Raw genomic sequence first — 72,089 nt, forward strand, 5'->3', positions numbered from 1 at the left:
GGTTAAAACACCCAGAGTACAGTGCCAAACATAAGTTGATGCAACATGTTTGCTCCGTGTAATTAGTTTTTACAAAACCTACATGTTTCCAAACAGCAGAGAATGATGAGCAAGAGAAAACCAATCTCACAAACTGATTTTTTTTATAAATAAACAATATACCCTTGAATTTTCTGTTATGAAATCCTTCCTCTCCACCACCAGACCGCCATCTAAGGTGACAGCGCCCTCTTGTGGCAGTACTGCATACTAGGTCAGTTGGACTCCGGAACTCGGGGTGATCACACTTGATGGTGGTACTGCCTATAATTGTTGAAATAAACACTGAAAATACTTATGTCCAACCTATCCAGCACAGGCTGAGTCCTTTTCCAGCAAATTCCTAGACAGAGGTGGCGGTCAGATGACTTAGGTTATGGGAGGTAGCCAATGTGCCCTTTTTCCCGCCATATTCTTAGGTTAGTGGAGGTAGCCATGGTGTTTTGCATTTTTCTGATGGAATTTGAACTTCTCGCCATTTTCTGGGGACTAGTGAGGATGGGGGAGGGGAGGAGGAGAGGAGAGGGGGAGGGGTGGGGGTTTACCAGTGGGTCAGAAGTTAATTAATTAATTAATTAATTAAGTAGTCAATGAAATTGATAAGAGTGAGAGGAGCTATTCTAATAACTCAGACCTGAAATTGTACCTGTAGCTGCGAGGGTGGAGGTTTCCTGAGGGAGAGGGGAGTTGGAGGGGGTGGGGGAACAATAGGCTAAGTGCCTGTTAATCAAAAGGAAGGATCCTTGTATCAGAACAATAGGTTAAGTACCTGTCAATCAAACAAGAACGATAGATTAAGTACCTGTCAATCAAAGGAGAACAATAGGTTTGCCCCTGAGTGCATACCTGTCCGTGATGCATGCAACCTGTTCTAACAAAATGCGCTTGTGTATACTTTGTCCTACTACTGGGAACAACGGAAAAAATACTTAAATGTCTGATAAATGACTTGTCACATCTTCCTCTCTCTAGAATGCGTAATCGGTCTACCGTTAAATCCTACCTTGGTTCAACTGCTCTCAGTCGATTACTCTATCTACTGCCTACTTTCTGTCATCCTTTAATACAGATCCATGTCAGTTTAGAGACAGATGGTTCTCTTTTACATCCAAGGCACCAGTCAAATTGCGTATATTTCGAGTAACACTATAAACATACAGCAGAACGATGTCAAAAATCATGCAGCAACTGTTGTATAAGGTATTTGTTAACTGACACTGCATAGCTGTGATTGGTAGGGAGTACAGAGAAGCACATTGTAAGTACTATTTGTTAGAGTTTAAAACACTTAAGCAGTCTTGCACGGAGTCAAAGACATGATCCATTTGGTAGTTGTATATTGCAGTCCCCAACTTGTCAGCTCAATGCATTTTAATTATGGAGGACTTAATGTTTACTGCAGTCACATTTACAGACACTTTACAAAAATCTATAAAGTGCTTGCTGATAACTTTGAGGTCACACCTAGGCTTGTGGTCCGACATATATAAATTTATTGAATTACATATGGTGGTCATCCACGTCAAACAATCTACACTCCTGGAAATGGAAAAAAGAACACATTGACACCGGTGTGTCAGACCCACCATACTTGCTCCGGACACTGCGAGAGGGCTGTACAAGCAATGATCACACGCACGGCACAGCGGACACACCAGGAACCGCGGTGTTGGCCGTCGAATGGCGCTAGCTGCGCAGCATTTGTGTACCGCCGCCGTCAGTGTCAGCCAGTTTGCCGTGGCATACGGAGCTCCATCGCAGTCTTTAACACTGGTAGCATGCCGCGACAGCGTGGACGTGAACCGTATGTGCAGTTGACGGACTTTGAGCGAGGGCGTATAGTGGGCATGCGGGAGGCCGGGTGGACGTACCGCCGAATTGCTCAACACGTGGGGCGTGAGGTCTCCACAGTACATCGATGTTGTCGCCAGTGGTCGGCGGAAGGTGCACGTGCCCGTCGACCTGGGACTGGACCGCAGCGACGCACGGATGCACGCCAAGACCGTAGGATCCTACGCAGTGCCGTAGGGGACCGCACCGCCACTTCCCAGCAAATTAGGGACACTGTTGCTCCTGGGGTATCGGCGAGGACCATTCGCAACCGTCTCCATGAAGCTGGGCTACGGTCCCGCACACCGTTAGGCCGTCTTCCGCTCACGCCCCAACATCGTGCAGCCCGCCTCCAGTGGTGTCGCGACAGGCGTGAATGGAGGGACGAATGGAGACGTGTCGTCTTCAGCGATGAGAGTCGCTTCTGCCTTGGTGCCAATGATGGTCGTATGCGTGTTTGGCGCCGTGCAGGTGAGCGCCACAATCAGGACTGCATACGACCGAGGCACACAGGGCCAACACCCGGCATCATGGTGTGGGGAGCGATCTCCTACACTGGCCGCACAGCACTGGTGATCGTCGAGGGGACACTGAATAGTGCACGGTACATCCAAACCGCCATCGAACCCATCGGTCTACCATTCCTAGACCGGCAAGGGAACTTGCTGTTCCAACAGGACAATGCACGTCCGCATGTATCCCGTGCCACCCAACGTGCTCTAGAAGGTGTAAGTCAACTATCCTGGCCAGCAAGATCTCCGGATCTGTCCCCCATTGAGCATGTTTGGGACTGGATGAAGCGTCGTCTCACGCGGTCTGCACGTCCAGCATGAACGCTGGTCCAACTGAGGCGCCAGGTGGAAATGGCATGGCAAGCCGTTCCACAGGACTACATCCAGCATCTCTACGATCGTCTCCATGGGAGAATAGCAGCCTGCATTGCTGCGAAAGGTGGATATACACTGTACTAGTGCCGACATTGTGCATGCTCTGTTGCCTGTGTCTATGTGCCTGTGGTTCTGTCAGTGTGATCATGTGATGTATCTGACCCCAGGAATGTGTCAATAAAGTTTCCCCTTCCTGGGACAATGAATTCACGGTGTTCTTATTTCAATTTCCAGGAGTGTATTCCAGCTGTCTTAACACTGTCCATGATCAATTACTGTTTCCGTGGCTCCCACTGCTTCCATATTTCTCTTGCTGTCACACACACGTTCCCATGTACAAGAATTTTCCTGCACCAAACAGAAATGTAAATACTTTCTAATTCTCCCTTAAGTTTCCTGCATTTTGTTGTATTTTCCCTTAATTTGTACGCGTTTTCGGTCAATTTTCGTAATTTTACCGATTTTATGTCACTGCTATTCAGACGTTAGTTCTGGTCACATATTTTAAATTTCCTTGTAAACGTAGTACTGTTTTCAACTCCTTGTGCAACTGTGCTATTTTTCTGTATGTGTGTTTGTATCACTTTCTAATAGGGTGCCCCCATCACACAGGGTAAGTTTGGGCTAGAGCTGGGATGGAGCTCACAGGTGGATTCACCATGTGCTACATTTGGGATAGCGTTCAAAGGTGGATCCACCATGTGTTACAGTTGGGTAGGGTTCAAAGGAGAAACCATCTGTGATATATGGCTCTGAGCACTACGGGACTTAACATCTGAGGTCATCAGTCCCCTAGAACTTAGAACTACTTAAACCTAACTAACCTATGGACGTCATACACATCAATGCCTGAGGTAGGATTCGAACCTGTGACCGTAGCAGTCATGCAGTTCTGAATTGAAGCACCTAGAACTGCTCGGCCACCGCTGCCAGCACCCGTGATATACCTGGGGTGGTGTCTGCAGGTGGTAGCTCCAGAGTAGGGTCCGGGGCCCCCAATGTCAATCCGATACACACACATATACAGGAAAATAGCGCTTTTGGGCTAGGTGTTTAACAACTGTACAACATTTACAAGCAAATTTAGAATATATGGCCAGAAGTGAGTTCAAGATCAATGAGCAGAATCGACGTAATATCGGTAAAATTGAAATTGACGGGAAAATGTATAAACTGAGGGAAAATACAATAAAATGCGAGATAATTGAGGTAGAATGATAGCGTATTTACACTACCTGTCATTAAAATTGCTACACCACGAAGATGACGTGCTACAGACAGGAAGAAGATGCTGTGATATGCAAATGATTAGCTTTTCAGAGCATTCACACAAGGTTGGCGCCGATGGCGACACCTACAACGTGCTGACATGAGGAAAGTTTCCAACCTATTTCTCATACGCAAACAGCAGTTGACCGGCGTTGCCTGGTGAAACGTTGTTGTGATGCCTCGTGTAAGGAGGAGAAATGCGTACCATCACGTTTCCGACTTTGATAAAGGTCGGATTGTAGCCTATTGCGATTGCGGTTTATCGTATCGCGACATTGCTGCTCGCGTTGGTCGAGATCCAATGACTGTTAGCAGAATACGGAATCGGTGGGTTCAGGAGGGTAATACGGAACGCCGTGCTGGATCCCAACGGCCTCATATCACTAGCAGTCGAGATGCATTGACGGCACTTTGAACAGTGCACGTTACATTTAAGATGTGTTACGACCCATGGCTCTACCCTTCATTCGATCCCTGCGAAACCGTACATTTCAGCAGGAGAATGCACGACCGCATGTTGCAGGTCCTGCACGGGCCTTTCTGGACACGGAAAATGTTCGACTGCTGCCCTGACCAGCACATTCTCCAGATCTCTCACCAATTGAAAACGTCTGGTCAATGGTGGCCGAGCAACTGGCTCGTCAGAATACGTCAGTCACTACTCGTGATGAACTGTGGTATCGTGTTGAAGCTGCATGAGCAGCTGTACCCTGTACACACCATCCAAGCTCTGTTTGACTCAATGCCCAGGCGTATCAAGGCCGTTATTACGGCTAGAGGTGGTTGTTCTGGGTACTGAGTTCTCAGAATCTATGCACCCAAATTGCGTGAAAATGTAATCACATGTCAGTTCTAGTATAATGTATTTGTCCAATGAATACCTGTTTATTATCTGCATTTCTTCTTGGTGTAGTAATTTTTATGGCGAGTAGTGTACATGTCTGCTTGGTGCAGGAAATTCTTGAACATGGGAAAGAGTGTGTGACAACATGGGGAATACGAGGAAAAGTCAACAGTAGTGGCACAAACTGTGTTCTACACCACTTTGTTAGTGCGGGTTTCAGACATTCAGAGGAAAACTTGATTAATTTATGACTTCCTTCCCCATCCCTTACCTTAATCAGTTGTTCTGTGAATGGATTTATGCTCCCCTGTGGGCGGATTTATGACTTCCTCGGAATAATCTGTCCTTTTGAGCATCCTCCCACCCCTCCATTGCCCTGTTCTCCACCCCACCCCGGCCCCCTACCCCTCGCCGATATAAGCACACTCTTGATATCAAATTAATTGACTCATTACTTAAATCGATCAATTAAGTAACCCCTCCCCTCCCCCATAAGGAAACTAGTGGGGTAAGGACTCTGTCTGTGCTGGAGAGGAAGGATCTCATTGCAGGAAGTTCAAATCAATGTCAATTCGATAGCAAAGTCCATACTCTCTATCTATAAAATTCAGTTTGTAGAGCTTGGTTCTCTCTGCTGTTTTGAAAGATGCCAGGTCTTGTAAAATACATCAAAAGGAAGTAATTAAATAGATCCCTTTTTTTCCATTTGCACAAGGGATACTGTCGTGAAATAATGTCAACATAACTCACCGCACGTAATTACACAGTTGAAACTCTTATGGACACATTTTCCCACCAACTACAGGGCAGATGTGTCGGATGATTCCAGTATTCCCAATTGAATAGGTTGGGAGAGAGGCCGCACTATGTCCGCTCAGCGTTGTCTGGTGCACCACCAGCCACCTCATGTATTACTGTGTATACAGGTCAGGAGAGAGGTGCACAGACTGGAAGTCATGCTAATCCCCAAACAAAGCATCAGGTACTGGTACCCCTTTGAAATTTGATACGAGACCCACTTCCTACCTCTCCCTGACTCTCTCTGTCTCAAGTGGTCGCATCCTGTTTGTGTGAACCAACATATGTAAACATGCCAAACGAAGATGCCCACCACCCCTCCTCCCTTCCATGCCCCTCTCCTGCCCCCACCACAACTCATGCAGACCTGACGTTGGTAGTCAGTACACACCTTTTTTCTCACACTTCCACTGCTATGGAAACATGTAGTGGATGGAACAAAGACATTTAAGAAGTAGGTAGTGTCTGCACATGTGCCACACTAACCCCACCTTTGTCCTGAACAAAATAGTGGATACCTGGTAAAATCCCAGCTTTGTGTGTCTTGGAAATATTCCCTCACTCTATCAGATTGATTGACTAATTAATTAAATCGATACCCTTGGTGTGCTATCAGGTTTTCTTTGCATCCTATTGGTGGACATTATGACTGGTATATTTGGTGGGATTCGATCCTGCAACTGCCTGGCTTCAAAGCCCTACTTTTCCCCTTTATGGTTTTTTCCCCCTTGCCTCCTGTTGGTGGATGCTAGCACAGTTAGGCCATTTGGTAGGAAGTCATATTAGGTAGGAGGTAGCTGAAAAGTTCACAATTTAGCTCTACTGCATGCTATGTCTTTGGACAATTTGCGGGAGGGGCTGGATAGATGTGTACTCACAATACCACTATTGGAAACAATTAACTGATCTATTGGGAATTTGACATTGTGATTGGGTTTTTGAGGTACTATAGAATTCGTATCTTCCCATATATCGAAAATAAATACTGCCTTCATTCTGATATCGAACATATGTGGCGATCCTATCAAATATACAGGTATTGGTCCACTGGAGCAGGTGGCTAGTGATTGAAGTCTCTTGCATAGACCAGTGTTAAGTTTCGTTGCCCATTCTGTGGGAGGACCATATCCCACAGATTATCAATAACAAGAGAGGTTCCCTTATTGTTCTTTCATAAGCAGTTACATATATTGTTTTTCTGCTGTAACACATCCAGGCAATGTATGAGTACAGCTTTGTACACCGCCATAGATTTTCTTTTTTCACCACAACTTCAAAATCTGTGTCATGTGCTAAACCGACAGTAACACGATTCGATCCATTTGCTCTCACAGAAAGCTGGACATCGCACGGTGTAAACAGCGCTGATCCCACAACATATAGGATGGTCGAAAGGAAAGACAGACACAATGCATCTTATTGGTAAAAGTGCGGAGGACATCGCAACAGACAGAAAGTGGAATAGTTTGTGGCATTGTCTAGCGTTTCCAAACAGCTGTCTGAATGTGATGATCTCTATGTTTAATCGCATCTTCCACAGTGACGAGGTAGCAGATGCCTTGGTGTTCCATTTTTCGAAGAGACCAAGAGCATTGATAGCTCATATTGGTGGTATATGATCACTGTTTCACTGTCCTAGGTGGTAGTCATCCTGACCTCCAAATCTTTAGACTCTGCATAACTACATCGCTAAATCACCACCTCTATTACTTTGTGAGTGCTATATACATGTAAACATATCACATACCCTGTTACACTGCCTCCATCACATGACACAAATACTGTTTCTTAGTGTAGGAAATATCCATTAGCAGAGAGGACGTGCAAAAGCCATGTTCCTTAGCTGAAACACTTCATAAATTAGGTAAGATTTTATTTCGATTTGCCATCTCCCCTATGTGGATAGCTTCATAAAATATTCTCTGATTCGTGAGATAATATCAGAGATTTAAAGCTCTAACACACAGCCCTATATTTCGAAATGGGCTACGCTTTCATTGAACCTATAAGCTGAGGACCCTGAACTAAAATCTGTATGGCCTATCTCTATGCCTCTCGTAAGTCATCCTCTGTCTTTAACCAACCCTCCTTGCAACACTGTCTCCAATTTAATTTGAAACTGACCAGAAGTAGGAGGGTACTATATCCACTGCATTCAACATCTCGTGAAGGAGCACAATGAGCTGAGTTCAACGTAATCAATACACTTCGAAATTTTGCTATTACAGGCAGCTGAAACCTATTCCCAACTTGTACTGACTGGCACTGGTAATATAGACCCATTTTCTTATTCTAGGATTGTAACTGCCATTCTACAAAAAATAATCCATATCAGTCTTACTCATGTCACTCATCCAGTTACACATGATTCCTGTAGATGCTGCATACTGAGGAGTTTAGCACTCCTTATTGGTGTATAGAAGACACCAGCCTGATACATTTGAGAGTGTTGTGGTGATATAACAGTCGATTAAGGAGAAGAAGAAGGAACCTTGTAGTTGTGCCTGATCGAGTTCCAGATGGAGGGAGTCTGAAACATTTTACAAGGGTCGTTTAGTAAGTAATGCCCAACATTTTTTTTCTCAGAACATATTTACTGTTAAGAGTCGCAATATACTTCAGCATGTCTTGTCCATGTTCTATTTTTCTATGTAGTCACCGTCATGTTCTATGGCTGTACTCCAACATGGTGGAAGAACGTGTATTCCCTGTTGTTAAAAGTTCTTGTCCCATAGGTGTAGCCATGGTTTCACTGCATGGCTGACACTCTCATCATCTTCAAAATGTGTTCCCATAGAGAATCTTTAAGTGGCCCAAAGAGATGGAAGTGCCAAGTTGCCAGGTCTGGACTGTAGGGTGGTTGAGGCAATGATGTCCAATCGGTTTGGCGATGTGTTCCCGGGTTCTCAAACTTGTGTGTAGGAGTGCACTATCGTGTTGGAGCAAAATTTCTGCTGGATTCTTTTCCAATCGAACATGACAGAAACCGTTCTTGAGTTTCTTCTGAGTCTTCCCGTATGCCTCTGAATCGATGGTTTACCCTCTTGGCGTCACATCCACGAGAATGACGCCATCACAATTCCAGAAGACTGTCACCATGACTTTTCTAGCAGAGGGGGTTGTCTTGAATTTCTTATTTTGTGGTGAATGAGGACGATGCCACTCTATGCACCGTCTTTTTGTTTCAAGCACATAGTGATGCACCCAGCTTTTTTCCCCCATAACGATCCATGATAGAAAGGCCTCTCCATCGGTGTCAAAGTACTCTAACAATTCAGACGAAATGGCCTTCCTTTGTATCTTGTGATCCACTGTGAGCATTCGTCGAACCCATCTTAAGCACCTCTTTGAATATCAGAGAGTCTAGATTAATGCAGATGCACTTCCAATGTTGACCGACAACTGTAGAGCTAATTGTCGAGTTGAGATGCGCCGGTCGGCACGAATAATGGCATCTGCACGATTCAGCATGTCTGGAGCAGCGGTTGTGACAGGACGTCTCGAGTGTGGCTGATCGTGGAGCTCTGTTTCTGCATTTCCTGAGGCTGTAACTTTCTTTACCCATCGCCCAACAGTACTCCTATCAACTGCAGCATCGCCATATACTGCACGCAAACGTTTATGGATGTTCACCATGGTTTCTTTTTTTGCACATCTGCTTGTAAAGTGAGTCGTATATAGACACCATTTTGACGCTGTAGTATGGCTCTGCCATCTGCCAGAACGGTTCGAAACTTCACCGGCGCACAGAACAAACATCAAATGGGAAGTACCAACAATAACCTTTTGTCTGTGTATATTAATGGCTTTTTAAAAAAATGTGGGGCATTACTTATTGAACGACGCTCATACGTAAATGACTTGTGCTGTCAATTCTGTACAATTGCTGTAGTGTCTGAATTCCATACCAAAAAGGTGCAGGGAAGAAAGAAATGATCGTAGAACATTAACACAGACTCATAGCAGCAGTGTTTGATACGTGAAATTACATGCCAACCTGCACAAACTACATTAATAGAACATAGTCTCTTCCACACTCACAACATTTGTCAAGCAAATGTATACACATTGGCTACAGTATCTCACAAATCACTGTCACTAACTTAGAAACACTGCAGGTATGAAACTGAAGACTCAATTTATGTCCAGGATGTGGCAGAGAAATGGAGTACTTCACCTACATCATCATTCATATAGAGGAGGATGCTGAAATAGATTTTCCATGGATGCACATGAGTCATCCCACATGCACTGGAAGTCCTCTGCTGACTGTAGTATGGAGAGGTTTGCTATTAATGACTGTAGGCATGTAGCACTCTCAGTCTCACACAGAACACGAATTGTATACGAGTCAAATACAAGTTATAGCACACAACTGATGTGCCCCGAGAGAACAATGAGGAAAGAATGGTTAAATGCGTGATTAATGACCTGCCATAACACCTCTCTCTGTCTAGAATACATCATCATACCTCGTTACAACCCCTCTCAGCCAATCGTGCCATCTACTTTCTGTAAACCTTTAACGCAAATCTATGTCAGTTTAGAGGACCAAGCAGAAGCCATGCAAGTATTCCCTCATTCCCCTTCAATGTCCCCACATTTGGTGTATTTCCCCTAAATTTACGTGTATTTTCCGTCAATTTTCGTAATTTTGTCGATTTTTTGTCACTTCTTGCCACGTATTCTAAAATTGCTTGCAAAGATAGTACAGTTGTTAACGACTCGCGCAAAGGCACTATTTTTCTGTATGTGTGTGTTTGCGTGTCTGTGTGTGTGTGTGTGTGTGTGTGTGTGTGTGTGTGTGTGTGTGTGTGTATGCCTGCACTAGTTTCATGTGGGGGCCGCAAGAACATACTCTGAACATACCATTGGTGAATCAACATTCCGACACCGCCCCAAACACATAGAAAGTGCATTCACCTACGAAATCTATCCCGGCTGTAAGACGTGGTGGCTCCATCTCCGAACCATATCTGGCCATAACACTTGGTGAACCCACTACTGAAAACCATCCAGGTCGTAACGAATTGTACATTCACCCCCGAACCCTATTCCCAGCCGTAATGCATTGTGGATCCATCTTTGAAACCTACACTATGTGATGAAAGGTATCAGGACACCTAGTTGAAAATGACTTATAAGTTCGTGGCGCCCTCCATCAGGTAATGCTGGATTTCAATATGGTGTTGGCCCACTCTTAGCCTTGATGACAGCTTCCACTCTCGCAGGCATACGTTCAATTAGGTGCTGGAAGGTTTCTTGGGGTATGACAGCCCAGTCTTCACGGAGTGCTGCACTGAGGAGAGGTATCGATGTCGGTCGGTGAGGCCTGGCACGAAGTCGGCGTTCCAAAACATCCCAAAGGTGTGGTATAGGACTCAGGTCAGGACTCTGTGCAGGCCAGTCCATTACAGGGATGTTATTGTCGTGTAACCACTCCACCACAGGCCATGCATTATGAACAGATGCTCGACTGTGTTGAAAGATGCAGTCGCCATCAGAGAATTGCTCTTCAACAGTGGGAAGCAAGAAGGTGCTTAAAAAATCAACGTAGGTCTATGCTGTGATAGTGCCACGCGAAACAATAAGGGGTGCATGCCCCACCCATGAAAAACATGACCAAAAATCAACGTAGGTCTATGCTGTGATAGTGCCACGCGAAACAATAAGGGGTGCATGCCCCATCCATGAAAAACATGACCACACCATAACACCACCGCCTCCGAATTTCACTGTTGGCACTACACACACTGGCAGATGACGTTCACTGGGCATTCGCCATACCTACATCCTGCCATCGGATCGCCACATTGTGTTCCGTGATTCGTCCCTCCACACAACTCTTTTCCACTGTTCAATCGTCCAATGCTTTCGTTCCTTAGACCAAGCGAGGCGTCGTTTGGCATTTACCGGCATAATGTGTGTATTATGAGCAGTTGCTCGACGATGAAATCCAAGTTTTCTCACCTCCCACCTAACTGTCATAGTACTTGCAGTGGATTCAGATGCAGTTTGGAATTCCTGTGTGACGATCTGGATAGATATCTGCCTATTACACTTTACAACACTCTTAAACTGTCGGCAGTCTCTGTCAGTCAACAGACGAGTTCGATCTGTACGATTTTGCGCTGTACATATCCCTGCACGTTTCCACTTCACTATCACATCGGAAGCAGTGGATATAGGGATGTTTAGGAGTGTGGAAATCTCGCGTACAGACGTATGACGCGACATCCAGTCACCTGACCACGTTCGAAGTCTGTGAGTTCTGTGGGGCGCCACATTCTGCTCTCTCCCGATGTCTAATGACTACTGAGGTCGCTGATAAGGAGTACCTGGCAGTAGGTGGCAGCACAATGCACCTAATATGAAAAAAGTATATTTTTGGGGGTGTCTGGACGCTTTTGATCACATAGTGTATCTCTGTCCATAATGTGTGGTAGTTCCATCCTCAGCCTCTATCCCTGACGTAACCCATGGTGGATCCTCCTACAAGCTCTGTCCTGATACTATCCCAACCGTACTCTGGGCCATCGGGGCCCCACGAAAAGCACAGACACACACACATACACACACACACACACACACACACACACACACACACACACATACATACATACATACAGAAAGATAGTTCATCTGAAAACTGTACAACATTTGCAAGCTATTTTAGAATACGTGATGAAAAGTGACAAAAGAATCGATAAAATTACGAAAATTGACGGAAAATACGTATAAATTGAGAGAAAATACGCCAAAGTGCGGGGAAATTAAGGGAAATGAGTGAGTACTTGCTGGGCGTCTCCTTGGTACAAGAATATTCTTGTGGATGGGATCATGTATGTGACAGCAATAGGAATACGAGAAAAAATTTACATGGAAGCACCGGGAACCAGGGAAACACTCGCATTTACAATGTGCTTCTCTGTACTCTCTACCAGTCACAATCATGCAGTGTCAGCTAACAAATATCTTACATAACAATTGCTGCACGATTCTGAACAACAGTACGCTGTATGTCTATTGAGGTAATAGGCATACATGCAAGCTGACTGCTGTCTTTGATGCTTTCCTGGAGAAGAGAACCATCTGCCTCTAAATTGACATAGATTTGCGTTAAAAGATGATAGAAAGTAGATGGCATGATTGGGTGAGAAGGGTTGTAATGACGTATGATTTAATGGCAGACTGATAATGCATTCTAGACAGAGGGAGATGTTGGGGCAGGTCGTTAATCACGCATTTAACCATTTTTTCCTCATTGTTCTCTCGGGTTACATCAGTTGTGTAGTATAACTTGCGTTCGACTTGTATACAATTGCGTATTCTGTTTGAGACTTAGAGTGCTATCTACCTACAGTCATTAACAGCAAACCTCTCCACACTACAGTCAGCAGAGGACATTCAATTCATGTGGGATGAATCATGTCCATCCATGGAAAATCTATTTCAGCACCCTCCTCTAGATGAACGAAGATGTGTGCGAAGTACTCCATTTCTCTGCCACATCCTGGACATAAATCTAGTCTTCAATTTCATACCTGCAGTGACTCTTAAGTTAGTGACAGGAATTTGTGAGATACTATAGCCCATGTGCATACATTTGCTTGACAAATGTGTGTGTGGAAGAGACTGTTCTGTTCATGTAGTTAATGCAGGATGGCATGTAATTTCACGTATCAAACACTGCTATTATGCATCTGTGTTTATGTTCTACGATCATTTCTTTCTTCCCTGCACCTTCATCTACATCTACATGACTACTCTGCAATTCACATTTAAGTGCTTGGCAGAGGGTTCATCGAACCACAATCATACTATCTCTCTACCATTCGACTCCCGAACAGCGCGCGGGAAAAACGAACACCTAAACCTTTCTGTTCGAGCTCTGATTTCTCTTATTTTATTTTGATGATCATTCCTACCTATGTAGGTTGGGCTCAACAAAATATTTTCGCATTCGGAAGAGAAAGTTGGTGACTGAAATTTCGTAAATAGATCTCGCCGCGACGAAAAACGTCTTTGCTGTAATGACTTCCATCCCAATTCGCGTATCATATCTGCCACACTCTCTCCCCTATTACGTGATAATACAAAACGAGCTGCCCTTTTTTGCACCCTTTCGATGTCCTCGGTCAATCCCACCTGGTAAGGATCCCACACCGCGCAGCAATATTCTAACAGAGGGCGAACGAGTGTAGTGTAAGCTGTCTCTTTAGTGGACTTGTTGCATCTTCTAAGTGTCCTGCCAATGAAACGCAGCCTTTGGCTCGCCTTCCCCACAATATTATCTATGTGGTCTTTCCAACTGAAGTTGTTCGTAATTTTAACACCCAGGTACTTAGTTGAATTGACAGCCTTGAGAATTGTACTATTTATCGAGTAATCGAATTCCAACGGATTTCTTTTGGAACTCATGTGGATCACCTCACACTTTTCGTTATTTAGCGTCAACTGCCACCTGCCACACCATACAGCAATCTTTTCTAAATCGCTTTGCAACTGATACTGGTCTTCTGATGACCTTACTAGACGGTAAATTACAGCATCATCTGCGAACAACCTAAGAGAACTGCTCAGATTGTCACCCAGGTCATTTATATATGTAGATCAGGAACAGCATAGGTCCCAGCACGCTTCCCTGGGGAACACCTGATATCACTTCAATTTTACTCGATGATTTGCCATCTATTACTACGAACTGCGACCTTCCTGACAGGAAATCACGAATCCAGTCGCACAACTGAGACGATACCCCATAGGCCCGCAGCTTGATTACAAGTCACTTGTGAGGAACGGTGTCAAAAGCTTTCCGGAAATCTAGAAATACGGAATCAACTTGAGATCCCCTGTCGATAGCGGCCATTACTTCGTGCGAATAAAGAGCTAGCTGCGTTGCACAAGAAGGATGTTTTCTGAAACCATGCTGATTACGTATCAATAGATCGTTCCCTTCGAGGTGATTCATAATGTTTGAATACAGTATATGCTCCAAAACCCTACTACAAACCGACGTCAATACCTTCTTGGTATGGAATTCAGACACTACAACAATTCTAAAAATTGATAGCAGAAGTGATTTACGTACAATGTTTCAAACTCCTTCTGTCAAAACAGAAGATTCTTTCCTTAATCGTCTGTTATATCACCACAACACTCTTCAATGTATGAGTCCCATATCTACCATAAATCAATAGGAAGTGCTAAACTCTGCAGTATGCAAGCATCTAGAGAGATCGTGTATTATTCGACAGGTGACATGAGTAAGATTGGTATGGAACAGTCTTCCTACAACGGCAGTTGCAATAATGGAATGAGAAAACTGGGTCTCTGTCACTAGCGTCAGTCAGTTTGAACTGACAGGTGTTATACTCTTTGTAAAAGCAAAATATTGAAGTGTATTGATTACGTGGAACTCAGTTCATTCTGTTGCTTCACAAGAAGTTGAATGTAGGAGGTATAGTGCTACTTCTGGTCAATTTCAAATTAAATTGGAGATAGTGTTGCAGGGAGGGTTGGTTAAAGACAGAGGATGACTTACGAGAGGCATGGAAATTGGCCATATAGATTTTTGTTCAGGCTCCTCAGCCAATAGGTTCAACGAAGTGGTGGAAATGAAATTAGCGTACAGCATTGTGGGGCGGGAGTTCCCCATTCAGGGAAGTTCGGCTGCCGAGGGCAAGTACTTATTGCAAGTTCGACGCCACATTGGGCGACTTGCGCGTCAGAGATAGGGGTTGAAATGATGTTGAGGGCAACACAACACCTAGTCCCTGAGCGGAGACACTCTCCTACCCCAGCCGGGAATCGAACCTGGGCCCCTTGGCGTGGCATTCCGCCGCGCTGACCACTCAGCTAATGAGGGTGGACAACGAAGTGGTAGCTCGTTCCGAAATAGAGAGCTGAGTGCTAGAGCTTTGATTCACCGTCTTTATCCCACGAATGCGAGAATATTTTGAGACGCCGTCCACATAGTGAAAGATGGGGAATCGCAACAAAATTTTACCAAATGCATAAAGTGTTTCGGCTAAGGAACATAGCTTTTACACGTCCTCGCTGCTGATGCTTATTTCCTACCCTAACGAAGGAAAGCCCCCATCGCATCCCCCTCAGATTTAGTGTTAAGAGGGCGCAGTGGATACCCTGTCAAAAACTGAACACAGATAAAGTATGAAGAGAGGAAGAACGTGTATTGAAGTGTGAAAAAAGAGCAAAATAAAAGAATTGAACGGTCCAAGAACAAGAAGAGCGATAAAGATCAGCCTCAGAAATCAATGGCATCGTGGGTAAGTGCTCATTGTGTTGGACTGCTAGTTGGGGGAGTTGTGATCTAAACTCCCTCATGCCGATTTTTTCCCTCTACAACACAATGAACTGTATGTCCCGTCATTGAAATCTTTTTTCTCTTTCTGCAGTCTTGGCAGTTGTCATACTACCTGTTGGTTATAGACTATGAGTCATGCCGTAAGAATACATTACTGTTGCAAGTAAATGTGATGAATAGTGAGAGCATCCAAGATGCCACATAGACGCCTCACAGAAATGAAAACAACAAACTAATAGGTGTGAAATATTATACAACAAAGGAATTCTAGAGTCAATACTTCAAAAACGGAACTCGACATCAAAAACGGAAAAACATACATTTTGACAGAGCACAGAGAAACGGTGTTATTGTGAAACTGTTGCGTTTCATATGAACACCTGTATTGGGCAAGGAGGCATATCTGACTCACTTACCAGTCATACAAATTATGTGCATCGGTAAGAGAATCCTATCATATGACACACATACTGTCACTAATGCCATGTATAACACACCAGACGTGTCTTTCAGTGGAGGATTTGGTTGACTTATTGTATTGTCATACGTTTGCGGTTCCCTTCCATAGCCACTTCCTTTCGGCTGCTTATACAGTAATTCTGCAGAATCAACTGATATTATGGGTGCAAACAGACGTTACACCACGACACAGACACAAATTTGAATAAAGTGAACAGCAGAAAAAGGAAATTAGCGCGAAAGAGGAATGAACACGGTTCGCCTGCTTGGTAGTGCGACACCGTAACCACTTAACCACGACACCACTGCTTTTGCACACTGCTCTGTATTGCACATATTCTCCTTGGACCGTTCACTGTTTCTATTTTGCTTTTTTTCGCAAACCATTACACCTTCTTCTTGATTTCATGCTTGATCTGTGTTCAGTTTTTGGCAAGCTGTGCACTGGATCCTCTTACCACTAAATCTAAGGGGGATGCCATGGGGAGTTCCCTTGTAAGAAAGAGTATTTGTGTCAAGCTATGCAGTCTGTGTAACAGGATTCCCGATATGTCAACATGTATGTGACTCTCGCAAAGTAATAGAGGGGGTGGTTTAGCAATGATACAGAAATTGAGAACTATGCTGCAATGTCATTGCCTGATAGCATTACGACATCGACGCGATGAGACGTTTTGTTGACGTGACAAGTCGTCGAGAGTGGTGGTTTGGAGCTCAAGTGATTGAGTAAAATGCGTTTAAACTGTGGGAAACCTGCTAAAATTACTAAAATTGATGGAAAATATATAAAACTGATGAAAATACGACAATAATGTGGGGGAATGAAGATACTTACATGCTCACCTGGGTGTATGGAAATCATTCCATTTGTCCACTGGGATTGATAACTGATGGTGCATACTATCCGTGCTCTATGAGTTAAAGTCCTGCAGAATACCCACTTGTGTCACATTTAGTTATGCAGTGTCCAAAGATTTGGAGGTCAGGAAGACTACCACCTAGGACACTGAAACAGTGATCATATACCACCAATATGAGTTATCAATGTTCTTGGTCTCTTCAAAAAAAATGGAACACCAAGGCATCTGCTATCTCTTCACTATGGAGGATGTGATTAAACATAGAGATCATCACATTCAGACAGCTGTTTGGAAGCGATAGACAATGCCGCAAACTATTCCACTTTCTGTCTGTGTTGATGTCCTCCGCACTTTTATCAATAAGATACACTGTGTCTGTCTTTTACTGTATTTCGACCATCCTATATGTTGTGAGAGCAGCTTTGTTTACGCCATGCGATGTCCAGCTTTCTGTGAGAGCCAATAGATCGAAACATGTTATTGTCGTTTTAGCACCTGAAACAGATTTTGAAATTGTGAAAAAACAAAATGTATAGTGGTGTACAAAGCTGTAGTCATACATTGCTTGGATGTGTTACAGCAGAAAAACAATATATATAACTGCTTATGAAAGAACAATACAGGGAACCTCTCTTGTCATTGATAATCTGTGGGATATGGTCCTACAACAGAATGGGCAACGAAACTTAACACTGGTCTATGCAAGCAACTTCAATCACTGGCCACCTGCTCCAATGGACCAATACCTGTATATTTGATAGAATCGCCACATATGCTCGATGTCAGTATGCAGGCAGTATTTGTTTTCGATATATGGGAAGATAGGGATGCGGCAATATCTTATTGAGTTCTCTAACCGGCGATGTTAGCAAGGTTTTTATAGTTTGTAATTTTTTTCTGTTGGATGGTACAAAATAACGAGGAGTGAGAGAATGTTTGGGTGAAAGACATGAATGCACCCCGAGAGATCCAGATGTGCTTCAGACTGCAGTACTTGTATGTAGTTTGGAAATGCACCACAATGCAGTAGCAAAATGCTCGTCCTTCTTCCAGTTCCCATTTGATGTGAAGTCTTCCTAATTTTACCAATATGAAACACCACCGTAACTGCTCCTATGGTCTTTTCTACTACCTTGAGCTGCAGGTGAAAGCATCATTTCACACTTGGCTTACACATTGTACACAGTTGGCAGAGCTAGAGCAACATGTTCCCATTTCCACTTAGTGGTCAAAACATGGTAATGTCGCATTAACTCAGCTCACCCTTCTTCTCCACAGGATGCACAAGGTGGTAGATACAGCGCCCTTCGATTTTCGATCAGTAAATTGGAAAATCACATGGAGAAAGCTGCGGGAAGAGAGGGACAGAGACTGATCAACAGCTACAAGATGCAGGGAGACTGTCTAAAACCACTCTGGAGTTTTGCTGTATAGAGTCCTTAGCAGATAGGCTCGAAAAAGGTGATTCGTTCGTGATATGAGAATGCCATGAATGTGATTCACCCGTGGCTGTAATCATTAAAAGACATCTCCACAGGATCCAACACATGTGTGAAGTTGATTTCAAATCACAGACGGAATTCCTACCAGAAAGCGTAACACAATAGATTTGAAAAGCCAGTGTATTGGTCACAGTATTTTGTACATTCCTTATGCCTTCAGTCCAGTGTTGCATTTTTTAAGTGATACCTCACATCGCACACCATCTACTGTATGTGATAATTAACAACGGCATGAAGGTATTGTAGATATCGGCTTAATACCACGTTCTTTAGCTGAATCACTTTCTAAATACGATGAGAAGAGTGATTTTATTATGAGCTTATACTACCGGCGATGTGCTCCTGTGCTTTCGGTCTGTTAATGCGCTCGCCTGCCATCACCGTTATATTCAATGTCTCGGTATTTGTGTGGAAGACCACTTCATTCCCCATACCAAGACCGCTTTTTTATGCAGGGTTACAGTAATATAGTCGTTGCGATCGTGTTTTTAACAACTGATCAGTTACAAGACGATTTCGTCTGTTTTCCTAAGACATACTGGTACCACTCGCAAGAAAAACAAATACGGCATGTCAATCTATTGCAGATTTTCGCTCAGTATTGATTGGTGTCACCAGAATTCAGTTATTAGCGAAGTATTATACTTAGTAGGGGATGTGTGACAGATTCGCTGTGATCGTCAGGCTTATAAAGTATGTGTTGCAGAGTCAAGTTCCTCTGGTGACTGTTATGACTTTAAAAATATACTTTGATGTGCAGTGTAGACAGTAGAGATAAAACTTCGTCACAGAATTGGTGTGGTGACAGAATTGTAGCTAAGTCAGTTAAAATATGAGAAGTACACACGGCTGAAGCTGCGGCCAAACAACAGTCCTGATAGGGACCTAAGACGCTACCGTTACAGACAGCTCCTGCACAACATCACTCAGTCTTCCATATTTATGGCAGCCAGTCATTCTTCTGCACTTCTTAGCTGTTGAAAGTTCTTGCTCATATAAGAAACATCTCTCTTTAATTTATTGATGAGATACTCGAACGTCTCTCTCGTCATCCACCGACGTTCGTAGAATTTGTCTGGTGACTTTCGTTGTTACTGAGATAAATTATGAAATTCTCCATGTTCCGGGTGATCAAAAAGTCAGTATAAAATTGAAAACCGAATAAATCACGGAATAATGTAGATAGAGAGGTACAAATTGACACGTGCGGTAGCGTTCTCGCTTCCCACGCCCGGGTTCCCGGGTTCGATTCCCGGCGGGGTCAGGGATTTTCTCTGCCTCGTGATGGCTGGGTGTTGTGTGCTGTCCTTAGGTTAGTTAGGTTTAAGTAGTTCTTAGTTCTAGGGGACTGATGACCATAGATGTTAAGTCCCATAGTGCTCAGAGCCATTTGAAGCCATACAAATTGACAAACATACTTGGAAAGACATGGGGTTTTATTAGAACCAAAAAAATACAAAAGTTCAAAAAATGTCCGACAGATGCCGCTTCATCTGATCAGAATAGCAATAATTAGCATAACAAAGTAAGACAAAGCAAAGGTGATGTTCTTTACAGGAAATGCTCAATATGTCCACCATCATTCCTCAACAACAGCTGTAGTCGAGGAATAATGTTGTGAATATCACTGTAAAGCATGTCTGGAGTTATGGTGAGGCATTGGCGTCAGATGTTGTCTTTCAGCATCCCTAGAGATGTCGGTCGATCACGATACACTTGCGACTTCAGGTAACCCCAAAGCCAATAATCGCACGGACTGAGATCTGGGGACCTGGGAGGCCAAGCATGACGAAAGTGGCGGTTGAGCACACGATCATCACCAAACGACGCGCGCAAGAGATCTTTCACGCGTCTAGCAATATGGGGTGGAGCGCCATCCTGCATAAACATCGTACGTTCCAGCAGGTGTTTATCAGCCAGGCAGGGGATGATGCGATTCGGTAACATATCGGCGTACCTCTCACCCGTCACGGTAGCAGTTACAAAACCACAATCACGCATTTCCTCGAAGAAAAAAGGCCCGATAACGGTAGATGTGGTAAATCCAACCCATACCGTGACTTTCTCGTCGTGCAGTGGAGTTTCCACGAGTGTTCTAGGATTTTCGGTAGCCCAAATTCTGCAGTTATGGGCGTTGACAGACCCTCGGAGCGTGAAACGAGCTTCGTCGCTCCCTGACACATTACTCAACCAATCGTCATTTTCCGCCATCTTTTGAAACGCCCACACCACAGATGCCCTCCGCTTCACTAAATAGCCAGGTAACAGTTCATGATGCCGATGGATTTTGTACGGACAGCATCGGAGGGTACGCCTCAGTGTCAACCAAACAGTAGTGTATGGAATGCCGGTGCGACGTGCGACTGCACGAGCGCCGACTTCCCCGTGCATAGACGAACCCTCTACAGTCTCCATTTGTTCCTGAACTGTCTCAGCAGCATTACGTCTTGTTCTCGGTCGGCCACTACGGGGTCTATCGTCTAAACAACCCATGGCGTCGAACTTCGAAATCATTCTCGCCACAGTTGCATTTGTCAACGGACCTTTACCCGTTCGAATCCCCTTCCTATGGCGATAGGATCGTAACGCTGAACTAGCACATCCCCCATTCTGATAATAAAGCTTCAGTAAAAGCGCCTTTTCAGGTAACGTCAACATGCTGCGACTGCTGGCGCATCTTATTCTCTCTCTCATTACAGCTCCTTTTATACATGATTGTCATGCTCAGTCACTGACGTTTTGTTGTCCAGCGCCATCTGTCGGACAGTCTGTGAACTTTGTTTTTTTTTGTTCTAGTAAAACCTCATGTCATTGCAAGCATGTGTGTCAATTTTTACCTCTCTATCTACATTATTCCGTGGTTTATTAAGGTTTCAAATTTATACTGACTTTTTGATCACCCAGTAGATTCCTCTCTTCATAAATTTTCATGTGCAACAGGCTTTATCGCCGTATTTTCTTAAGTAAAGCTAATTTTGTTGTCTTACTCTCGAGTTACGATATTCTATGGTTTAGGGTCGCTGTTTTATAGAAACAGCTGGTCGGATCTTGTAGCCGACTTATAGCAGGAGATCGTCGCTCGCACGCAGGACACCCGAACGTATTGCCCGATTCTTGTGCTTGTTGCTGGAGTGTCGCATATCCTCACATCCCTCGCTGTCGTTCGCTTCTTACGCTTACGTAGGACGTGGCCTACCTAGACTGAACCGAAAGGTCGCTTGTCTTCAAAACGAATAAATGAGCAGGTAATGCATTACTGACTGCCTGAAGATACACTTATAAAACACGAGATTCAACCTCTTAAATGCAAAAAATACACGAAATTTAAGCAATACACATTAGTAAGAGGAACATTATGTATACTCAGGATAGACACCCCTGCACTCCATACGTAATACAGAAAAATTATGTGACACTTAATCAGGCAAAAATGCCTTGTGTTCGCATCTTTCTGTCAGTGACGTAATTTCCTTCGCAGCAGATTGTGACCTCGTAGAGCAATCGATAAACAAGTGTTAGTCTACAACACTTTCATACACGCCCATTGCCTTCTCCCACCCAAACACCAACAATGGATGTCTCATAAATTATGACTCTGGACAGAGATTTATACCTACTTTACGAGCTCCTTGTTGCCAGGTTACCTGAATGGGTATTCTACTGTTACTCTGACAACAAATACGTAAAGTTAATACGAATATTCTATGAGGTGAACATTGGTTGTTTCCATTCTTTTCTGGAGCATTTTGTCTACTGTTTCGGAATATTCTTCAGCTTAAGGTGATTCTTCCAATTAAACTTGAGTTACGTGCTTTGTGAAATAATGGTTGCTTATAACTTTTTTTATACTGAGATCAGGAAATGATTGGCAATTATATTGAAGCAATTACCATTCCTATCTAAAGCTTTAACAAACTGTTTCGTAACCCCAAGTTTAATATGTAATGGCGGAAGACTTATTTTTTCCCGACTGACCAACGATTCATGAACGATGTTATCTTTTCCTATAGTCAGGTTCATTCTGGGTGGCCAGTCTTTCCTGCTCCAATGTTCATTTTCCGCACGTCTGTTACACAGACAACAAAAAGAGAGATATTTAGTGTACCGCAATAAAAAAATCATCATGTTTAAATCTACACACAGATCACTGATGTTGAGGAAATGAAATTGTCTCTAAAACAAGTTTAACATTTTGATATTCATCGTTAAGAATAAGTGAGTGAGCTGTCAGGATCTAAGCTTATTTACTTCCATTATGCAGTAACACACTTAAAAAGTTTTTTGAGCATTCTAGGAAAAGTTAGTGCTTTGGTTGGTGTACTGGAAGACCCTAACCTTTTCGCAGGCCATGGCAGATATATGTCCCGCTAAATGTACTTCTTTAAAGGGTTTAAGGAAATGTGTTTACCACTTCTGTACGCTCCTGGCATCTAGTGGCAGTCCGCTGCACCAGATGTAGTTTCTGTTTCTTGTGAAATACAATCTTCAGGACTGTGGGAAGTATATAGGCCACAAAACAACTGTGTTTCAATGGTTCTTGGGAAGTATGGTAACAACGAAAGTAGTTTCTGGAAGGGGCTTGCGAAGTATACTTACTATAGAATTAATCTGTCATTTGTGGTCCTTGGGAAGCATACTTACCACCAACTTAGGGGTATCCCAAAGCTTTTGGAAACGCATCCTACCACCTCTTCCTATTCCTGACATCTCGTAGTGGTACATTGCACCATGTGTATGAAAACTACTACTAGAATCAGTTTCTATTTATCGTGAGATCACTACAGTTGTCAGAACATGTTGCTTCACTTCTGAAATATACATTATTGTGACCTGTATCAGTTCATATCTTTATTGTGTGATAAAGCCTCTGGATTGTTTTCACGTTGTGGTAAGTAAACTTTAATATCAATTTTTAAAATAAAGTAAAAGAAAACTAAAAAAAGAAAAGAAAACACTGTTCATTATTTTTTATGTTTAATGGCAACATCTAACAGCTCACAAAAGGGAAGAAGGAGATTCGATTACCACCACAGTTTTAATACATCACAAAGATGCCATGGTAATATATGTACATCAATAGTTTTTTGTCCCAAATAACGAAAATAAAATTGGAAAAAATAAATCACAATTCTAATAGGATACCCGTAGCAAAAAAATTATCTTTGTTGAGATGCTACAAGAAATGCGGCCACGAGAGGGTTCAATTAAAAAATCCAGAAGTATTACCATTATGTATCATTCATCTTAAACTATGGAAGAATGTCGTGCTCTCTAGTTCAACAGGATGTTATTGATATGCCGGCTGAAGGCAATGTTTTTCCTTCAGTCTTCACGCAAGAAGCTCAGCTGATTTTTTTTAGATAAATTTAAATCTCGAGTCGAGTTGTTTAGCTAGCCCTGAGAAAAGCCTTTACAGCGTGGGACTGCATTATTCGAACTCACTTTCATTATTGCTTTTACTCTGACTGTTAAACATTTCAACATCACCATAGTAATTGTCTGATAAGGAAGCAAATGTCGGTATTGGCAAATCTTCACTTTGCAGGATTGGTGGCTTAGCGGTCTGCACATTTGGGTAAACCCAAGAGTGCTTTTTCTATTGATTCATACCTTTTACACTCACAGTACAAAAGTAGCAATAATCAAGGTGGTCTCTTGGCTCTGTCCATGTCATCAGTATTCCTAACAGGAGCAGAAGGATAATTTTGTAGGTTCTGGCTCACTAGCTCAATTTTATAAAAAATAACAAATTGCTCGTTAACACTCACAATTTTGTTATTTTTCACAAAATTGACTTAATTATCCAGAGCCTTCAAAATCATCCTACTATCCCTTCACCTAATAATTAATAACTATAATATAATATAATAATATAACATATAATAATAACTATAATAAAAAATCACTTATTTTACATACATTTCCCATAGGTGAATGTAATAAATATACAATATATATAATATATAATAACTTAAATATGTAAAAAATTTTGCTTTCTGCTTTAGCAGCCATAAGATTAACATGATTTGTTGTTTGTAAATGTTTGTTGAGTGATACAATTCTACCACATTCATAAAATTTAATTGTTTTGAAAAAGTAGTTGAAACTTGGTTGTTGAAAGTAAAGTAAAGTACTTTTCTTACATGTATGAAGATAAGAAAATTAATTAAAATGGATTAGTTAACAAAGTACATTACTTTAAAATTTTCAGTTTTTATTTCATCTATCTTCCTTAAAATGTTTCAGAAATGTATATAAGCATCAAGATAACACTTTTATCCCTTTTCTAAGTTTTTCATTCATTTATATAGAAGCATATGTTATTAATTAAAAATTTTCAGTAAGTATTGTGTGTTGTGCTTCATATGTAAGATTCTTTTTACCATACATAATTACATAAGCAATTGTACCACTTACAATTTTATCATTGAAAGTTGCTTTTTGTGTAGTTACAACATTCTCTCTACATGTCATATTAATTACATAAATTGGATAATTATTTATAAAAATAAATGGACTAATATCAATATTTGATTTTAGTAAAGTAGTTCGTTTAAAATATAAAAATGCATCATATGCTTTTAGAAAATTATTTGGTGGGTTAATATTCCACATTCTTGAGGAAAAAAATCCTCTCTACCATTTTTTAAATAAATATTCTATAGTTTAACATGATCAAATAATGACAAATCCACTAATTGATTATTTTTACGATTTGTCTGAAATAAAACAAAAACAACATATCAATTTCTGTAGAGTTATAGTAATTTGTTATATCTAGTTCACAACTGTTTTTATTAGATAAACCAACACTTCTTAAGTTTGAAGAACATCAAAAGAAATAGGAACTTTAGGATTTTTAAAAGTATTTTGACATTGTTCAATATCGTAACTTCGTTCATATTTAACAACAGGTACATGAGTTTCCATAGATTCTATAATAATTTTACCTTCTTTAGGTAATGTATCTTTTATTTCAACACCAGCATCTTTATAATCTGTCTAACGTAAAATTGTGTCTCCAGAAGATTAACTTCATGTAAAAACTACAGTTAGGTCTCCTTCAAACATAATTTCTTTATAATCTTTAAAAACTCCATGAGGTAATGATAATGGATAGAGTACGTCATTTGTTTTACTATTTATTTTTCCTGTATTAAGAATATGTCCTTCTAAATTTAATTTGACAGTAACAGATGAAGTTAAATGTAATGAAACTGTTGATGAAATAAAATGGTGTTTAATTACAGATCATATATTATTTCTTTTTTTATTATTACCAAGCCAAACAATTTAGCTACATATTTATCAATTAATATTTTATTTGATTTTCCATCATAATATAGATAATCTCTAAAATAACTTCCAAGAATACTAAAATTCATATATAATGTGCATGATTTGGATTTAGCCAACCATCACCAATATTTATTTCAATTTCTGTAACTTTGTTAGGAACATTAAAATTATTGTCAGTTTTTTCATTAAGAGGAAATGGACAAAACTGATAACTTTTAATTTTATTCATTATTGTTTTAGCAATTATTTATTTATGATTGTTTAAACAGTGATATATTTATTAAGAAAAAATCATTAAGATATTTTTAAAATAACTGTTATAGTAGCACCATTAAAGTCAATTAAAGTATCATTTTCATCACTTATAGTAACTTCTAAATCTTGAATTGTATCAAAAATAGGAACATTTACAGGATAACTTCATTCATAAATTATTTGTCCACCAAATTCAGCATTATGTTTAAAAGAAGCAATAATATTATTTTCTTTATGAAAGTGATCATTATGTTTTGCATACATTCCATCAGCAAGATTAAAATTTTTATTTATTAATTCAAAAGGAATTATTTTAGGAACATCTTTAGCTACAGCTTTTTCACTAGGTAAAACAACTTGATTATTAAAACCAAGTAAATTCTCAATACTATCTTGTACATCGATATATAATTTTACATCACTTTCAATAATAATTATATTTAAAATTTCATCTGCTTTAATATGTATATTAAGTTTTTTCGAATGAATATTTTTTTTTAATTTTAAAACTATATTGACATAGTGAAACATTACTATAACTATCACGATTTGGAATAAATAATCTTTTTCTTAGTACAGATGATTTATTACTAAGCTGAAATAGGCGACAGACGAAGCTGTCTTCAGACGGTGTCAGGCAGTTCATTTACTACTGAAAAAATATAAATAAATGTAAAAATTTAAATAAATGTATAACTATATATAAATGTAAAAATATAAATAAATTAAAAATGTAAATAAATTAAAAAATTATTAAATAAATGAAGAAAACAGATTGGGAACCTAAAGTAAGAATTCCATCAAATAATTTAAAAACAAATGTGGAAAACTTTTACCAAATTCTATAAGATGTGCAATAATTGGACCAAGTGGTTGTGGAAAAGCAACATTAATGATTGACGGTTCTATTTTAGCTCCAGGATGGTTAAATAGGAATAAAATCAAACATTAATTTTTTATTGAAAAAGTTTAGAAGAACAAAATATCAAGAATTTATAAAACAATGTAAAACATTGAAGATAAAGTTAATAAACAAATTGTTAGTTTAATTGAAAATAATGAAGAAATTATTCCATTAGAAGAATGTAAAGAAAATTCAGTTGTTGTATTTGATGACTTTATTCTACAAAATTAAGATATTGTTAGAGATTATTTTACAAGAGTCAGACACAAGGGTATCGATTATTTTTACTTAACTCAAACTTATTCAAAAATACCGAAATATAAAGTTAGAGATTATTTAAATTTTTTAAATATATTTAGACAAGAGGATAAAAATTTAAATCATATTTACCATGAGGTTATTGCTGGAGGTTTAAAGTTTAATAATTTTAAAGAAATATGTAGCAAATGTTGGAATGATGAATTTGGTTTTTTTAACAATAGATATGTCTAGAAAATCAAACAAAGGTAACTTCAGATATGAAATACATTTCTTAAAAACTTAAACATATTGATAAATGTACATGTAAGTGTAAACATTAATGTAAATGTAAATGTTAAACATAAATATAAACATAAACGTAAATGGTAAACAAAAATATAACTCTCAATATAATCATAGACATAAAACATAAAACATAAACATTAAACATACTAAATGTTCTTTCTTCTTTAATAAATTTTTTGCAAAGTATGATGAAGGAGTTAGTAAAAAAGCAAAAAAAATAGAAAGCAAGCTGAAGAAGTAAAAGAAAAATTTGAACTTTAGAAAAAGCAACCAAGAACAGAATATGAAAAATATAAAAAGAAAAATCAACCTGTTATTGATGCTATTGAAAAAGTAAAATAAGGTATTGAAGGTCTAGGTGACAATGTTTTAAAAGCAATTAAGAAAATACAGAAATTGAAAAACAAATGATTCCATATCACCATAACATAGAAGATTCTCGAGATTTATCACCAATTAAACCATTAACAGATTGGTCTGACGATATTCCTGGAAAATATAATTATACATTAAGTGAAACAGAAATTAATGATATATTAAATGAATATGAAGAAGAAAATATAAATATATATGAAAATAAAATTAGAAAAATAAATGAGAATAAAAGTAAAAATATAAATGAAACTTAAAAGATAATTTTTAATGAAAGAATGTTAAAATATAATAATCATAGTGAAGATAAAGTATTTTGTTTAAAGCCCAGTGGTATGTTTCAATATTTTGCTGATTTCCCTGTAGAATTTAATGGTGATCATTTATAAATTGATGATAAAACATATGAAGGTACAGATACGTTAATGAAAGTTTTAACTGAAAAACGAATTACTATTGAAGATTTAACCAAAAAGTTTATTGCTTTAAATTTATCAAATTATGCGGATACATTATTTAATTCACGGGCATTCTAATCTGATAGTAATCCAAATAAAATAAAATCAAGTAGAGGTAAAAAATATAATTGCTTAATAAAAGAAGTTGTTGATGTTTACTTTCCAAATTTAATGAAACAAACTATAAATTCTTCAGATAATAGTTCTCCAGAACGAAAAGGTAAAGGTTTAATTAAAAAATATACATATAAATCAGTTGAATATGTTTGGTTAAATGATTTTAGACAATTAACTGATTGATTAGCAGTAATTGATTGGCTAAGAATTAGCTGAAAATAGGAATTATCATAATGAAAATGTTAGTATTGCACGAATGTTAACAAATAAATTTCGAAATTTTTTAATTGATATTCCAAAAGGAATACCATATTTACTTAGATTTTTAAATATTCTTCCACGTAGATTTTGGAAAAGTGATAAATATGGAATATGATAAGTAAATAATGTAATTAAAAAATTAATATTTGAGATGCATCTTCCAGGTTATAATTAGTGTCTCCCAGGTAAAAAGTTAATAAAAAGATTAGCTACAAGTGATAAAGGTATAAAACCATTAGATGAAGCTTGTAAAAAACATGATATTGCTTACAGAGACAATAAAGATTTAGAAGAAAGACATATAGCTGGTTAACAACTTCAGATAACTTCAAAAGAAAGAATTGTGCAAATGATGATACATTTGGTGAAAAAATAACGGCAACAGCAATTAGAAGAATAATGTATGGAAAAAGGAAATTAGGCATGGGAATTAATGTTAATATTGATAAAAATGGCTTGGGGTTATAAAAATCTTTATAAATTATTAAATTATATAATAACCATTATTCATTTTTAAACAATATAAAAAATGTATAAATTTTTAAACTAAATATAAAATCTTTATTAAATTTTTAACTACATAAATGAATAATTTTTTAATTGGTTATATGTTGCTACCTAGTGACAAAACAAAACCAAAATCAATTAAATTAGAGATAATAACGAAAAATTAAACGCAACTGAACCATTTGCACTGAACCTCTAAAACGTAATTAATTAAGATTTTAGAAAAAATGAACAATACTACAATAGAGAAAGACTACAAAATTTATGTGGAGTAATATGTGATTATTTACATTTATTTGTTTTAAAATTGCTTTCTGAAAATTATAATTTTAATGATATTTTAGATGTAATAAATGAACGTTTTTGGAAATAAGATACATTTATTTAAACAAAATGAACAAGTAGTTAATACATCTACATTCTATTTATAAAAAAAGTTAAAAAATTGAAAATATTATTAAACAACTTCAATTATCAATAGATCTATAGATAACTAATGCAATTAAACAATTTCAAAAAGAATTTAATTGTATTTTTAAAATAACTAAAGGTTAAATTGGTTTTAAAAATATAAGACTTTCTAATGTAAATGATCCAATTGATGCAAAGGATTCTGTTACTAAACAATACTTATAAAAGGAATATGTTACAAAACCTGAATTCACAAGCATTCTAACACAATTTAATAACTATGTTAATAAAGAAGATTATAACATACTTATTTTAGGTTAAAAGCAAAGAAATTTTGTTATGAATGGTATTATGCAACATTGTAATAAACAAATAAACAAAACTAGAAAATAGTCTTCTTAATGAATTAGTTAAAATAGATTCAGTAGAAAGTTACATTAAATTATTAGAAGCACATATTAATAAAAGCTTAGTTAAAAAAGTAGATGAATATCTAGAAGTATTGAATCATTAGAAATATTTTAACGTTATTAAAAAAACATATCTATATAATTATATATATAAATGGAAAATCATACTTCACACAACTATCACATTTATTGTTTAAAATGTAAAAAGTTCACACAAACACACAATCCACATACAGTGACAACTACAAATGGAAGACCAAGGATTGAAGTTGTTTGTACAATTTGTAAATCTAAAAAAAGTGAATCAGTTAAAAAAATTGTAAATGGTGAAGGTGTAAATAATAAAGGTAATAATAATAATACTTGTGAAAATATAAATAATGAATTACATAAACCAAAATGTTGTTCCTTTTAACATAGTTGATTTATGTCAAGCTGATATAGATTAAATGGATTCTGGTAATTTAAAATGAATTTCTAAAATAAACAAAGGTCATAAATTTTTATTAACAATAATCAATGTGTTTTCAAAATATTCATTTGCTGTTCGTATTAAAGATAACACAGCTAACAATATAGTTGATGATTTCAAAAAATGTTATAGTTAGTAAGCCAAATAATTTACTGATAATGATAAAGAACTTTAAAACAAAGAATTTAAAGAATACTCAAGAAATATAACATTTATCATTATTCAAATTTTTCAGAAGTAAAAGCATCTGTTGTTGAACAATTTAACAGAGCACTTAAAGAAAAAATGTGGAAGACATTTTTCTTACAAGGAAATATTAAATGTTTATATTTAGTTAAAGATCTAATTGATGAATATAATAACACAAAACATTCTACAATAAAAACGAAACCAATAAATGTTAATGAAAAAAATTTAAAAAAAAGAACATAAAATCTAATGAAGAACCTAAAATTACAAAAGGTGATAAGGTTAGAATTAGTAAACTTAAAGGTCTTTTGAAAAGAATATACAGCTAATTGGTCAACAGAAATATTTGAATTTGAAGATGTTATTTATTCTAATCAAATTACATATAAATTAAAAGATATAAAAGGCAATTTTTATAAACAAGAACTACAGAAAACGAAATGTCTAGAAGTATACTTAGTTAAAAAGTTTTTTAAAAAAATGTAATTAAGTTTATGTCAAATGGTTAGGTTTTGATAATTCACATAATAAATGGGTAATATTGTAGTTCACTTTTATGAAGCATTTTAATATCATTAATCAATTGATCTTGTGTATACTTATTTATTTATTTATTCATTTATTACTAGACATGGCCTGCACCTCAACAGGTATGGGAAGGGGAGGTTGGCAAAGCTTATAGGTGCCAGCATAGGTGGGGGTGGTGGGATCACTCATGGGAAAATTCCTGCTGTAGTGGGTGTTAGAGCTGCACCTTTTTTAGATTGAAGTCAGCTGATAGGTATTCCTGCTTAAGGGAAGTCTCTCTAACAAAGGAACCATTTTTGACAAACCTTAGGTATCTGAGTGATGAGGAAATTAGTATATTTCGTCAAAATATACAAGGTATTAGAGATAAAGTTAGTGAACTGCTTATAGATGTTGACTCTGATATTATTGGTATATCTGAACACTTCTTAAATAAGGAGACAAATCAGAGGCTTCCTTTACCAGGATGCAGGTTGGCCGGCAGTTTTTCGAGGATCTCTGCAGTGTGGGAGAGTAGCCATGTATGTGAAAAACGGCATCCCATTTGAGTCAATTGATGTTTCAAAGTACTACACTGAAAAGGTGTTTGAATGTTGTGCAGGTGTGCTTAAATTTAATGGAGCTAAACTTCTAACTGTTGTTATTAATAGATCCCCAGACACCGATTTCAACATTTTTGCTAAAGCTAGAGGAGGTTCTTGGTTCACTTTATAGGAAATACAAAAAATTAGTTATATGTGGTGACTTCAATATTAATTGTATAAGTGATTGTGGAAGGAAAAGGATGCTGGTAGACCTCCTTACTCATATAATCTTATGCAAACCGTATTCTTTCCAACGAGAGTGCAAGGGAACAGTAGAACAACCATAGACAACATTTTTGTTCATTCCTCATTACTAGAAGGGCATTCAGTTAGCAAAAATGTGAATGGCCTTTCAGATCATGATGCACAAATTTTAACTTTAAAAGATTTTTGTGCTGCAACACGTGTTAAATATAGTCATCAGCTGTTCAGGAAAGCTGATCCAGTTGCTGTAGAGACCTTTGTAAACCTTATAAAAGACCAAGAGTGGCAAGATGTTTATAGCGCTGATACAGTAGACAATAAATATAATGCTTTTCTCAAGACATTTCTCATGCTCTTTGAAAGTTGCTTTCCGTTAGAACGTTTAAAACAGGGTAGTAGCACAAACAGGCAGCCTGGGTGGCTGACTAGAGGGATAAGAATATCTTGTAGAACAAAGTGGTAATTATATCAAAACGTTAGAAACTGTCAAAATCTAAATGCGGCACCCAATTACAAACAGTATTGTAAGGTGCTTAAAAATGTTATTAGGAAGGCAAAATGTAAGTGGTATGCAGATAGAATAGCTAAGTCTCAGTATAAAATTAAAACCATATGGTCAGTCATAAAGGAAGTTGCTGGTCTGCAGAGACAGGTCGAAGATATAGAATCAGTGCGTAGTGGGAATGTTCGTGTTACCGATAAGTCGCATATATGTACAGTATTTAATAATCACTTTCTGAATATGGCAGGTGAACTAAATAGAGACCTTGTCCCAACAGGGAATCATATAGAGCTCTTAGAAAAAAGTGTTCCGAGACTGTTACCTGAAATGCTCCTCCATGATACTGACAAGAGGGAGATTGACTTAATAATTAAATCACTAAAGACCAAGAACTCTCATGGATATGACGGGGTATCTAGCAGGATACTGAAGTATTGTTCTGTGTATGTTAGCCCAGTACTTAGCCATATCTGTAACTTTTCCTTTAGGAGTGGTCGGTTTCCTGACCGATTAAAGTATTCTGTAGTGAAGCCACTTTATAAAAAGGGAGACAGAGATAATGTTGACAACTTTAGACCTATTTCCATGCCATTGGTGTTTGCTAAAGTTATCGAGAAGGTTACATATACAAGGTTACTGGAGCATTTAAATTCACATAATTTGCTGTCAACTGTACAGTTTGAGTTTAGAAATGGTTTAAAAACTGAAAATGCTATATTCTCTTTTCTCTGTCAGGTTTTGGACGGATTAAATAGAAGGTTGCGAACGCTAGGTGTTTCCTTTGATTTAACGAAGGCTTTTGACTGTGTTGACCATAAAATATTACTGCAGAAGTTGGACCATTATGGAATAAGGGGAGTAGCTTACAATTGGTTTGCCTCTTACTTTAAGAACACAAAGCAGAAGGTAATTCTCCGCAATATTGAGAGTGGTAGTGATGTTCAGTCGCAATGGGGCACTGTTAAGTGGGGCGTTCCCCAAGGGTCGGTGCTGGGGCCACTGCTGTTTCTTATTTATATAAATGGTATGCCTTCTAGTATTACAGGTTATTCAAAAATATTTCTGTTTGCTGATGACACCAGGTTGGTAGTGAAGGATCTTGTGGGTAATATTGAAACAGTATCAAATAATGTAGTTCATGAAATAAGTTCGTGGCTTGTGGCTTGAGGAAAACATCTTGATGCTAAATCACAGTAAGACTCAGTTTTTACAGTTTCTAACTCACAATTCAACAAGAACCGATATTTTGATCAGATAGAATGGGCATATTCTAAGCGAGACGGAACAGTTCAAGTTCCTAGGCATTCGGATAGACAGTAAGCTGTTGTGGAAAGCCCATGTCCAGGATCTTGTTCAGAAACTAAATGCTGCCTTATTTACCATTAGGACAGTATCTGAAATAAGTGACACTTCAACACGAAAAGTAGTCTACTCCGCATATTTTCATACGCTTATGTTGTATGGTATTACTTTTTGGGGTAATTGTTCTGATTCAAAAAGGGTATTTTTGGCTCAAAAACGGGCTGTTCGAGCTATATGTGGTGTAAGTTCGAGAACCTCTTGTCGATCCCTATTCAACAGTCTGGGAATTCTGACATTGCTCTCACAGTATATATATTCTTTAATGTCGTTTGTTGTTAGCAATATTAGCCTATTCCCAAGAGTTAGCAGCTTTCACTCAGTTAATACTAGGCAGAAATCAAATCTGTATGTGGAATGCACTTCCTTGACTCTTATGCAGAAAGGAGTCCAGTATTCTGCTGCATCCATTTTCAATAAGCTACCAAAAGAACTCAAAAATCTTAGCAGTAGCCCAAAGTCTTTTAAGTCTCAACTGAAGAGTTTCGTCATGGCTCACTCCTTCTATTCTGTTGAGGAGCTCCTGGAAGAGCTAAAAAATTAAACAAATTCCAGTGTTACATCGTCGATTTTCTTTATTTAAACTTACGACTTGTCGCCTGAATATGTCTTTTATATAACATTTTATCTGTTTTTACTATCGTGTTATAATTTCATGTATTGACTTGTTCCATGACCATGGGGATTTCTCCTTAATTTGGTCCCACGAAACAATAAATAAATAAATAACTTTATGTTCTAAAAAAGAAGAAGCTAAACAATTTAAAAAATTGATTACACATGAAGTTTTACCATGAATCAGAAAACATGGAGAATATAAAATTAAAACATTTACAAAGATCGAATAAATTATAAATATAATTGTGTACAACCATTACAGACATTAAATAAATTAAACACAAAAATAATTCATTAATAGATGGACAAATTCAAAATTTGATAGAAACAGTTCATACTGCTTCAGAAATAATAGGAAAATGAAATGAAGAAATAAATAGTTTATTCCCATATGTAGTACCTAAAACAATTGATGACTGTTTAAGACCAACAATCATTCTTTTAAATTTATTTGATGGTGAATGTTAATATAACTTTTATGTCATAAAAACACAGTGAAAAAATTTCAGAAACAACTAAATAAAATCGAAGATAGACATCCAAATTGTGAAAAAATGTTAAGATTGAACAATAATGATAATTCGATAAATTGAAAGAAAATTTAAGGATAGTCTGTCATTTTAACTACTTCAATATTTTGAATAACTATTCACAAGATCAATTGATTAATGATATTAAAATGCTTCATAAAAGTGAACTACTATATTACCCAAATATTATGTGAATTATCAAAACCTAACCATTTGACATAAACTTAATTACCTTTCTTTTTTAAGACTTTTTCAACTAAGTATACATCTAGATATTTCGTATTCTGTAGTTCTTGTTTATAAAAATTACCTTTTATATCTTTTAATTTAAAAGTAATTTGATTAAAATTAATAACATCTTCAATTTCAAATACTGTATTTCTGTTGAGCAATTAGCTGTATATCCTTTTTCCAAAAGACCTTTAAGTTTACTAATTCTAACTTTATCACCTATGTTTTATTAAAGAATATAATCCAGATTCATTAATAAATTTTGAAAAGTTTTCATTACCTTTAAACCCTGGTAATTTACCGGGTTTAGATAAATCTTCATATTTAACATTATCATCAGTATCAAGATGTTTTCTAATTGTATACGATAATATCTGTGGAACATCTTTTGCTTCAAATTACAGATTATTTTCTTCATCAATAATCATGAAAACTTGTATATTATTGTAAGTAAGGTTCATCTAATTACATCTACCATCAGTACCACTTAACAGAAACATTTTTTATTAGTTTTAGAAAAACTAAACAGTAGTTGAAATTTGTAGTGTGTTTATCTTGATTATAATGATTAAATAAAATCGTAAATGAAAATTATTTTATGAATTATTTTATTTTATTTTTTATATTCCCAACACATTCATTGTAATTCATTTTTAAACTGTTTAGCTATTTCAAACGAATATAATATTAATTAATTAATAAAAATAGTTCTTTTGTTTTTCATTATAGGTTAACCCTGGAAGTTTACCAGCTATAATTAAATCTTCATATTTTACTTTATCTTCACTATCATTAAGAATATGTTTACTATTAATTTAACAATCAATTAGTGAACAATCAATTAGTTTTTAAAAGAATTAGTTTACTTTTTAGTTTAACAATCAATTCGTTTTTAAATAAGTCTCAATTATGTCATTCAAATTTTGAGTTTAAACACCTTAATATATGGAAATAATTTTATTAATTTAATAACTTATAATGACCATATGGTAATATATCTATTTTATTTTCCAAAACATATATTTTATAATCATGAGGACTTGGTGCCTTTTTGTTTACTTGAATTGTATATATTTCATGTATTTCACTTTTTAACAAATTAAATTTTCTGTATTGTTCTACATTGTTAAACAATCAATCTTTATGATTTTCTAAACGTATTCGTTTTTTAATAACTCATATTATAATTCCTTAAGATATTTTCTCTATTTTATCGCCATTTTTATAAGCTTACATCTTTGCTCTTACACCACAAAATTCTTCCATGACTTTTCCATTATATTCACCTATCGTTTAACCAACAACTTTTTTGTTTACTTGTGGAATATTATATATATTATCTGTTTGATGATCACTTTATCAAAATCATCAATCATCGTTTTCATATCTTCATAAATGTCTTGAGTTTTAATATTATAAATATAACTCTATCTAAATGACATAATTCTATATTTTCTAAATTTTTAGGTTTCATAACTCTATAGTGAAAATCAAACATTAATTCTTTAGTTATATCAAGTATACCGAATCCAACATAAATAGATATATTAAATACTATTTTATTTATATTCTTATGAATAGCAGCTAAATTTTCATTAAATGTACTTCTATATTTAAAGATTGGTTTAGTTACAGGTTTATCATATATTTTCCTATTTGAAACTAATTTTATATCTTGTCTAATTCTTATATTCTCCATTGTTTTACCAAATACAAAATAATTCATTAAGTTATAGAAATCTTATTCAAAATATTTTCTAGCTTTAGTTCTTAACTGTGTGTTTAAATACACTCCTGGAAATGGAAAAAAGAACACATTGACACCGGTGTGTCAGACCCACCATACTTGCTCCGGACACTGCGAGAGGGCTGTACAAGCAATGATCACACGCACGGCACAGCGGACACACCAGGAACCGCGGTGTTGGCCGTCGAATGGCGCTAGCTGCGCAGCATTTGTGCACCGCCGCCGTCAGTGTCAGCCAGTTTGCCGTGGCATACGGAGCTCCATCGCAGTCTTTAACACTGGTAGCATGCCGTGACAGCGTGGACGTGAACCGTATGTGCAGTTGACGGACTTTGAGCGAGGGCGTATAGTGGGCATGCGGGAGGCCGGGTGGACGTACCGCCGAATTGCTCAACACATGGGGCGTGAGGTCTCCACAGTACATCGATGTTGTCGCCAGTGGTCGGCGGAAGGTGCACGTGCCCGTCGACCTGGGACTGGACCGCAGCGATGCACGGATGCACGCCAAGACCGTAGGATACTACGCAGTGCCGTAGGGGACTGCACCGCCACTTCCCAGCAAATTAGGGACACTGTTGCTCCTGGGGTATCGGCGAGGACCATTCGCAACTGTCTCCATGAAGCTGGGCTACGGTCCCGCACACCGTTAGGCCGTCTTCCGCTCACGCCCCAACATCGTGCAGCCCGCCTCCAGTGGTGTCGCGACAGGCGTGAATGGAGGGACGAATGGAGACGTGTCGTCTTCAGCGATAAGAGTCGCTTCTGCCTTGGTGCCAATGATGGTCGTATGCGTGTTTGGCGCCGTGCAGGTGAGCGCCACAATCAGGACTGCATACGACCGAGGCACACAGGGCCAACACCCGGCATCATGGTGTGGGGAGCGATCTCCTACACTGGCCGTACACCACTGGTGATCGTCGAGGGGACACTGAATAGTGCACGGTACATCCAAACCGTCATCGAACCCATCGTTCTACCATTCCTAGACCGGCAAGGGAACTTGCTGTTCCAACAGGACAATGCACGTCCGCATGTATCCCGTGCCACCCAACGTGCTCTAGAAGGTGTAAGTCAACTACCCTGGCCAGCAAGATCTCCGGATCTGTCCCCCATTGAGCATGTTTGGGACTGAATGAAGCGTCGTCTCACGCGGTCTGCACGTCCAGCACGAACGCTGGTCCAACTGAGGCGCCAGGTGGAAATGGCATGGCAAGCCGTTCCACAGGACTACATCCAGCATCCCTATGATTGTCTCCATGGGAGAACAGCAGCCTGCATTGCTGCAAAAGGTGGATATACACTGTACTAGTGCCGACATTGTGCATGCTCTGTTGCCTGTGTCTATGTGCCTGTGGTTCTGTCAGTGTGATCATGTGATGTATCTGACCCCAGGAATGTGTCAATAAAGTTTCCCCTTCCTGGGACAATGAATTCACGGTGTTGTTATTTCAATTTCCAGGAGTGTATATATACTTCTGTAACCAATCAGAATGTTTAAATTTTAAAACTTCATGATATTTTTGTAAGTTGCATTCCTAAAGATTAATATTGTCCAAGATTTCTATAAAGTACTACATAATTATGCTTTTTATCTAAAGTAGTTATTAATTTCTTTCATTTGTACCTGGAACAACTTTAGATTCAGGAGTTAATGCTAAATGTTTATTTAAATCATCTAATTCTTTTGGATATTCTAAATCTACTTCAAATATGTAACCATTTTCTGAACTGTTTGACATTTCGCCTATTTTTTTACAGTTAAAGATATTTGGTTCTTCTTATTTAAATTCACCATATGATAAATATTGGTTCATAGCATAACCATATAAATTATTTGCATCTAGATACATTATATAATTTGATATTTCATTATTTTTAAAATCTTTTAAATATTTATTATTTGCTTTTAAATATCTTTTAGAACATTGTGAATTTCCACCTCTCATTCCATTTTGAACCATTAGAAGCATATCACAATCATATAATAATTAAAGTTCTTGTTCAGTAATTTTTAACATTTCATCCCAAGATAAACCTGGAGCTGTATAATACCAAGAAGGATCTAGATTAAGAGTTTGTATACCTGTTTTTCTAAAATAATCAAATATATCACTTAACAATAATATATCAGATCTAGGATATAAATCATGATATTCACCAAGATTTTTTTTATTGACTGCTTCCCAAACTGATTTTGCATGTTTATAATCTTCATCAGTCATATAACAACCTTTTAATTAAGAATAAAATTTTTCTTTTGTTGGCAATTGTGTTTCTTCAAATTCATTCCAAGAATCCATATAATCATATAGATAAATAACTTACTAAATTAAATAATTCTAAAGAAAAATAATTTTTAATATTTTTAACTGATTTTTCTTTAAATTAGTTGAAAGTTTATCAATTGAAGAAGCCATAAAATTAAATGCATGAACAAATATAATTTTTAAAGTTTTTGTATTTTTATCAAAACTAATATATTTATTTTTATTATTTGATATTAATTATATTTCTTTATTATCATAACCAAGATCTTTTACAAAAAGATGTGAATCATAACTAGATAAATTATGTAAATAAACAGGTTCAAAAACGGGTTTTTTTAGTTTTAAATTACTATTATAATATAATGGAGTAATATGTTTTCCAGTTAAATGATAATGACAAACTTTTTTATTATTTTTTCTATAATCACATTCACATGATGTTCTTTATTTTCATCATTTGTAAGTTGTTTCATTTCTTCAGTTTCAGAACATATTCTTCCAATTTCTTCAACTTCCCGTTTTATACAATCTCTAAATTTTTTATGACAATTTGGACCACTACAAACAACAGGATCTTTATACTTTCCATATATGAATTTTATGTAATAGCAAAACCCACTTGGTTCGTGCTTTTGATATTTCATTGTCTATGGTTTTTGCAAAATCAGCATAAATAACAAATGGAATTTTTTATGTATATTGATAATTTTTAAAATAAACAAATTCACCAGCACTTTTCAATTTTAATAGTCTTTTAGTTAAGCAATTTGGTGTATGATTATCTAATTTTCCTTTTTCATTAAAATGTAGTAAACATATATCGCAAAAAAATTTTACTGTTTCATGTTTGGTTATTTGACTTGATAAAAATCTAGATAAATTTTTTATATAACAATAGTGTGAAGTACCATCTTTCTTAAAAAAATATAGTAGATTTACAAGTTTTTCTTTTCTACATTTTGTTATTTTTAAGGGGTAGACTAGACAGTTTTCATCTTCATATCAAATGAATAAACATTAATGGATACATTAATTGTATCTTCTATTTTCGGAATACGATCAACTAATACAGGAAATTCAATACTTTCAATTCTTTATCAGGATCAAGACAAACATCTTTATATTTTGTTATTCTTTCTGCATTTTTGTGTACAGGAAACAAAGCTTCTTTTTTAGACCATAGAAAATATTTTCCATCATTATTTTTTACAGAAATACAATCTTTTCTGTTTTTTATTACTTCAGGTAAATTAAAATAAGATGATCCTTTTAATGGATCATATTTATTAATTGCTAGTTGTAAATCAATAGTTATTTTTAATGCCCATCCTGATCCTTGTGCTTGAAAGTTAGACATTTTTTCTAAAATTTGTCTTATACCATATTTAATTTTTTTATTAAAATGGTATAGTTTGGTATTTGTTGTCCAAATTCTTGAACGTTTTCATTTAATCCACCTTTTTTAGTATATATTCACAATATAAATTAAAATTTATCATTACACCATGATGTACTTTCAAACATTTTTAACAACATAAATTTTATTATTTCTACTGCATTTGAGAAATGTTTAGGATCTACTATATCAATACCATTTTCAATATTTATATTTTGTTATCTATTTGCAAATGCTTTTCCAATGAAGTTATCTTTATTTGTTTTTCTATCTATTGGGTTCGGTTTTACAAATATGTTTATAGAAATTGGAAATTTTCTTTTTAATGGTTTATCTTCTTTAGTTAGAAAAACATCATAAATATCATATAATGGTAACTTTTTCTAAAGATTTTCACTATGTTCAGCGACAGCTGAAGCAGTCTCAGAAGTGCGATCAGCTTTATTATTTTTAACAATATTTGTAATATCTTGTACAGATATATAAATACCAACAATATTTTTATAATTCTTACTTACTTCAGATAAATTTCTTTCATAATTTTCACTTACTTCAGATTTATTATTATTGTTATTTTGAACAATAATTGTATTATTTTCACTTACTTCTGTTGTACTATCTCTAACAATATTTGGATGATTACTAATAATAATTGAACGATTACGAAAAATAAATGTAAATAAGTCACCTTTACGAAATTTTGAATATCCTCGTAAATTATTTATTTTACAAAACTCATGTAGTCTTGCAACATGGAAATGCTGTAGTTGAGCAGCAACGTTACTTTTCTTTTTGCTTTACCATTTATTACAAAAAAATTATTAGATTTGTAAAAATATTTTTTGTAATAAAATGACAATTATTAATAGATGGATAAAATTTAATATTTAATAAATTATTAATAAAACGAGAATTACTTCAGTATTTAGTTTAAATACCAATTAGTTTAACAATCAATTAATTTATTATTTAGTTTAACAATCAATTAGTTTTTAAACAATTAGTTCTTATTTAGTATTTAAGAAACTGGTTTTTTAAACAATTTGTTATTATAAGAATTAGTTTACAATTTAGTTTAAAAATCAGTTAGTTTGCTCTTCTATTTATTACAAAAAAAATTAATTAGATTTCTATACATTATTTCTATTAATAAAATGATAATTATTTAATAGATGGCTATGGATGGTAATTTAACAAATAATGAAACAAGAAGAGAATTAGTCTATTTTTTAGGTTAACATTTAATTAGTTTTTTAACAATTAGTTTAACAACAATTGGTTTAATAATATATTTATACTACTACAGTAGTACAAGTTTATATGCCAACTACCTCTGCAGATGATGAAGAAATAGATGAAATGTATGACGAGATAAAAGAAATTATTCAGGTAGTGAAAGGAGACGAAAATTTAATAGTCATGGGTGACTGGAATTCGTCAGTAGGAAAAAGGAGAGAAGGAAACATAGTAGGTGAATATGGATTGGGGGGAAGGAATGAAAGAGGAAGCCGCCTTGTAGAATTTTGCACAGAGCATAACTTAATCATAGCCAACACTTGGTTCAAGAATCGTAAAAGAAGGTTGTATACCTGGAAGAATCCTGGAGATACTAGTAGGTATCAGATAGATTATATAATGGTAAGACAGAGATTTAGGAACCAGGTTTTAAATTGTAAGACATTTCCAGAGGCAGATGTGGATTCTGACCACAATCTATTGGTTATGAACTGCAGATTGAAACTGAAGAAACTGCAAAAAGGTGGGAATTTAAGGAGATGGGACCTGGATAAACTGAAAGAACCAGAGGTTGCAGAGAGTTTCAGGGAGAGCATAAGGGAACAATTGACAGGAATGGGGGAAAGAAATACAGTAGAAGAAGAATGGGTAGCTCTGAGGGATGAAGTAGTGAAGGCAGCAGAGGATCAAGTAGGTAAAAAGACGAGGGCTAATAGAAATCCTTGGGTAACAGAAGAAATATTGAATTTAATCGATGAAAGGAGAAAATATAAAAATGCAGTAAATGAAGCAGGCAAAAAGGAATACAAACGTCTCAAAAATGATATCGACAGGAAGTGCAAAATGGCTAAGCAGGGATGGCTAGAGGACAAATGTAGGGATGTAGAGGCTTATCTCACTAGGGGTAAGATAGATACTGCCTACAGGAAAATTAAAGAGACCTTTGGAGATAAGAGAACCACTTGTATGAATATCAAGAGCTCAGATGGCAACCCAGTTCTAAGCAAAGAAGGGAAGGCAGAAAGGTGGAAGGAGTATATAGAGGGTTTATACAAGGGCGATGTACTTGAGGACAATATTATGGAAATGGAAGAGGATGTAGATGAAGACGAAATGGGAGATAAGATACTGCGTGAAGAGTTTGACAGAGCACTGAAAGACCTGAGTCGAAACAAGGCCCCGGGAGTAGACAACATTCCATTTGAACTACTGATGGCCTCGGGAGAGCCAGTCATGAAAAAACTCTACCATCTGGTGAGCACGATGTATGAGACAGGCGAAATACCCTCAGACTTCAAGAAGAATATAATAATTCCAATCCCAAAGAAAGCAGGTGTTGACAGATGTGAAAATTACCGAACTATCAGTTTAATAAGTCACAGCTGCAAAATACTAACGCGAATTCTTTACAGACGAATGGAAAAACTGGTAGAAGCCGAACTCGGGGAAGATCAGTTTGGATTCCGTAGAAATGTTGGAACACGTGAGGCAATACTGACCTTACGACTTATCTTAGAAGAAAGATTAAGAAAAGGCAAACCTACGTTTCTAGCATTTGTAGACTTAGAGAAAGCTTTTGACAATGTTAACTGGAATACTCTCTTTCAAATTCTGAAGGTGGCAGGGGTAAAATACAGGGAGCGAAAGGCTATTTACAGTTTATACAGAAACCAGATGGCAGTTATAAGAGTCGAGGGGCATGAAAGGGAAGCAGTGGTTGGGAAAGGAGTAAGACAGGGTTGTAGCCTCTCCCCGATGTTATTCAATCTGTATATTGAGCAAGCAGTAAAGGAAACAAAAGAAAAATTCGGAGTAGGTATTAAAATTCATGGAGAAGAAGTAAAAACTTTGAGGTTCGCTGATGACATTGTAATTCTGTCAGAGACAGCAAAGGACTTGGAAGAGCATTTGAACGGAATGGACAGTGTCTTGAAATGAGGATATAAGATGAACATCAACAAAAGCAAAACGAGGATAATGGAATGTAGTCAAATTAAGTCGGGTGATGCTGAGGGAATTAGATTAGGAAATGAGACACTTAAAGTAGTAAAGGAGTTTTGCTATTTAGGGAGTAAAATAACCGATGATGGTCGAAGTAGAGAGGATATAAAATGTAGACTGGCAATGGCAAGGAAAGCGTTTCTCAAGAAGAGGAATTTGTTAACATCGAGTATAGATTTAAGTGTCAGGAAGTCGTTTCTGAAAGTATTTGTATGGAGTGTAGCCATGTATGGAAGTGAAACATGGACGATAACTAGTTTGGACAAGAAGAGAATAGAAGCTTTCGAAATGTGGTGCTACAGAAGAATGCTGAAGATAAGGTGGGTAGATCACGTAACTAATGAGGAGGTACTGAATAGGATTGGGGAGAAGAGAAGTTTGTGGCACAACTTGACCAGAAGAAGGGATCGGTTGGTAGGACATGTTTTGAGGCATCAAGGGATCACAAATTTAGCATTGGAGGGCAGTGTGGAGGGTAAAAATCGTAGAAGGAGACCAAGAGATGAATACACTAAGCAGATTCAGAAGGATGTAGGTTGCAGTAGATACTGGGAGATGAAGAAGCATGCACAGGATAGAGTAGCATGGAGAGCTGCATCAAACCAGTCTCAGGACTGAAGACCACAACAACAACAATATATTTATTCAATCATAAATGAATATAATTTTATAAATACTAAATAAAAAGTTAAAGCAAAGGACATTTGTTATATTTATTATTATGTTTACTTTTATGTGATGGATATATCTAAGAAAAGTTTAAATCTTTAATTTCTTGACAAATTTTACATTTCTTCATAGATAAAGATTTTTCTTCAATTACAACTTCTTCTTTATGCATTGTAGATTTAGATTTTTCTCATTATCCATTGTTCATAATATTTTAGTGTGTGCCTCACTTTCATTTCGGCTAAATGTTTTTTAAAATAATATTTAACAACACTTTTTCCACATACACAACGAATTCGATTTTTACTGCAATTTCGTTCATGGTATTTATTTATACATGGCCTACAATAGTTCTATAACCATCTTTTTTTGTATTTTTGTAAAGTGCAGTTCTATCTGTATTACAATATTCTCTGTATTAGAATATTTACTAAATTTATTTTTCACAGAACAATCTTGTTGAACTAGACACACTCTTAAGCCTGGTACAGCAGGCGCTTGACACAGGCCTGCTTCTGTTAGCGCTTGACACAGTTTTAAGCATGCTTCAGCTGGGGCTTCCTCCATTTATATAGAAAAAATTTATTAGATTTGTGAAAAGGTAAAATATTTCTTATAATTTCTATAATTTCTTAAATTTTGATTTAAAATTGTTCATATAAATTATTTTAAAAATAATCATCACCAATAATCATCAGAATCATGATCAGATTCTTAATGCTGATTTCTAAAATTTATATGATCAAAAGATCCAACTACATTTGTTAACGAATCAAGTGCAGCTAATATATCTTCTAATGTTGGTTCTTTATTTTTAATAATACTTCTACAAAGTGGACAATTTGTTTTAACAAATTGATTATTATTTTCATAATTTATACAAATAGGACAATCAATATCTTTCACATACCTCAGTTATTTCGTAAGTATCCATTTCTGTAGCTTGCATTTCCTTTTTGCTCTCCATTTATAATAAATAATTTTTATTAGATTTATAAATAATAAAGAGTAATAATTTTCAATGGATCATTTAGCTTTAAGTTCAAAAATACAATTTTTTAAAAATATGTTTAATACAAACTATAAATTTATTTTTGTTACACTAATAAAAATATTTTCTATATAAATGGAAACTACATTAATCAAGAAGCAAAATATATTAAGAATTTCTAAGGAAATTAGAAAAATAAATGAGGTAGAGATAAATGTTTCCTATAATATATTACAAACTGTGTATATTTCAATACAAGATTTGGAGAACAACTTTGTCACGAACTCGATTATGATTTTAAAGTTATTTTACCAAATATATTTTCTAAATTAATTGAGGATTTTGATTTTGAAATAATTAAAAATGGACAAATGGAATTAAAATATATAGGAATGAAGAAACTTTAAAATAAAAATAATGAATTTCACGATATGGAATTTACAATGTGAAATGTATAAAATAGTGTTCTTTTGTTAGGTAACACGCTTGAATTATTTATTTACACTCACAATGTAAAATTAAAAAAATTATTCTTCTCATTAATTTTATTTTATTTAAATGGACAACACTCGGCTACAATTAAGACAGTGTAGTGAATGGATGATTAAAAACAGTATTGAGGACTTTTATAAAGATAAATATCGAACAGGTGGACATAAATATGTATGTAGAGAATGCTGTAAGGTCACATAATAAAATTAAAGTTACTTGTGGATGCAGTAGAAATATAAACAAGAATAATCTTAAAAACATTTACAAACAACAATTCGTAATAGTATAGAATTTTATATATTTAATTTATTGTATATTATATATTTATTACATTCACCTATGGGAAGTGTATGTAAAATATGTTATTTTTATTATAGTTATTGTCATATTATTATATATTATAATTATTAGGTAAAGGGATAGTATGATGATTTTATAGGTTCTGGATAATTAGGTAAATTTTGTGAAAAATAACAAAATTTTGAGTGTTGACGAGCAATTTTTTATTTTTTATAAAATTGAGCTAGTGAGCTAGAACCTACAAAATCATCCTACTAGAAGCCCTTTTCGTCCTCCATGAATCCAATATCGAAGTGACTCCACGAAAGCTTATAAACATTGTGTGGGGCCCAACATTTTCTTGTTGTCCAAGCTGTTTTCCAAAATATGCCCAATAGCTTTGTTTCACAAAGTAATTTATATTCCAATGTTGTTTTCCTTGACAGTATTTCTCATATTGTAGCAGAAATGGTCGCAGTTATTTGGAGAAGACTTCTGTGAAGAACTCATACTTTCTGTAACAAAAACGCCCAGACAGGACAGTTGCATGAAGTAACTGACACAGTAACACGTCTACAGAAAAATTGTTGCGATTGAGTAATGCAAGAAGCTTACCTGCACATAGTAATAACGACTGAATGACAAACAACATAAGCTCACCCGTGAAATGGCTGATAGTCACGGCGCTCTCTGTGAGAAGCAGAGACAATTAACCTTCACGTGCTCGCGCGGGCAGTGAAGTGACCACCTTTTTGCAATTTCGCGCCATAGTTACTCCACAAAGGTAACGAGGCGGCGGGAGGGACATGTATTCTCTACTTGCACCTTTTTCCGACAGATGCTGCTCAAAGTTCGTCCAAGTCGCACCTCTCTGCCTCTCAGGACAAGTTCAAATAGGTCCGAACACATTCGGTGGTCAGTTTACCTTGCGAGCGCTTACGGCAATTACAAACACGGTCAGTTTACCGACTTGCAAGCGCTTACGGCACTTACAAAAACGATCAGTTATAGCCTTGTGAGCGCTTACGAGACTTTGCTCTACCCGTCTACTTCAGAATGTAAGTATTTCTTTTTGTAATTCCCCTATAATTCCTCAATTTCATAGACTCTTCCAATTCCCTAGTGAATGTGTATTACTTTTTATAAATTTTGCCATTCACAAATTCTGTTTTTCTTTCTACTTTAGTACTTCGTCATTCTAAGAAATTTCTGTTGGCAAAAGTAACAATTATTTTTATTTTTTAAAGGGAACGACGAAACCTTACGTCTGATGACATAAATACAATCTTGGCTGAAAGGAGAGAGAGGAAGTAGAGGGGAAAGGCCATGACGAATCCCTAGAAGATGAGGATTCCGATGACCCAGATTATGAACAAGAAGGGACTGAAGATGATATACATCAAAGTGACTCGGAAATTGATTTGGAAAATGGGGGGGGGGGGAATGACATAGATCAACAGGAGCTACCAACAAATGACATCAGATTTTATATAGGTATGGACATGGAAACTATTTGGGCCAGTAGTGCCAATATTACCAGCACAAAATCAAAGTCAAGAAATATTATCAAAACTCTACCACGTCCTACAAGACAAGCCAGACAATGTGAAACTCGAGTGGAAAGTTTCCAGTGTGTAATAACTCCCGAAATGGTAGAAGGGATCGTAAGGTACACGAATATTTATATTGAAAGGAAGAAATTGACACGTCAAGCACTGGTAGAAGGAAGCAGTAACGCTGAAGTATGTGAAAGGGATTATAAGCCGATAACAATGGCTGAAATGCTAGCATTGTTTGGTGCTCTGTTTTTGATTGCAGTCAAAATAGGGAACCGTGCAAATTTCTCTGAATATTTCAATAGCAATGCAACAGGTCTGACAATTTTGTGAGCCAGTTTCAGCCTGAATAGATTTAGATTTTTGCTACGAGCTATAAGATTTGATGACCTAAACATGAGATTGGAACGTCAAGCAACGGTCAAAATTGTTCCTATATGATAAATTTTGTCTTCTTTCATTGCTAACAGCCAAATATCATTCAGTTTAGGGGAATCTGTCACTGTTGCTGAGATGTTGGTTGCGTTTAGAGGACGATGTTCATTCATCCAGTACATGTCTCAAAAAGCAGCCAAATATGTGTTAAAAATGTATGCATTGTGCGATGCACGCACTTTTTATACATATATTTTAGAAGTATATCTCCAACAAACCATACGACTTGGTCGGTAGATTGGTTGAATGCATAGAAGGAGCTAATACAAATGTAACAACTGATAATTAGTTTTCAAGTTACGCGTTGGCTGAATACCTCCTTAGCAAAGGCCTCACTTTTTTAGGTACAATGAGAAGAAATAAAAAAGTAATTCCCCGAGAATTTGTGACAGTAAATGGAAATGCAGTGGCAGGAGACTGCATGTTCGGTTGTCAAGATGACGAAACTTTGATTTCTATGATTACAAAAAAAAAAGGAAAGCTGTAGTAGTGCTCTCCACAATGCATGATACCGACATCATTGATGAAGATACCAAAAAACCTGTACAAATCACAGACTATAATTCAACCAAAAGTGTAGTTGATACTGTAGACCTCATGTGCTACAGAATTTCAACATCAAGAAGAACATAAAGGTGGCCTGTATGTATATTTTTCCGCGTACTTGACTTGGCAGGAATAAATTCGTTACGCATTTTTCAATTCAACACAAGAAATATGAAAGAAAAAACGAGAAGACAATTCTTACATGCGTTATCTTTGGAACTGACGAGCGAAAACCTGACAGAAAGAGCTAAATTGAAGCATTTACCAAAAGATTTGTTAGTATTTTTGGAAAATTACAGAGAGAGTGACGTAGTTTATCCAGCTGTATCAACCCCTACAAGGAGAGGAATATGTTAATTGTGTGGCTCAAAAAATGATATAAAAACAAAGCGAGAATGCGGTGAATGTGGAAGAAACGTCAACCACGACAGTTACGTGCAATAATTGTTGTCAGCCTCAAAACGAAAATGAAATGGATACAGACTGATCAGCATTTTTCATCTGACAGAAATGTTTGTGACGTTTTCATTCAAAAATTCTTTTTTCAAAGCAAAATTAGCTTTTCTTGTGACAAGTTAAGACAGTGAATAATTCTAGTCTTAATTATTACATTATATAGTCCCAAAACATTACAATTACAAAAATGTTCTTATATTTCATTTGGGTATTTGGCTTCCTTTTTGTATTCCGTTGTATATTTTATTGCTAAATAAATAATTTTGATTACAAATCTGTTTGCTATATTGTGTGAGATATCCTATGTCGATATTTTATAAAAATATGACCTTTAAAAACGGAAAATTCCGTGGCTATTTCTAGCGCAAGCGCATGAAGGTTAATGTAGTTTGCCGAATGCACATGAGGTGGTATGTGTCGGATTCCTGTCATAGTTACCAGACAAAGGCACTAGCCCATACTGAGTACAGTTACCTTACTTCAAAAAAGACACATTAATGCGCAAGGATAATTAAAAACGCGTGTATTTTTATAGAACGATTTATCATGAGAAGCAGAGTCTGTGCAAACAAAATAATTTACAGGCTAAGTACTTCATTATAATATGTATCTGAATAGACTCCATAAACTTATGGCACAAAAAAAATTTTGTGCATCTGTCTAATTACCGAAGTTCGACAAAATTTTCATTGACTCCCTCCGAAGCCACTGTATTAGTGTTGCGATCCATTTAAATTTCTTTCTGGTCACATGTCAAGCTCAACACCACTTCGCCTTCACTATCCATTCAACAATGTCATAGACCTTGTTCTTTTCCTTATCTCTTCGTTCTTAATCCTGTCCCTGAGGCTCATCCCAAGCATTTCCCTCTCTACTGCCGTTTGAGACGCAGAGACGATTTTTGTTGCTTGTTGTGTCATAGTTTCCAGCCTCTATGTTGTTACTAGCACAATGCACATGTCATAAAAGTTCCTTTTAAAATTTGTAGGTATACTAGATTTACAGAAAATGTAACCAAGTTTCCAAAACGCCATCCAGGTGAGGCCAATTCGCTGGGTAATCTCTGCTGTCTTTTTATCTTTTTCAAGTTCGATTTTATCCCCTAAATAAATGTATTCTTGTATTACTTCCAGAAAATGGCTCCCAATGAGGGTTGTAATATCGACAGGACTCGTGACAATGGTGTTTTGAAGATTAATTTTGAGGCCTACAGTTTGGAAAACATCATGGAGTTCTCAGATGATTTTTCATTGTTCGTTTGCATCACTGCTAAAGAGGACGATATCACCTGCAAACCAAAGATGCTTCAGACATTTTCCAAGGTGATACCTTTCTATCCTCAGAATAGACACTTTAACACCTCCAGAGGTGAGATGGTTTTGTCCTTGTTTGATGACTCTTTTCATGGCAACCTTTCCATTGATCCAGCAATGTCGGAAATGTAATGGATTAATTTTGTGTATCTACAGTCTATGCAGGCTCTGTTCATCATCCTCCATAGTGCTCAGGTTTTGTTCATGTCAAACGCCTTCTGGTAGTCTATGAAGCCCATGTGACATGGGACATTATATTCTATATATTTTTCTATCAGTTTGTGTACTGCTTGGCTATGGTCAGTAGTAGTGAATACTTTTCTGAATCCCACCTGTTTGACTGACTGGTAAAAGTCATATTTCTGACTGGTCGTTGCAAATTATTTTTTTTAGCAGCTAGTAGAATATAGATTAAAGACTAATGGGCCTCTAATTCCGGATGTTCGTGTTATTAAGTTTATTTTAGAGAACAGAATGACTTTTCCATTTATTCATGACTCTACAATCTTCCCTTCCTCGAGACACTTATTTAATAGAATTAGGAGTACTTTGTCTCTCCTCCAGTTTTTAAACATCTCGCACTTGATCTGATGTTCTATCCATCCCTCTCCCTGTTTTACGCATATCTCATGTGACCTTTTCTTCTAATAACCCCTTAAAATCCTTGGGTTGTTTTACACTTATTTCCATTTCATTTTTTATGATAGGTTCCATTTGTTCTAATCCCACATTCACAAGAAATCTTTGTGCTTCATCATGTGGGCTATGGCTTGACAGTGATGGAAGTCCTCAACAGTTTTTACACTTCTTTCTCTATCAGTAACGACTTTTCCTCAGCCATTCTGAATGTTGTGGATGACAAGCTTGACTTTTCATTGACACAAACGAAGGACTATCATGTTCACATTGATTTTGATGGTCTTCTCATCGGTCATGTCTTTTCATTCACTAATCTCTTCTGATAACTTCCCTTACATTTTTGTTGACGTTTCTGTATTTCGCTTCATGTCTGTCAGAGTTTCATCTTTCTTCTATAAGCTGTTCTGTTTTGAAGCTGAATGTCAGATATTTCTGGTTCTGGAGTGCAATGCCTTTCTTTACTACTAGTAATTTATGTTGAGGTTTCTAAAGGAGTCCAGTTCCAGACTCCTACAGTCATCAGGAGAGAGCCAGGTGGGATGTGGTGGTGAGGACCTAGCTACACTCAAGAGCGCCATGAAAACATCAGCTGCTGAGCCTCAAGCAGTTGCAGGTGTAGACAGGGCACAACAAACTTTCAGCAGCAAATTGAAAAGTAAAAATCTAGGGAAATCAGTAAAGAGAAAGAAAGTGTAGTTGTTAGGTAGTTCCCATGGAAGAGGTGTTGGTCAACTTCTGCAGGATGAACTAGGATCAGAACACCAGGTCACCAATTTCTGTAAACTAATGCTGGTCTTGAGCAGGTGACAGAGGATTTAGGATCACTTTGCAAAGATTTCACTAAGGAAGACAGCATGGTTTTAGTGGGTAGGCCAGGCAATAACATTGACAGAGAACCTTGGTACAGTATAGAGTGTGACCTGGCAAAGATGGCATCAGCATCAAAGTATACTAGTGTTGAGTTTGTATCTGCTCTTGGGCGCCATGACCGACCTCATTTGAACTCTTCTGTCAGGAGCGTTAATTTGGAGTAGGAACAGCTGCTTCTGTCTGGTGCAGGCTCACACATTCCTGTGATTCCTGTTGATTCTCTCAGTAGGTGGGATTATACTAGACATGGCCTTCACCTCAACAGGAAAGCGAAGGGTAAACTGGCTGGGAAAATAGCAGGAAAGTTAAAGGGGGGAGGCACTGTCATGAGTGGTAAAATACCAGTGGTTATAGGGTTCAGAAATACCTTTTTTTAGGATAGGGAACACAGAAAGAAAAGAAGTTTTAAGAGTGGTTAGGATTGAGACAAATCTTCACTTTGAGAAAGAAACCAAAAAACATAATTCTAGCTTATTACCCCAGTATTAACAGCTGTTGGTTAAGAATTTTCAACAATCAGCAGAAATTTAAACTCTACTCAATTTTAACCCAGTCAATGTGAAATGGCAGCTATCTTTATTGCATTAAAATATTCGAAGACTAAGAAATAAAATTAGTGAATTAATTATCTGCATAGATGAATCAGAGTCCTCAAGCCAGCTGACATAATCTGCCTCTCTGAACATCTTGTGACTACTGGTATAGAACTTTTAAGTAGGTTAGCATCTCACTTTTGTAGAGTGGAAATGGAGAAAGGAGGAGTTGCCACACTCATCAGAATCTGTCATAAATTTAAGCACATAGACATTCATAAATTTTTCCTAGAACAGCATATGGAAGCATGTGCAACAGAAGCAGAATTTCATAAAAGTCCTTCATAATATTAAGTGTATATCAAGCACCTGCAGATAACTTTAATCTGCTCATAAACCACCTTGAAGCTATATTGGCCCATTTAATAATAAAAAACAAAGAAATAGTGGTTGCTGGTGACTTCAATGTAAATTTTCATTCAACTTTATTCCCATTGTAAAGTTCCTAACTAGTATAGCCAACTGCTCACAAACAGCCATTGATAGTATCTTTATAGAAAAGTCCAATGAACAAAATTATATTACAAAACCAATAGTCAATGACCTCTCAGACCATGACATGCAGTTCCTTCTGTTAAATATTAATACTGAACAGGATATAAAATGTGTTAAATCTGAACTCATGAGGGTAATCAATAAGCCAAAAATTGATTATTTTAGGACACTCCTCAGAGACATTCACTGGAGTAATGTTTACAGTGCTTATGGCATGAATGAAAAATATAATACTTTTGCTAATAAAGTGCTTACCTTATTTGAAAACTGTTTTCCCCCAAAACTGACCAAAGTTAGAGCAATGTCTGCAAAGAAGCCATGGATTACTCAACGAATAGAGGTACCTTGTAAAAGAAAAAGAAAACTGTATCTGTCAATCTGAAACAGTTCTGATGTTGATGCTATATCACCTTACAATAAATACTGCAAAATATTGAAGACAGTAATATGGACATCAAAGCAAATATACACAAGGAAAAGGTAGTCATAGCAGATAACAAAACAAAGGCAATATGGGATATAGTGAAGGAGGAGATCGGTAGAACCAGACATGAAAAGGGGCAAATAGCATTAAGAGTAAATGATACACTGGTGACAGATGAGAACTTTTTAACAAACATGTTATAACTGTTACTGAAAAGATGGGGTTGTCAGGTTCTGTAGATGCTGCCATGGGATATCTCAGATCAGACATTTCAAGTAACTTCCATAATACGAATTTGACCTTCACTATCCTAGCAGAAGTAATGTCCATCATAAAATCTTTAAAATCAAAAACATCTAGTGGGTATGATGAAATATCAACAAAGTTAATTAAAAATGTGGTTCTGGATTAAGTAACATATTAATCTATCTGTGTAACCAGTCGATTATCAATGGAATATTTCCTGAATCGTTGAAATATGCTGAAGTTAAGCCACTGTTTTAGAAGGGAGATAAAGAAATAGTGTCAAATTATCATCTGATTTCACTTTTGACAGCATTCTCAAATATTTTAGAAAAGGTAATGTGGAATCAGATTTATAACCATCTTATCACAAATAACATACTATCAAAGTCGCAGTTCGGATTTCTAAAGGTTTCTGATATTGTGAAGGCTATCTACGCTTACAGTGAAAATGTATTTAATTTATTAGTCAAAAAATTGCAGGCAACTGGAATATTTTGTGATCGCTCAAAGGCATTTGACTGTGTAGATCACAGTATCCTTTTAAGTAAATTAGAATATTATGATGTAACAGGAAATGCTGCAAAATGGTTCAAATCTTATATCTCTGGCAGGAAACAAAGGCTGTTATTAGGAAAGAGACATGTATTAAGCTGTCAGGCATCATCCAACTGGGAACAAATTACATGTGGGGTCCCACAAGGTTCCATCTTAGGGCCTTTACTTTCTCTTGTGTATATCAATGACCTTTCATCAGTAACATTACGAGACACCAAGTTTGTTTGGTTTGACAATAATAGAAACATTGCAAAAGATAGTAAACCAAGTGTAGCCTTAGAAAGATCGGCTAATATAAAATATTTGTGGACATTAATCACTGGTTCCTAGTCAATTATTTGTCACTAAACTATGAAAAAACACACTACATGCAGTTCAGTACTTGTAAGGGGTGTCCTACGAGTACATGCCTAACATATGATGACAAGCAGTGTTGAATTCTTGAAATTACAAAAAAAAAAGGCTCTCAGCACTATGGGACTTACCATCGGTTGTCATCAGTCCCCGAGAACTTAGCACTACTTAAACCTAACTAACCTAAGGACATCACACACATCCATGCCCGAGACAGGATTCGAACCTGCGCCCGTAGCGGTCACATGGTTCCAGACTGAAGCACACAGAACCACACTGCCACACCGGACGGCTCTTGGGATTACAGCTTAATAATAATATCAACTGGGAGGAGCACATCACAGAACTTCTGAAGGATCTAAACAAATCTCTTTTTGCAGTGCAAATTCTGTCAGACATAGGGGATATAAAAATGAAAAAGCTGGCATACTATATTTACCTTCACCCCATAATGTCATATGGGATTATTTTTTGGGGTAATTCATCAAGCCAACCTAAAGTTTTCTGGGCACAAAAACGTGCAATAAGAGTTATATGTGGTGTGAATTCGAGAACATCCTGCAGAGGCCTCTTTAGGGAACTAGGGATACTAACTACTGACTCCCAATATATTTATTCCTTAATGAAATTTGTCACTAAAAATATAACATTTTTCAAACCAACAGCTCAATTCGTGGAATCAAGACTAGAAATAAGAATAATCTTCACAAGGATTTAAAGTCACTTACTCTTGTACAAAAAGGTGTGCATTATTCAGGAACACACATTTTCTATAACTTGCCAGCAGCCATAAAAAGCTTAACAACCAATGAAATTCAGTTTAAGAGAAGCCTAAACGATTTATTGGTGGCCAACTCCTTCTACTCCATTAATGAATTTCTCAGTAGAACCAACAGATTTTTTGTGTATATATATATATATATATATATATATATATATATATATATAACTTTTGCACCATTTCACTGCAGTAATGTGTTCATTTTAAATAAGTCTTGTAGTAGTTCTATTACATGTTTATTACCTTACAAATAAAAAAACATTTTTTTAAATTTTAAATTCAGTGTATTAACGTGATCTTAGTAAATGAATCTTGTAAAATGTTCATTAAAAAAAAATAAAAATATACCTGTTATAGGTACATTAGCTTATTTGTTTTAGTTGTAAATATTTGTCATGTATTATTGTTTTTCTGACATGTTCTGCATCCTGGAGGACCTCCTCACTGCAGATCAATTGGAATGAAAGTAAATCTAATCTAATAACACATTTATTAGGCAGTAACATAGGGTTGTCCTCCATAGAGCCATGCTGGCAGAGTAGTGGCCTTGTCTGAAGTGAAAGGCCTGCATGCACTCGATTTGGTGTTTTGCCAGTGCTGCGAAGTGTCAGGTGATGACTGTTACACACAGGGTGGCCATCGACCCATGGACGCCAGCGGCCTCTAACTCTATGTATCGATCTCCAAAGAGCTCTCGCTGATCTCAAAGATTTTCACTCAGGAGTCACGTCCCCCAGGTCCACCTGAAGTACTTGCTGGTTCACACGGGTCAGCTCTCAGCCCATTTGGGAGACACGAGCCAGCAGTATCAGTGTCTGTCACAGGAATGGGATGGGATGAGCTGCAGCATTGGTCCTCCCTCAAGAAGGTGGATGGCGGAGAGCGTCTGTGTGATTCAGGTCAAGCTCCCAGGAAGCCTGCTAAGTAATTGCAGCCACCACACCCCATCAGTGTTGCCTCAGAATTTAGCAGATCCATAGATGGTCAAAACAGCTAAGTGTGCCAAGGGTCATCCTCTTCATGCTCCCATCTCACTGGGTAGCTGCAACAGACACAAGCGTTGAGACTATGCACTGGGCAGTCAGCAATTAGAACTCAGCAATCAGCCATTTGTCAAGAAGTGTGGGATATTTAAGTTGGCACTTCCAGTGCGTTCCACAGCAGTGGGGATGGCTATGACATCATGTATCCTGGTTTTCCGTCGTTGTCAGCACTCATAGTGATTTCAGACTTCCGCAACTTCACCTTTCACAAGCTCTTTTCGGCTCGTTCGCCACCTGTATTCTTACTGTTGCATTGTACCTAACGTTCCTTTCAACGCTCTGCTCTGTCAATAATATGACAGTATTTATGGGCTTCCATGTTGTCATTATGCTTTGTTTGCAGACTTGGGCACTTGGTCATTCCTCTGTGCTGAAATAGCTTCTGTGCTTGCCACAACTTGCTCAGCATTTCCCCTTAATGTACTGGTCATTGACACAGGCAGTTCAGCTGCTGGGATCTGACAAGGTAGACTTTGGACGAATTTTTAGTATCTGTTAGGATAATACCTAAGGTGTAATATCTTCTCTTTTCTTGGGAAAATTCGTCTCGAATTTTTCAGTTTGTAGTACCCATAATAACCTCATCCTGCATATTTTGCACCAATAGTTACATATAATACGACTTTACTTATTATTCCATTGCCATACGGCTAGTTTACATGAATTTAAATGGTTGATACATTGAAGTGATAATATAGGTCTTTGCAGAAGGCATTTCTTACACACTTACACAATCATTCATATACTTATAGTTTCTTCAATTACTGTACATGTAATACCTTTACTCTGTCTGAGTTTTATTTACAAACCAATCCATGGCTTTCTGGAGCACAGAGGAATCTGAGCGGTGCACAGACATTCGTTTAAAAAAGAAGCACATTACACAAATTGCAATAAGGAAAACTATGGCACTGGTAGATGTCATACTTATATTTACGATAATATGGTGTTTCCAGAATGGGATTTTCATTCTGCAGCGGAGTGTGCACTGATATGAAACTTCCTGGCAGATTAAAACTGTGTGCCGGACCGAGACTCGAACTCGGGATCTTTGCCTTTCGCGGGCAAGTGCTCTGCCAACTGAGCTACCCAAGCATGACTCACGACCCGTCCTCACAGCCCCACTTCTGCCAGTACCTCGTCTCCTACCTTCCAAACTTTACAGAAGCTCTCCTGCGAACTTTGGAGAACTAGCACTCCTGAAAGAAAGCCGTCTTTCATATTTGTGTGTTTCACTTGTTGCCAGATGTCTCGCAATTTCTTAGCAAACATTTTTAGTGATGCAACATCGGATCCAAGCTTTGGTTTAATCACTTCGAAAGGTGAAGACGTCCTTCTCCTGTATATTACCTAGTGTGGACTTCAGAAATGTATGTGGCGGTTACAAAATTTAAATATACATCCCAGTTTTCAAGATTACTGCTAAAGTAATAGCTCAACATCTATGAAATCGTGCAATGAAGCGGTTTGTTCCCAGATTGCGAATTTGGAGCAATCAACACAATTACTTCATAAGAACGGACTTGAAATTGTTACCATGGTCCGTCATTAACGTGTGTGAAATGCAAAATGTGACCAACCAATTATTTAATAATGCTTTAGCAACTGTACTGATGAGAAATGATCAGTTATAGACAATATTTATTTATTTCCTGTTAGTGTTTTATTAAATAGGCCCAAAATGTCCATCCCAAGCATTTCAAATGGTTTAGGTGCTTTCGGTAGACACTCTAATGGAGTTGGTGAGTGGATAAGATCAGCTTGTTGCATGAAAGGTATGCAATTCATGACATATTGCTCGACATCTCGTTTTCTACTCCTTCATCAAAATGTTTCAGCAAAAAAGACTTCTTTCTGGAAAGGTGTAGGTACTACCAATTGCAGTTTGCACTTTGTTGTTGTGCACAGAAAGCTATCATGCATCACGAAGTGAAGTTCAACTTGGACTGTTGACAGTTATCATCAGTGGCTTGAGCCTTTTGGCATTGAGCAACGCTCCTGTCCAGTTTTTGTTCAACTGCAGTTTTCCTACTCAAACTGTTGACATTAACACGCCTTTTCCCTTGCTTGGGTATTACTACACAATCAAATTCACTCAAATGGAGTGTCTAACATATTAATCTACTGCAAAGGTCCTTCAATCCTAATAACAATTTGAGAGCAGTGTCATCCATTACTACCTTAAACTTTCGGCCATATAAATAACAGTGGAAGTACATAATACCATAGATAACAGTGGAAGTACATAATACCATAGATAACTGCTAGCATTTCCTTCTCAATCATGGAATTATTTTGCTCTGCCTTGTTTAACTGCCAGGATGCATACACTACAAGGTGCTCTTTACCATCTACATTCTGTCCTAGGGCAACCCCAGGACCCATATTACTTACATCATAAAACAGAATAAATTATGTTTCAAAATTGAAGAAAATAAAAACTGTGCACTATGTCAGTGCTCACTTTAAAATATTGAACATAGTCAAACATTCAGTAGACTATTCAAATTTTACTCTTTTCTGTAACAAATGGCTCAAAGGTATGGCAATTTCAGCAAAATCCTTTACAAATCATCAGCAATAATTTCAGATACTGCTGAAACTCTGCAGCTGTTTAAATGTCATCAGTGGAGAAAAACTCTGAACTGCTGAGACCAAGTGTGGATTTGTTCTCACACATTCCTTGCTAATTATATGCCTAAGATAATTCACTTCTATTGCTGCAAAATGACATTTATTGGTGCTTAGTGTTAGATGTGCTGTTCTCAGTCCTTTGAATACCTCCTCCAATCTTTGTGCATGCTCCTCCATGTCCTTTGAAAGCACTATTATGTCATCCACATATATCAAATATTGTTTTGGTTTCATTCTCCTATGTTTAACATCCAATAATCACTGAAAGCTGGCAGGTGCATTCTAGAGTCCGATTGGCATCTGGTGAAATTGGAAATGACCTCCCAGAATAGAAAAAGCTGTCTTTGGTCAATCCTGTGACGCTACTTCTATTTGATGATATCCACTTTTTAAATCCATTGTGACCCAAGTTGTCAAGAGTCTCTGTTGTTTGATAACAGATAGACATTGGTGATCGTTTGTACATTGTGGTATCGGTATTCACGGCAAAATCAGTAGTTTTTAGTGGCATCTGTTGACTTTCTCAGGACCAAAATTACGTATGCCCCTCAGGCATCAACACTATACTCAATAATACCTTCGGCTAGTTGATGGTCGATAAATTCTTCCATTATCACTTGTATACACTTCCGAACTTGATATGGATTCTTGGGCACTGGAGCATCATTCCCTTTTGGTATTCTGCATTGCGTGAATGGTGCTGCTGCTAATGGATCACTTGGATTAAACAAATTTCAAATAACATACAGGTTTGCTGTCATGTGACGTCGTTGACCACCGCCGATATTTCGACAGGAGCACACCCTGCCATTCTCAAGGCACAACTGCAAGGAGGAAGCAATGTGCAAGGGAATTTAATACCTCGGTTCACAGAGGAGAAACAAGGAAGATACCAAACAGAGAACAAGTAACCACAGAGTCAACATACAACCAAAGATAACCAACATCAGGAATATCGATAGTGACTATTAATCAACAGGTGAGGTAGCACTAATTCTGTCCCTCTGTTTTTTGATGAGAGACAGAGCCGGATTCCAGGCAGCATTTAGACAAAATCCACCATCTCTGTTTATAAGGGTGCTTGATAGTTTGATTTCAACAGCTTTCTTAATAACACTATCCCAATAGCTGGGCGTGCAAGCCAGAATCTCCATGTAGTATTCCATAGGATGACCGGTGTCAAGGCAATGTTCTGCAATAGCGGATTTGCTCGGCTGTTGTAAGCGTGTGTGACGCTTATGTTCAATACACCGGTCTTCCACAGTCCTGATTGTCTGAACAATATATGACATGCCACATTGCAAGGAATACGATAGACACCAGCCTTACGCAAACCAAGATCATCTTTTACGGATGCCAACAGGGCCTTAATCTTTGAAGGTGGGCGAAAAACACATTTCACATCATATTTCCCCAAAATACGGCCAATCCTGTTGGAAATGCTCCCTGCATAAGGCAAAAAGGCCATAGACTTAGGTGCCACTTTGTTGCTATCATCACTCACCCATTGCACAGAAGGCTGATAGCACAATGCATGTTTGATCTGCCTCTCACTATAACCATTCTGACGAAAGGTGACTTCGAGATGTGATAGCCCAGCTGCCAAACTTTCAGGGTCTGAGATAACGTGGGCCCTGTGAACCAAGGTACGAAGTACTCCTTCACGCTGAGGTGGAATGTGACAACTACCAGCTCGTAGATACAAGTCAGTGTGAGTAGGCTTCCTATAAACAGAATGTCCCAACGTACCATCAGTCTTCCTTCTGACCAACACATCAAGGACGGGAAGGCATCCATTCTTTTCCACCTCCATAGTGAACTGAATATTCGGGTGGATTGAGTTCAGGTGTTCCAAAAACCGGTTTAAATTCTCACTACCATGAGGCCAAACAACGAAAGTATCGTCTACATATCTGAAAAAACACGCAGGTTTCAAGGTCGCTGACTCCAATGCACGTTCCTCACAGTCCTCCATAAACAAATTGGCCGCAATAAGTGACAATGGGCTTCGCATTGCAACTCCATCAGTCTGTTGGTAGTACTGACCATTGAATAAAAAGTAAGTGGAAGTCAGCACATGTCGAAATAAATTTGTTAGCTCGACACCAAACTTAACGTCAATTAGCTGCATCGAATCATAGAGAAGAACGCGAGTGAAAAGAGGAACCACAGCAAAACTGACTAAAATGTCAGAGTCATTCAAACGCAATCCCTGCAATCGACGTAAGAAATCTGGAGAGTTCTTAATGTGGTGTTCACACCTACCTACTAGTGGGCTCAACAAACTAGCAAGATGTTTAGCTACACTATATGTCGGAGCACCAATATTAGAAACAATAGGCCTCAACGGGACAGCCTCTTCATGGACCTTAGGGAGGCCATATAATCTAGGTGGTACAGCACAGTAAGAATTAAGACTCTTGATAGTCTCCTGTGACAAAGAACTGTTCTTCAGGAGGTTATTAGTCTTTCTCTCAACCCTCTTAGTAGGGTCAGCACCGATTTTGCGATACGCCGTATCAGAAAGTAGACACTGCATCTTTTGAAAATAATCGTGCTTGTTCAACAAAACCGTGGCATTTCCCTTGTCCGCAGGTAAAATAACAATATCAGGATCCATTCTGAGTGAACGTAAAGCAGTCGCCTCAGCTTCTGTAATGTTACACTTATGTAGACGGGCCCCAGCCAACACACGACAAGCTTCCCTCCTAACCTCTTCCGCAGCCACGGAAGGTAGTTTTTAAACAGCCTGTTAAATAGTACTAATAAAATCAACGACTGGCAAACTCTTAGGCGTCGGTGCGAAATTCAAACCTTTCCCCAGCACAGACAAAGCTGCGTCGTCAAACGTTTTCTCCGTGAGATTGATCACAGAACGTAGAGAATTAAAATTAGAATAAGACACTGAGCCAAGGAAACGTTCAAACTTCGCCGAATGACGAGCAGTTACAGATTGAAATTCCCAGTCAGACTGCGACCAAGAGGCACCATCAACCCAATCCCAAGAAAATTCAAAAACATGAGACGCCATCATTAAATGAAGCTGAAATAATTCCTTAGAAACAAAATCTAATTGATGGCGAGTATAGTGGATCCTTTCACGAACAAGAACTAAACCAGCACGTTGCTTGATGCGATTGGCGGCAGGAGAATTAATATGATGCACAACCTTAGCAAACGTTGGAACCACAGTATGATTTCGACACTTCAATAAAAACGATAACGCACATTCCAACCTTACTCTACTGCCGCGAAGTTTATCCAACCTCCGCAAGCAACGATACATTTCCGCCCCGTAGAGGTAAACAATGTGAGACCTTAACTCACATTGCTTCCTCCTTGCAGTTGTGCCTTGAGAATTGCAGGGTGTGCTCCTGTCGAAATATCGGCAGTGGTCGACGACGTCACCCGGCAGCAAAGCCGTAAGTTGCTTGAACATCCAATTCGCCGGGAAAAGTTAAGGTCTCGCATTAAACAAATTGTTGAACTGCAGTAACATAGCTTCTCTAGCATTTCCCTGTACATGTTTCACTTTCTCACGTAATTGAGATGCACTGATGGTTTGCTTGTGGCAGAAGTCCTCGATTGACCTATCCATGTCATCTTCAACCAAATCATCCAAATCAGCCAATAGTAAACCCTTCGGGAAACTCACTTTATCCCTGCCAAAATTATCAAGACAAAACGAAACCATAAAATCTGTGTAAATGTCAATGAAACGTACTATACTTCTGCATATGAAACAGTGTGACTTATCTAAATCTTTGTTAGTCACCAATGGCTCTAAAACATGCAGGGTGCAGCGCTAAAAATCCGGACAAATTTCAATTTGAGTTTCCCGCCATATCGTAGTTCCGCCGGAGGTCGCGACTGGCGTTCTTGAAAGCAATAGGCATCTAGTAAATGGTCAGGACCTCAAAATGGCGAGATGTTACGGACAAGTGCGGAGTGCAACCGAAGAGCCGCGGTTATCGAAAGTCTTTGCCCTGGGCGTTCGCCCACTGAAATAGTTCAATTCTTCGGGTATCCGATATCAACTCTTTACGATATTGTGGCCAAGTATAATGCTTTGGAGGAGTCTGGGGAAGGTTCTGATAACTAGGTGAGGAAACCTCATTCGAGGAAACGCGTGACACGAACTGCGGCAGTCATCGAAAAGGCTCAGGCGCTGCTTTCGAGGTAGCTAGGGCAATCGCTGAGGAAATTGGCGTCAGTATTGAATGTCAACGAGGTAACAATGCGTCGGATGGCAGAGGAGGACCTCATACGAGCCGTTTAGTCCAAAACTGGCTCTTGGATAATGTTGGCATGTTCTGATTACAAAAATATGAGCATGAGAGATGACTTCCCAAAAAAACTCCTGCAAAATCAGCAGAGCGAGTTGTCGTATTTTAGGAACAGGTGATGTAGTTTTGTTGGTCGTTTTTCATATACTGCAACCAAACGATGCCTCAGTTGTTGGCAACAAACATCATATGCGATGGACACACCCCAGGGGAGGAGATCGTTGTGCACAACACCCTTTTCAAGCTGCCAGATGAAAAATTTACGTTCACACTGACCTTTGCTGGAGTATATGTTTTGCTGTTAGGCTCAACCATAAATTTGTTCTTAAGAAGTTAACATAAATGCATCATAACTCGTCACCAGTGATAATATTGCACAGAAATGCTCAGTGACTGAGCTGAGGGCCTAAAAGCAAAAATATAGTAATAGTCACTCCCTTGATTTTGCTTGCTTTGAATTACGAGCATGCAGTGCTCCTAAACCCAACTTCTGGATCTTGCCTATTAGGTAAAAATGCCACACTACGATTAAATGGTCCCATTTCATCACGTATGACAGTTATCGAGATTTCCTGAATGTGGAAACTCATTCAGGCGACAACGATCCTCTGTGAAAGAAGAAAACCCTTTTCGGGCGTGGTGCTAATGTTTTACAATGTTTAAGCAACATCCATGAAGTTTTAGGTGTGCAAAATCCAATACGTAGCTGCCAAATCACTCCTATAATTTCAAACAAGAAAATGACAGTTAGTAAACTGACTCCCAGCGCACGGTCAATTAATCACATATTGCTTGGCGTATGGCCGCAGCTTTCATGCGGCTGGTAGCCGGCAGCCGCAGTAGGGCGAGGAAACTATCGAGAGTGTGAAAGGCTCTGATCTTGATGGACACACAAGCTCTTTTGCGGATTCATTTCTCGACGTTTTTGCTACTATTGGTGGGTTAGAAAGCGAAGTGAATTATCTCTGAGGTTCAATCAGACTGATAACTTCAGTAATCAGCTGAGATACAGTTTAAAAAAAAAATGGGAAATGTGGACTCAAACTCGTGACTTTGTGTCTACATTGCACGGCGTTTACTACTAGGCCACAAGCTAATACAGCACTGCAACAGCTCGAGGAGGAGACAACACTGCCTCTAGACACTTCCACATCCTACAGTGTTGGCAAATTGTGCATATGGGCAGATTTGGAATTCTGTGGGGTGGCCAGCTTTAGTGGCTGCCATAAGTGAACACCTCCAACAAAGTCTCTGCAGTGGCCTGCAGCCAGTTTTTATGCCTGACGAAACGTGGAATCTGACATTGGAAGTAGTTAACTCTCATAGAGAGTGGTATTGTCCCCCTACAACCAGAATTTTTGAAACAACATATCCTTCACAAAGGAGTCATGGTAGCATACGGTATATCTCTGCTGCCTGTGTGCCGTTTCTTCCTCCATGATTTGTGATGTGCTCATATGCACTTGAATCGCCCAAATGGTATATAAGGTGGACGACAGCGCCTTATCATCAGTCTGTTCAATTCACTCCAAAGATGGCTAGAGGGTTTACAACCGAAATATTAGCAGCAGACAAAGTATGCCTGCAGCTCAATTCCCACAACTTCATGGATGAAATAATACACTATGAAAAATGAAGATTCATATTTAGAAGTGCTTAGTGAAACATTCTTGGTAAGGCAAATAAATATAATGTCTAAGCCACACACACCTTAATTGAAAGAAGTCAGTGGGCACACACTTCTTAAATGTGATTTCATGACTCATGGTATACAAAGGTATGCATTAAATAATATTCAGGAAGTTAATACTTATCTATGTCCATACTTATCTATGTCCATACTCTGAAAATCAATATGAAGTGTGTGGCAGAGGGCACTTTCTTTTATACCACATATTATGGTTTCTGACCATTACATTTGCAGATGGAGTGTGGAGAGAATGATTGCTTAAATGCCTCTGTGAATGCTGTAATTAGACTAATCTTGTTCTCATAGTCCCTATGGGAGCAATACACAGGGAACTGTAGTTGAGTCCTCAGATAATACTGCTTCTTCAAACTAAGTAGACTTCTGCAAGGTATATGATACCTATCTTCATGCCACTTACTTCACCTATATTATGGGGTGGGTAAAATGAGTATTTGGAAGCAAATTTCTTTGCTAACTAACTGCATTTTCCCAATAAACAAGTAATGAACCGAAGATCATCACCTGCTTTACCCAAGACTAGATCTATTTGATAATTCCATTTCATATCACTATCAATGGTCACACCTAAATATTTGTGAGAGCTGACGGATTCCAGTTGTCACCCACTAATATTGCAATCATACAATACTATATTTTCACGTTTTGTAAAGTGTTTCTGAACATTTAAAGCATTTTTCTCACTGCACCATCTTGAAAGCTTATCAAGATAATACTAAAAATTTGCGCACCATTTTCAGGTAGTACCTCAGTATAGATGACTGCATCAATTGCAGTTTTCAAATTTTACTGTAGATATTGTCTACCAAGTCATTAACACGCAACGTGAATAGTAAGTGTCCTAAAACATGCCCAAAGTCACTTTTACATCTATAGATGGCTCTCCATCCACAATAACATGATGCATACTCCCTGCCAAGAAATTCTCAATTGAGTCTCAAATTCTGTGTAATATCCCAAGTGATTCTACTTCGTTAATGTGTTGATGTGGTACCAAATGAAATGCTTTTCAGAAGTCAAGAAACACTGCATCTACCTGATTGTTTTCTATAGCTTTTGGGATACCATATGAGAAAAGTGCAAGTTGGGTTTCCCATAATCAACAGTTTTGAAATCCACCCTGTTTGACATTGAGGATCTCATTCCGTTTGAGATACCTCATTAAGTTTGATCTCAGAATTTTTCTAAGACGCTACAACAGGTGGGTGTCGATGATATTGAATTTGGTAGTTTTGCAGATTACTTCTGCTACCATTATTGGAGATGGCTGGTAGGGATTCTGTTGGTGAGAAAACTTTCAATAAGATTCTGCTATGGTACTAATTGAAGGCTACATATATTACGCTCTTAGCAGACAAATGTGTTGATTTAAAGTCCATAGCATGACCAAACGTAGATCAAGGTCAGATACAATCATGTATCATTCACTTTCTTGTCTTTGTTCTGTGCAGATCATACTCTTTTCTTAATGCTTACTGGTTTTTCAGTCATAGTGTTATATGCTGAATAATTACTTTGTTCTTTAGTGTTCATTATTAGTAACAGCTGTACGTGCAACTTGCTGATAGATAGGTGATGTTTGAAGTGTTCAATAGTTGCTGTCAGTACAACGCAGTCTCAAAAGACCTTTCTATATACAGGGGGTTCATAAATTCCCATTAGAAACTTCTAGTACTTGTAGGTGGGAGTGAGTACTTAATATTTTGAACAGGAACCGGTGTCCGGAAACATAATCCAATGACACTACAGCGCGTCAGAGCTATAGGTGCCTGTGCCTGTAGATGTATATATATACAGGGTGATTCTATGATGATGTTACAAACCTTTAGGCTGATAGAGAAGGGTATATGTATCAATTTGAGGTAAAGGTACCTGTACAAGGAATGAATAAGTTAAAAGTTATAACCGAGTACTGTTCTGATATCTTTGCCAGTGGAATACATGTACTGGTACTGTTGTTGCTAAGATTGTATGGCAGACAACTTTCAGAGGTGGTAGTACGGACCAAAACAAGGAAAAAGTCCAGTAAACATGGGCTCTAAAAGGAATACCTGAGGAGCTATGTGTACTTTTCCAGCTTTGCTACTGTGAAACAAATCTCATCTATTGAACAAATGCTCATAGCTCTTAAGGTATGAATTTTAGAGCCCATGTATACTAGACGTTTTTTCTTGTTTTAATCCACACTACCACCTCTAAAGGTGCCTACGCTACAAACATAGCAACAACAGTATCACCACATGTATTCCATTGACAGAGGTATTATAAAGGTTTTCGCTTATAACCAGTGAATCATTCTTTTCCAGTACAGGGGCCCTTACCTCAAATTGATACATTCATCCTTCTCCATCATCCTAAAACTTTGTACCATCATCATGGAATCACCCTGTATACACAGGGTGTTTCAAAAATGACCGGTATATTTGAAACGGCAATAAAAACTAAACGAGTAGCGATAGAAATACACCGTTTGTTGCAATATGCTTGGGACAACAGTACATTTTCAGGCGGACAAACTTTCGAAATTACAGTAGTTACAATTTTCAACAACAGATGGCACTGCAAGTGATGTGAAAGATATAGAAGACAACGCAGTCTGTGGGTGCGCCATTCTGTACGTCGTCTTTCTGCTGTAAGCGTGTGCTGTTCACAATGTGCAAGTGTGCTGTGGACAACATGGTTTATTCCTTAGAACAGAGGATTTTTCTGGTGTTGGAATTCCACCGCCTAGAACACAGTGTTGTTGCAACAAGACGAAGTTTTCAACGGAGGTTTAATGTAACCAAAGGACCGAAAAGCGATACAATAAAGGATCTGTTTGAAAAATTTCAACGGACTGGGAACGTGACGGATGAACGTGCTGGAAAGGTAGGGCGACCGCGTACGGCAACCACAGAGGGCAACGCGCAGCTAGTGCAGCAGGTGATCCAACAGCGGCCTCGGGTTTCCGTTCGCCGTGTTGCAGCTGCGGTCCAAATGACGCCAACGTCCACATATCGTCTCATGCGCCAGAGGTTACACCTCTATCCATACAAAATTCAAACGCGGCAACCCCTCAGCGCCGCTACCATTGCTGCACGAGAGACATTCGCTAACGATATAGTGCACAGGATTGATGACGGCGATATGCATGTGGGCAGCATTTGGTTTACTGACGAAGCTTATTTTTACCTGGACGGCTTCGTCAATAAACAGAACTGGCGCATATGGGGAACCGAAAAGCCCCATGTTGCAGTCCCATCGTCCCTGCATCCTCAAAAAGTACTGGTCTGGGCCGCCATTTCTTCCGAAGAAATCATTGGCCCATTTTTCAGATCCAAAACGATTACTGCATCACGCTATCTGGACATTCTTCGTGTATTTGTGGCGGTACAAACTGCCTTAGACGACACTGCGAACACCGCGTGGTTTATGCAAGATGGTGCCCGACCACATCGCACGCCCGACGTCTTTAATTTCCTGAATGAATATTTCGATGATCGTGTGATTGCTTTGGGCTATCCGAAACATACAGGAGGCGGCGTGGATTGGCCTCCCTATTCGCCAGACATGAACCCCTGTGACTTCTTTCTGTGGGGACACTTGAAAGACCAGGTGTACCGCCAGAATCCAGAAACAATTGAACAGCTGAAGCAGTACATCTCATCTGCATGTGAAGCCATTCCGCCAGACACGTTGTCAAAGGTTTCGGGTAATTTCATTCAGAGACTACGCCATATTATTGCTACACATGGTGGATATGTGGAAAATATCGTACTATAGAGTTTCCCAGACCGCAGCGCCATCTGTTGTTGACAATTGTAACTACTGTAATTTCGAAAGTTTGTCTGCCTGAAAATGTACTGTTGTCCCAAGCATATTGCAACAAACGGTGTATTTCTATCGCTGCTCGTTTAGTTTGTATTGCCATTTCAAATATACCGGTCATTTTTTAAACACCCTGTACATAAATTTACAGGCACCAGCACCTATAACTTTGACGCTCTGTAGTGTCGTTGGAAGATGTTTCCGGACACGGGTTTCTATTCAAAATATTATTTGCTCACTCCCTTGTACAAATCCTAGAAGTCTGTAAACGGGAAAGAGCTGGGATAGTAACTTAAATTTGTTGTTCTGTAAATGAGGAACACTAAGCTACATAAAATTATAAAGCTTTCATATTTTAGTAAGATAAGGTAGATAAATTACTAGTTATTTATGACTGGGTTTTCTTGTTTTTTTAAGTGTGTGTGTGTGTGTGTGTGTGTGTGTGTGTGTGTGTCATTATTTTCTTGTACAATGGTTGCCCAGAAATCAAAGCACCACATTTTTTTTCTCAGCTGAAAACAATGCTACGAATGCGAAACGTTACGTATGTATTATTTGAAGTCTCCTGAGTGAGCGCGCCAAGTTTCCGTCACTTCGGACAGATAGCATAGCTGCAGTTTCAAAATGGCGTCTGTAGGTGATGTATGTTATAAGCAACGTGCCGTCATGGAGTTTCTCACTGCAGAGAAAGAAACTGTGGGGAATATTCACAAACGTTTATGCAAAGTCTATGGAGCATCTGCTGTCGATAGAAGTATAGTTAGTCACTGGGCATGGAGGCTGAGGTCGTCAGAAGGCGGTTCGGCGGAGCTCCACGATTTGCAGCAGTCGGGGAGCCCGTCCACGGCTGTCACACCTGACATGTTGCAGCGAGCTGAAGCTGTTATTCGCGAGGAGAGACGCATTACAAGTCGTCAGTTGGCGTTGCATCTGTCAATCAGCAAAGGAAGTGTGAATGCAATTATTCGCACTCTTGGATATTCAAAAGTGTGTGCAAGATGGGTCCTGCGGGGTGTAACGGTGGATCACAAATCGCACAGAAAAAACGTTTGTATTCATCTGTCACAACGGTTTGAAGCTAAGGGGGAGGCTTTCTTGGCCCGGGTTGTGACAGGTGATAAAACGAAACGAAAGGACAGTCGATGGAATGGCGCCACTCCCCATAGAAGAAAAATCTCAAAGCAATTGCTTCTGCCAGTAAGGTCATGATCACAGTGTTCTGGAACTGTGAAGGTGTGATTCTCATTGATGTCATGCCAGAAGTGGTACCATTAATTCAGAAGCATATGTCAACACATCAACAGAACTCACGACGCACTTCCAGCGACTTCAGCGCCACAGCAACCCAGGAGATGTTTTTCTGCAACACGATAATGCTTGGCCCCATACAAGTCTCAGGACTGCTAAACATATCGCAAAAAAAGGTTGGACATGTTACCCCATCCACGCTACAGCCCTGACCTACGCCCCCTCGGACTTCCACTTGTTTGGGCCATTAAATGATGCCATTTTGAGGTCGATGAGGAGGAGGTGATTCACGCAGTGAAGCACTGGCTCTGCCACCAGGACAAGGATTGGTACCGACAGGACATACACGCCCTTTTTCCCCACTGGAGGAAGGCCATAGAACAGGATGGCGATTACGTGGAAAAATAGGATGTGTAGATAAAACACCATTCTTTAGTGTGTGTGATTCTCATTATGTTCAATAAAGAATTGTTGAAGAAAAAAATGTGGTGCATTACTTTCTGGGCAACCCTCGTATTTGTTTAAAGATATTGCAAGATTTGTTGATGAGTGAGAGAGCTATCATACATTAGCGAGTTGCTACGAATATTGAGAGTTGTCTAGAAAGTAGTTTCACTGGGACGAATGTAGTGGGGAATATAGCGAAGTCCTCTTCTGGACCTACAGAACATGAAATAGGAATAGGTCAATAGTGTAGTACGAAGTGAGAGTATTTACCCTTCAGGTGCAGTTGGAAAAAGACAGAGAATAGCTGCAGAAGCTACGAAGGGAGAGGTGGAGAAGTTGGAACTGGTCATTTACAGTAAGGCCGGTAAGAAGAGAACACATTCTCATAGTTTCATTTTGATTTTAAGACTAGGTTTAGCCAGCTGTCACAGTCATGCGGAGAGTAACTTCCTATATTTGTCAGAGCAGGTAACATTGCTAGGAAGCCTAAGTCAGATAGAAACATTAAGAAGAAGAGGATTCTGCTGTTAGGTAGCAGTCATAGGTGTGGTGTAGGATCACAGTTGCAGGAAACACTAGGTAAGGAGTGTTGTGAATTGGCAGGAACCAATTCACGGAGTTTGGAGGAAGCCGAAAGACACGCGTTTAAGCTCACGCAGGCTGGCGTGAGGTCTGGAAAATGACAAGGAATTATAGTAGCCAAAAATAGTACATAGCTTCTGGAATACTTAACTTTAATCCATAATTGGAGAATATCGCTCTTGATGATACATTAAGTACAATCTCAATATAAACTGGTAATGGCGCCTTGCTAGGTCGTAGCAAATGACGTAGCTGAAGGTTATGCTAACTATCGTCTCGGCAAATGAGAGCGTATTTGTCAGTGTAGCTTCGCTAGCAAAGTCGGCTGTACAACTGGGGCGAGTGCTAGGAACTGTCTCTAGATCTGCCGTGTGGCGGCGCTCGGTCTGCAATCACTGACAGTGGCGACACGCGGGTCCGA

The sequence above is a fragment of the Schistocerca cancellata genome, chromosome 4 (genome assembly GCF_023864275.1).
Source record: "Schistocerca cancellata isolate TAMUIC-IGC-003103 chromosome 4, iqSchCanc2.1, whole genome shotgun sequence".
Lineage (NCBI taxonomy): Eukaryota > Metazoa > Arthropoda > Insecta > Orthoptera > Acrididae > Schistocerca > Schistocerca cancellata.